The sequence below is a fragment of the Lemur catta genome, chromosome 2 (assembly GCF_020740605.2).
Source record: "Lemur catta isolate mLemCat1 chromosome 2, mLemCat1.pri, whole genome shotgun sequence".
NCBI classification, from domain to species: domain Eukaryota; kingdom Metazoa; phylum Chordata; class Mammalia; order Primates; family Lemuridae; genus Lemur; species Lemur catta.
Genome location: NC_059129.1, coordinates 26176248 through 26245208, shown reverse-complemented (window position 1 = coordinate 26245208; position 68961 = coordinate 26176248). Strand labels below are relative to the sequence as shown.

At 58.2% G+C, this 68961-nt stretch overlaps 2 protein-coding genes across 2 annotated transcripts; both read right to left on the bottom strand.

The window, feature by feature from the left end:
- Window positions 1-30193: 30193 nt before the first annotated feature.
- Window positions 30194-43484, bottom strand: LOC123632020 (mucin-12-like). The gene is made up of 11 exons (XM_045542157.1): window positions 39377-43484; window positions 38080-38181; window positions 37507-37634; window positions 37133-37197; window positions 34574-34725; window positions 34150-34221; window positions 33899-34061; window positions 33060-33221; window positions 31979-32055; window positions 30630-30718; window positions 30194-30516 (listed from the first exon to the last, which is right to left on the bottom strand). The coding sequence occupies exons 1-11, from the start codon at window positions 43482-43484 to the stop codon at window positions 30475-30477; spliced, it is 5160 nt and encodes a 1719-aa protein (XP_045398113.1). The 3' UTR covers window positions 30194-30474.
- Window positions 43485-50298: 6814 nt separating this feature from the next.
- Window positions 50299-52277, bottom strand: LOC123632019 (mucin-12-like; the record flags this gene model as incomplete). Its single annotated transcript, XM_045542156.1, has 2 exons — window positions 50299-50363; window positions 50447-52277. Coding segments are annotated over 2 exons (1896 nt in total), but the record flags the coding sequence as incomplete, so codon positions are not given.
- Window positions 52278-68961: the final 16684 nt, after the last annotated feature.

The following is a 68961-nucleotide window of genomic DNA, read 5'->3' as shown; positions in this document are numbered from 1 at the left end:
TCTATTTTTAGAAATTTTAACATGTGTATTTAACCTAACTAAATCTAATGTTAACCTCTTTACTGAGATATAACTCACCTGTTAATGTGCTCACCTACTCCTGGGTACTCATGTAGGTCCACAGGGGCACAGTTTTGTGTTCTAGAGAAATCTACCACTATCAAGAGCCCAGTGATTTAGTTACGCTGTGCTCCATTCAGGGTCTCGCTGGAGCCAGCAATGGAAATAGGGTTTTGAATGTGGAGCCAGACATTTTGGAGACGGAAAATACTTTCCCCCTTTGCTCTTTTAAGCCCCAGCGTCTTCCCACCTGCCTCCCACGTGTGTGTTTCCACACCCCGAGTGCACTGAGGATCGCCGATACCTTGGTAGATGTCAAAGCCAATGTTTTCGAAGGTCCCAGGGGTTGATCCACCATCGTCTTCGTGCCAGTTGTACAACTGAGACACTCTATACTTTGGCCTATTGGCAGAAACACCAGGGACCCCATTATCATTGTGGAACACGGACAAGGACCCAGGGGCAAGCTGTGTCCCTGCCTTTGGCTACCCCACTGTCCACCTCGAGGAAGAAGCAATTGAAGATAGAAGGATGGAGGAGGGGGCGGTGGTGGCTCACCTTTTCCCTTGTCTCTTGAAGTGGAATGTGAGCACCAGGAGGCCAACGAGGATGGCCAGCACCACCGTGGCCCCCGCCCCCAGGAGCCCGTACACCAGGCTCTTCTGGATGCCTGTGTTGCAGTACTCCCCGATGTACCACTGAGTCTCTGTGATCAGGCAGCTGGGAAGGGAGAGAAGAGAATCAGCACCAGCCTCAGAACCCGGCCCTGCAGAAGACAAGGTGCTGGAGGGATGGCCAGCGTGCAGGACAACAAGCCCCGAGGGGATGGGTGGAGACAAAGGCCAGTGTGCATGGGGCCGGCCCCTAAGTGGGCCCGCCACCCACTCTGGGCCCTTAGGTTTTGCCTCTAGTAGCAGCCCAGGACCCAGGACGGTTGGCCCAGCCCCAGGGCTTCCCTGGGCTGCACCCCCAGGGACTTGAGGACTCTGCAGTCACCCTTCCACCCACCCATCAACCATCCTCATTTCCAGCCTCCTCTCTGCCCGGAAAAGCCACACCTGTCCCTGATCCAGGGCCCCTGTTCCACCCCTGAAGCTCTTGCCCCGCCCCCCAGACGCCCTGAGCCCTGGTCCTTCCCTCCACGTGCCGGCTTGTGACCCCTCTTCCCAGAACAACTACTCAGTCCTTCACACACAGGGGGCTCCTTCCCCACACCTGCTGCTCCAGCGGTCTCTGTCCCTTTGGTTCAGTTTCAGGGGGCAATGCCTTTCCTGGCCTGCCTCCCTCTGTGACTGGCTTTACAGGTTGTCACCCGTGCCCAGTGGGTGTGTGGCCCTCTTTCTCTATTGTGCCATCAGGGGATGTTGTTCTCTCCCCAGAGGCCAGGTCCCCGTCCTCCCTATGGGACTGGGAGCTTCCCGAGCTTCCTTGGAGCTTGCCACCATCCTCAGCCTTGCTCAGCACAGGGAGGACCCCGGGAAGGGCAGCCACTGGGCTGGAGCATGCGTGTCCCCCACCCTGTCCCCCAACCCAATTCCTCTGGCCGGACACAGTCAGGAGGCCTGGCACCCAGCCCCACAGCCTTGGCCTCCAGGCAGTGTTCTGGGTGGGGGCCCGAGGGGAGGGGTGAGGAGGACGGCTGGGCTGGGCTGGCGGAGGGCCGGACACTCACTAGCACTTCGGGCCACTGAGCTTCAGCTTGCAGTTGCCGTAGTTACAGTCTATGGAGGTGTTGAAGTCGGGCTCGCAGGGGCTGATGCAGTACGGTTTCCCGTCCTTGTACTCCACTGTGAAGTAGTCGCTGTAGTCCCCGGCGCTTTTGTGGCATTCCTCTGAGGAGCACAGGGAGCAGCGGTGGTCAGGGGCTGGGGGCGCCGCCTGGCCCCCCTGGGCTCCCACCTCCCCAGGCTCCCCTCGTGTCACCTACCTTCAGGGTCGTACTCGGACACTGTAACGTTCTGCACCTGGGTGGCATTCTCGTTGAAACACAGCAAGACTGCGAAGGAGACACATAAAGCCCCTCACAATGTGCTCGCGGGGCGGGGGGGGGGGGTATGTGGGGGAGGGGAGTGGGGAACAGCCCCTGCAGTGGGGGTGGCCAGCCTCACGTCCAACCCTCCACAATGGTGACCCTGCAAGTGTTCTGTGCCTCCCCGTGTCCTTGTGTCCCATGTGCCCTCTGCCACAGTCCGCACACGGAAGACTCTGCGGCACGGGTAGCACGAGTCCTCGTTTTCCAGCAGACTGTCCTGGCCTGTGGCCCTCGGGATGCAGGCTGCGGCGTGCACGCCTGGACCCGCAGACGCCTCCAAGGCTGTCCTGGAGTCTGCCAGCCTGAGCAACGAGCTTTGGGACCGATTCGGGCATCTCGCTGTTCTGCTCTCTTTGTCAGCCTCTCTCCCCTGCCCCACCCCACGGACAAAATGGGCTGGAGGATGACAAAGGTTAGGATCCTCTGAGGACACCCCGCTCCTCCCCTGGAGGCCTAGGAGCTCACCTGAGCAGAAATCATTATTCATTACTTGCTCTTTGGTCACTTCCTCGATTATTCCTTTCATTTTCTCGGCGGCCTCCTCCAATACTTCCCCGTACTCCAGGGTGTACTTGGTCTCCAGGATGACGTCATGCTCCACCACCACACTGCCGGGACTGGGGGCGGGGGGAGAGGTCCTTGGGTCAGAACTGGTGCTCACCGCCCGACCCCTTCCCCAGGCAGGCTGCGCCCGGTCTGCTGCGCAGGGGAGGCAGAGCTGGGGCAGGACGGTTAAGAGGGTGGCCGCCCAGCTCTGTCACACTCATGCCTCTCCAGGGACAGGTCTGTGAGCCTCTTAAGGCTGTAAAAATGTGAAGTGCATGTGTGCAGTTTTTCTAAGCACACATATTTTTGTCAGTTCTAAAAGGGTCTCTGACACCCCGAAGGTCAAAGTCCCAGGCAGAAGTCTCTCCCAAGATTTAGAAGCCAGGGCGGCTCCTGTCAAGACAGCCTGGCTTCAGGATCCACACGGCTCCTGCTGGGTGACTAACTTTCCTCTTCCCTAACTCCAAGCCCAGTCCCAGTGGTCCAGCCCCGTGTGTGCAAAAAAAACTAGGAATGCCTTTATGTCAGCAGGCTCGTATTCCAAAACGCAAATTCCTTCCCTCTGAAGAGTGCAGGCTTTTATTTGCTCCCCAGCAACAAGTACTTTCTGGGTTTAAAAATACAGTTAAAGTCCAGCCTTCTGATGCTCACAATTCAAGATTCCTAAATACTGGAAGTCCAAGCACACCCTTTCCCTTTCTTTCTCCTTAACACTATATTCTGAGGCTTAAATACAAACAGCAGATTTGGAGGGAATACTAACAGGAGAACATTATAATTAGGATAACACAATGTAATGTTACATATGACATATAGAATAATAGAATTATAGAATGACTTTTGTTCTTCTGGGTAGATGCCCAATAATGGGATTGCTGGATCGAATGGTAGGTCTACTTGAATCTGTTTAAGGTATCTCCATATTGCTTTCCACAGGGGTTGCACTAGTTTGCAGTCCCACCAGCAGTGTATGAGTGTTCCTGTCTCTCCGCATCCACGCCAACATGTGTTGTTTTGGGACTTTTTGATAAAGGCCATTCGCACTGGGAGGGGCCTGGGAACCCCACCTGGATCCCACCTGGGGTAGCCTCTCTTGTTAGAGAGAGAAGGTTTCATATTAGAATTGAGGGAGACAGAGATTGAATCACATTGTTTTTCTGTATTTTTTGTGCTGTTCTGTTTCCTACCGTTGTAAGTTCCGTATGAAAATTAAGAATCTTGACTTTGAGAAGCCCTTAGAAGTATTTCCCTCACCATCCAGGGGCAGTTGAGGGGGGACCCCTGCAACCCCCGTTGGCCAGCACCAGTTAAGGGTCTTGTGAAGTTGGGGTCGATAATAGGGGAGAGGTTCTACGGAACAGAATCCCACTGTAGCAGAAGTGGGAGTGAATATGAGACGACCATGGACTTGGAGACCCTTCTCCCCGGGGGTTCCCCTTCCCAGGCTGAAATATTTGTCTTCATCTCTGAAGAATAAGCTATTGCTCCCAGGTTTTCTGGTTTGTCAGTCTGTCCCTGACATAACAGGACCTCTGTTTGTATCCTGACCCTACCACTGTATAACCCATGCCTTGGGCAAGTCATTGCAGCTCTCTGAGCCTCGGTATTCTCATCTGCACAATGGGGACAGTCCACTGGCCTCTCTCACAGGGTGGTCATAAGCTGTCAGTGGAAAAATGGTTGTAAAATCATCATTGTTGCGGGTACTATGGGCTGAATTATGCCTCACCCCATTCATGTGTTGAAGACCTAACTCCTAGGACCTCAGAATGTGACTGTTTTTGGAGACAAGGTCTTTAAACAAGTAATTAAGTTAAAATGAGGCCATCAGGATGGGCTCTAATCCAATCTGACCAGTGTCCATATAGGAAGAGGAAATTTGGACACAAAAAGACGGCAGGGATGTGTGTGCACAGAGGAAAGACCATGTGAAGACACTGCGGGAAGGCTGCCGTCTGCAAGCCAAGGAGGGAGGCCTCAGCAGAAACCAAACCCACTGACACCTTGATCTCTGACTTCCAGCCTCCAGAACTGTGCGAAATACATTTCTGTTGTTTAAGCCAGTGAGTCTGTGGCATTCTGCGATGGCAGCCCAAGCAGAGGGACACAGGGGCGTGGCTATAATTGCCTTTATAGTCATGACTTCCCCTTCCACGCCACAGACCCTCCTGCTGCAGATACTCACCTCAGCCTTGTGATGTTGACTCCTGCATACTCAGAGATTCCAGAATAAATGATGTCCATCTGAAAGGAAAGGGGCCACCATGTCATCCCTGAGGACCCACCCTGGGCCCTGCCAGGGCTTTCTGTGGGACAGCAGGAGGGCAGAGATTGACTGTCCTGTCCCTCAGCACGTCTTGGTCTGCGTCCCAAGCTGGCCATGGCACACTTGCCAAATGGAGTCACCCCTTCCCAGAGACCTGCCCCAGGGACCCCTGCAGCCCCCAGTGAAACCTGGCTTCATCCTCCCCCTCCCTCCCTGGCAAGAGCTGAGGACACAGGAGAGCTGAGAAACTCACGCACATCTGACAATAGAAGGGCCCTCAGCTGCTTTCTTAACCCCTACAGCCTCCTCCCCGGGCGAGCTGAGTGGCCATGGGGCCTTGTTCTCCCAGGCTCACCTGCTCTGTGAATGTCTTATTGAATTTCTGGAATTCCATGGAAGATCGGTCTTGGAACTCTTCAGTGAACTCATAATTGGTCACTGTCACAGACACTTCCAGTCGGGCCGAGACTGGCTCTGAGGGGAGTAGACAACGGCAGCACTGACTGAGCAAAGTGTCCCCTCAGCCACCTGCCCGGGAGACCCGCACCCCAGCAGCTATGACCTGGGTGGAAGGAGTGACCCGAGCCTCCCCGGCCCCCTGTCCTGGACCTCTCTGTCTCGCCAGAGCACCCCTGGAGGGAGGGCTCACTATGTTTTGCCTCCTGCTCCATCCCATGCTCATTTATTTTAAGTGTGTTTTACGGTAACATGTTGTGCCACGTTTGTATTTTGTTCCCAAACCTACCTTTCTTTTCTTATGCACTTTTTAATGTTTTAACTTTCTTACCACTGGGTAAAAAAATACAGCCCAGAAGAGGCCCTATTCCCAGCCACGCATCAAGGTGGGACAGGGACAGGGGCCTGCGTGGAGGCTGGGCCTGGGGTTGCGGGTGGGGAGCCTGGGGCTCATGCTCACCCAGGTCGAGGCTGTTGTACACATCCTCACACTTCTCCCCGTAATACAGGCTGGGGCACACGCACTTGATGCCGTCCCAGGTGCCTCCGTTCTGGCAGTTGACCGCAGCAGCAGTTGTGGTGGGGGTGGTTCTCACTGTAGCAGTAGGGGACCTGGTGGGGACGGTAGGGGTCGACACCGTGGACCTGGGCCTAGTCGCTGTGCTGGGTTTTGACCTGGTTGTTGTGGTGGTGACAACGGCAGGGGCCACGGGGGTGGAGGAGGCAGAAGTTGTTGGAGGTCTGCTGGAGTGAGCAGGAGGAACCATGGAAGAGGTGGTGGGAGCTGTAACAGTGGATGACACACTGGATGCTGCTGGGGAGGTCCCAGGACTGCTGCTGACAGAGGTGGAGGTGGCAGGAGTACTGGATGCAGGGGGAGTTGAAGCAGAGCTGATGGAGCCACTGCTGGTGGTGGCAGGTGTGCTGGGTGCAGTAGACGTGGACACAGATGTGGGGCTGTCACCAAGAGTCGTTGCATGGGTTGTGACTTCCCTAACAGTTGAAAAAGATGTGGTGGAACCACTCTTACTGGTTGATGGTGTGGTGACTTCAGTGAAAGTTGTCACAGGGGAAGATCCAGCAACACTTGTTGCATTGGTGACAACAATAGAAGTGGTCACAAGTGGGTTGCTAACAAAACTTGTTGTCCGAGGGGTGATTACCTCTGTACCAGTTGACACAGATATACTGGAGCTTTCAGTCCGTGTATGAGAAGAGCTGGTGTCAGGAAACGTTGCTAAGGGTGTGGTGCTGTCCACACGTGTTGAGGCCGTGCTACTCCCAGGACTGGTCCCAGGTGTGGCGGTGAGAAGGGCACTTGTATATGGAGTGCCCCCTTCACTAGTAGTTGACATAGGCATGGTGGTGCTTTTAACAGGTGCAGGAGAGAAACCTGATTTGGAGGAGGTAGGAAAAGAGGTGGCAGCATCAACTGAAGGTGAGGAAGTTGAGCTGGCCTCAGCAGAAGTGTGGCCAGGTGCAGAGCTGACCAGAATAGTGGTGAATGGCACGCTTCCTTCACTTAGAGTAGACAAAGGTAAGGTTGTGCCTTCAACAGACGTAGGTAATGAAGTGGGTACAGAAGAAGTCACCAAAGATGTGCTGGTATGAACAGAACTGGATGAAGCTATGCTGACTTCAGAAGGACTGGTGCCAGGTAGGGTGGTGACAAAGACAGTAGTTACTGGAGTGCTTTCTTCACAGCCATTACAAATAGGCACTGTAGTGACAACCACTGTGGTAGGAGAGGCAGTAGGCTCAACCACACCACTCGAAGGTGTAGTTGCAAAAACAGAAGGTGTGCTGGCCTGAGTGGGGCTCGAGCCAGCTGTGGTGCTGACAAGGACTGTGGTGAAAGAACTGTTGCCTTCACCTGCAGTTGACAAAGTAACAGTCGTGCCTTCCTCCGTGGCAGGAGAAGAAGTGGCCTCAACGGATGTGCACAAAGATGTGATGGCATCAACAGCAGGTGTGCTGGCCTCAGTGGGACTGGAGCCAGACTCAGTGATAAACAGGGTTCTTGCTGTTGGAGTGCTGGCTTCACTCGCAGTTGACAAAGGTGTGCTGGTGCCAGCACCAGGGGTAGAAGATGAAATGGCTTCTGTAGAAGTGGGCAAATATGTGGTGGTAGCACTTCGGGTTGTTGCTGCTGTGCTGGCCTCAGTGGGACTCGTGCGAAGTGTCGTGCTGAAAAGGAGTGTGGTGAATGAACTGCTGCCTTCACTGGCAGTTGATAAAGCCACAGTCGTGCCTTCCTCTGTGGGGGGAGAAGAAGTGGCCTCAATGACAGAGGTCAAAGAAGTGATGGCATCAACAGCAGGAGTGCTGGTCTCCGTGGGACTGGTGACAGGCTCACTGCTAAAGGGGGTACTTGCTGTTGGACTGCTGGCCTCACTCGCAGTTCGCAAAGGTGTGCTGGTGCCAGCTCCAGGGGCAGAAGACGAAATGGCTAGTGTAGAGGTGGCCAAATATGTGGTCGTATCACTTGGGGTTGTTGCTGCTGTGCTGGCCTCAGTAGGACTGGTTCCAGGTGTGGTGCTGACAAGGACTGTGGGGAATGAACTGCTGCTTTCACTGGCGGTTGACAAAGTCATGGCCGTGCCTTCCTCTGTGGGAGCAGAAGAAGTGGCCTCAACGACAGTGGTCAAAGAAGTGATGGCATCAACACCAGGTGTGCTGGCCTCAGTAGGACTGGTGCCAGACTCAGTGCTTAAGGCGGTACCTGCTGTTGCACTGCTGGCCTCACTCGCAGTTGAAAAAGGTGTGCTGGTGCCAGCACCAGGGGTAGAAGATGAAATGGCTTCTGCAGAGGTGGGCAAATATATGGTGGTAGCACTTGGGGTTGTCCCTGCTGTGCTGGCCTCAGTAGGACTGGTCCCAGGTGTGGGGCTAAAAAGGAGTGTTGTGAATGAACTGCTGCCTTCACTGGCAGTTGACAAAGTCACGGTCGTGCCTTCCTCTGTGGGAGGAGAAGAAGTGGCCTCAACGACAGTGGTCAAAGAAGTGATGCCCTCAACAGCAGGTGTGCTGGCCTCAGTGGGACTGGTGCCAGCTGCAGTGCTAAAGAGGGTACTTGCTGTTGGACTGCTGACTTCACTCGCAGTTGACAAAGCTGTGCTGGTGCTACCACCAGGGGCAGAAGATGAAATCCCTTCTGTAGAAGTGGGCAAATATGTGGTGGTAGCACTTGGGGTTGTTGCTGCTGTGCTGGCCTCAGTAGGACTGGTCCCAGGTGTGGGGCTAAAAAGGAGTGTTGTGAATGAACTGCTGCCTTCACTGGCAGTTGACAAAGTCACGGTCGTGCCTTCCTCTGTGGGAGGAGAAGAAGTGGCCTCAACGACAGTGGTCAAAGAAGTGATGGCATCAACAGCAGGTGTGCTGGTCTCCGTGGGACTGGTGACAGGCTCACTGCTAAAAGCAGTACCTGCTGTTGGACTGCTGGCTTCACTCGCAGTTGACAAAGGTGTGCTGGTGCCAGCACCAGGGGCAGAAGACAAAATGGCTAGTGTAGAGGTGGCCAAGTATGTGGTCGTATCACTTGGGGTTGTTCCTGCTGTGCTGGCCTCAGTAGGACTGGTTCCAGCTGTGGTGCTGACAAGGACTGTGGTGAATGAACTGCTGCTTTCACCTGTGGTTGACAAAGACACAGTTGTGCCTTCGGCTGTGGGAGGAGAGGAAGTGGCCTCAACGACAGTGGTCAAAGAAGTGATGCCCTCAACAGCAGGTGTGCTGGCCTCAGTGGGACTGGTGCCAGGGGCAGTGCTAAAGAGGGTACTTGGTGTTGGACTGCTGGCTTCACTCCCAGGTGACAAAGATGTACTTGTGCCACCACCAGGGGCAGAAAATGAAATCCCTTCTGTAGAAGTTGGCAAATATGTGGTGGTAGCACTTGGGGTTGTCCCTGCTGTGCTGGCCTCAGTCGGAATTGTCCCAGGTGTGGTGCTGAAAAGGAATGTGGTTAATGAACTACTGCTTTCACCTGTGGTTGACAAAGGCACAGTCGTGCCTTCCTCTGTGTGGGGAGAAGAACTGGCCTCAATGACAGAGGTCAAAGAAGTGATGCCCTCAAGAGCAGGTGTACTGGCTTCAGTGGGACTGGTGCCAGGTGCAGTGCTAAAAAGGGTACCTGCTGTTGGAGTGCTGGCTACACTCGCAGTTGACAAAGGTGTGCTAGTGCCACCATCAGGGACAGAAGATGAAATCCCTTCTGCAGAAGTGGGCAAATATGTGGTGGTAGCACTTGGGGTTGTTGCTGCTGTGCTGGCCTCAGTAGGACTAGTCCCAGGTGTGGTGCTAACAATGACCGTGGTGAATGAACTGCTGCCTTCACTGGCAGTTGATAAAGCCACAGTCGTGCCTTCCTCTGTGGGGGGAGAAGAAGTGGCCTCAATGACAGAGGTCAAAGAAGTGATGGCATCAACAGCAGGAGTGCTGGTCTCCGTGGGACTGGTGACAGGCTCACTGCTAAAGGGGGTACTTGCTGTTGCACTGCTGGCCTCACTCGCAGTTGGCAAAGGTGTGCTGGTGCCAGCACCAGGGGTAGAAGATGAAATGGCTTCTGCAGAGGTGGGCAAATATATGGTGGTAGCACTTGGGGTTGTCCCTGCTGTGCTGGCCTCAGTAGGACTGGTCCCAGGTGTGGGGCTAAAAAGGAGTGTTGTGAATGAACTGCTGCCTTCACTGGCAGTTGACAAAGTCACGGTCGTGCCTTCCTCTGTGGGAGGAGAAGAAGTGGCCTCAACGACAGTGGTCAAAGAAGTGATGGCATCAACAGCAGGTGTGCTGGTCTCCGTGGGACTGGTGACAGGCTCACTGCTAAAAGCAGTACCTGCTGTTGGACTGCTGGCTTCACTCGCAGTTGACAAAGGTGTGCTGGTGCCAGCACCAGGGGCAGAAGACAAAATGGCTAGTGTAGAGGTGGCCAAGTATGTGGTCGTATCACTTGGGGTTGTTCCTGCTGTGCTGGCCTCAGTAGGACTGGTTCCAGCTGTGGTGCTGACAAGGACTGTGGTGAATGAACTGCTGCTTTCACCTGTGGTTGACAAAGACACAGTTGTGCCTTCGGCTGTGGGAGGAGAGGAAGTGGCCTCAACGACAGTGGTCAAAGAAGTGATGCCCTCAACAGCAGGTGTGCTGGCCTCAGTGGGACTGGTGCCAGGGGCAGTGCTAAAGAGGGTACTTGGTGTTGGACTGCTGGCTTCACTCCCAGGTGACAAAGATGTACTTGTGCCACCACCAGGGGCAGAAAATGAAATCCCTTCTGTAGAAGTTGGCAAATATGTGGTGGTAGCACTTGGGGTTGTCCCTGCTGTGCTGGCCTCAGTCGGAATTGTCCCAGGTGTGGTGCTGAAAAGGAATGTGGTTAATGAACTACTGCTTTCACCTGTGGTTGACAAAGGCACAGTCGTGCCTTCCTCTGTGTGGGGAGAAGAACTGGCCTCAATGACAGAGGTCAAAGAAGTGATGCCCTCAAGAGCAGGTGTACTGGCTTCAGTGGGACTGGTGCCAGGTGCAGTGCTAAAAAGGGTACCTGCTGTTGGAGTGCTGGCTACACTCGCAGTTGACAAAGGTGTGCTAGTGCCACCATCAGGGACAGAAGATGAAATCCCTTCTGCAGAAGTGGGCAAATATGTGGTGGTAGCACTTGGGGTTGTTGCTGCTGTGCTGGCCTCAGTAGGACTAGTCCCAGGTGTGGTGCTAACAATGACCGTGGTGAATGAACTGCTGCCTTCACTGGCAGTTGATAAAGCCACAGTCGTGCCTTCCTCTGTGGGGGGAGAAGAAGTGGCCTCAATGACAGAGGTCAAAGAAGTGATGGCATCAACAGCAGGAGTGCTGGTCTCCGTGGGACTGGTGACAGGCTCACTGCTAAAGGGGGTACTTGCTGTTGCACTGCTGGCCTCACTCGCAGTTGGCAAAGGTGTGCTGGTGCCAGCACCAGGGGTAGAAGATGAAATGGCTTCTGCAGAGGTGGGCAAATATATGGTGGTAGCACTTGGGGTTGTCCCTGCTGTGCTGGCCTCAGTAGGACTGGTCCCAGGTGTGGGGCTAAAAAGGAGTGTTGTGAATGAACTGCTGCCTTCACTGGCAGTTGACAAAGTCACGGTCGTGCCTTCCTCTGTGGGAGGAGAAGAAGTGGCCTCAACGACAGTGGTCAAAGAAGTGATGCCCTCAACAGCAGGTGTGCTGGCCTCAGTGGGACTGGTGCCAGCTGCAGTGCTAAAGAGGGTACTTGCTGTTGGACTGCTGACTTCACTCGCAGTTGACAAAGCTGTGCTGGTGCTACCACCAGGGGCAGAAGATGAAATCCCTTCTGTAGAAGTGGGCAAATATGTGGTGGTAGCACTTGGGGTTGTTGCTGCTGTGCTGGCCTCAGTAGGACTGGTTCCAGGTGTGGTGCTGACAATGACCGTGGTGAATAAACTGCTGCCTTCACTAGCAGTTGATAAAGCCACAGTCGTGGCTTCTTCTGTGGGGGGAGAAGAAGTGGCCTCAATGACAGTGGTCAAAGAAGTGATGGCATCAACAGCAGGAGTGCTGGTCTCCGTGGGACTGGTGACAGGCTCACTGCTAAAGGCAGTACCTGCTGTTGGACTGCTGGCTTCACTCGCAGTTGACAAAGGTGTGCTGGTGCCAGCACCAGGGGCAGAAGACAAAATGGCTTGTGTAGAGGTGGCCAAGTATGTGGTCGTATCACTTGGGGTTGTTCCTGCTGTTCTGGCCTCAGTAGGACTGGTTCCAGCTGTGGTGCTGACAAGGACTGTGGTGAATGAACTGCTGCTTTCACCTGTGGTTGACAAAGACACAGTTGTGCCTTCGGCTGTGGGAGGAGAGGAAGTGGCCTCAACGACAGTGGTCAAAGAAGTGATGCCCTCAACAGCAGGTGTGCTGGCCTCAGTGGGACTGGTGACAGGTGCAGTGCTAAAGAGGGTACTTGCTGTTGGACTGCTGACTTCACTCCCAGGTGACAACGGTGTACTCGTGCCACCACCAGGAGCAGAAGATGAAATCCCTTCTGTAGAGGTGGGCAAATATGTGGTGGTAGCACTTGGGGTTGTTGCTGCTGTGCTGGCCTCAGTAGGACTAGTCCCAGGTGTGGTGCTGACAATGACTGTGGTGAATGAACTGCTGCCTTCACTAGCGGTTGATAAAGCCACCGTCGTGGCCTCCTCTGTGGGGGGAGAAGAAGTGGCCTCAATGACAGTGGTCAAAGAAGTGATGCCCTCAACAGCAGGTGTGCTGGTCTCCATGGGACTGGTGTCAGGCTCACTGCTAAAGGGGGTACTTGCTGTTGCACTGCTGGCTTCACTCGCAGTTGACAAAGGTGTGCTGGTGCCAGCTCCAGGGGCAGAAGATGAAATGGCTTCTGTAAAGGTGGGCAAGTATGTGGTGGTGGCACTTGGGGTTGTTGCTGCTGTGCTGGCCTCAGTAGGACTGGTCCCAGGTGTCGTGCTGACAAGGACTGTGGTGAATGAACTGCTGCTTTCACCTGTGGTTGACAAAGACACAGTTGTGCCTTCGGCTGTGGGAGGAGAGGAAGTGGCCTCAACGACAGTGGTCAAAGATGTGATGCCCTCAACAGCAGGTGTGCTGGCCTCAGTGGGACTGGTGCCAGCTGCAGTGCTAAAGAGCGTACTTGCTGTTGGACTGCTGGCTTCCCTCACAGTTGACAAAGGTGTGCTGGTGCCAGCACCAGGGGAAAAAGATGAAATGGCTTCTGTCGAAGTGGGCAAATATGTGGTGGTGGCACTTGGGGTTGTTGCTGCTGTGCTGGACTCAGTAGGACTGGTCCCAGCAGTGGTGCTGACAGGGATTGTGGTGAATGAACTGCTGCCTTCACTGGCGGTTGACAAAATCATGGTCGTGCCTTCCACTGTGGGGGGAGAAGAACTGGCCTCAAGTGTCGTGCTAAAAGATGTGATGTCGTCAACAGCAGGTGTGCTGGCCTCACTGGGACTGGTGCCAGGCTGTCTGGTAAAGGGGGTACTTGCTGTTGATCTGCTCACTTCACTCGCGGTTGACAAAGGTGTGCTGGTGCCACCACCGGGGGCAGAAGATGAAATGGCTTCTGCAGAAGTGGACAAATATGTGGTGGTGGCACTTGGGGTTGTTGCTGCTGTGCTGGCCTCAGTAGGACTGGTCCCAGATGTGCTGCTGACAAGGACTATGGTGAATGAACTGCTGCTTTCACCTGTGGTTGACAAAGACACAGTTGTGCCTTCGTCTGTGGGAGGAGAGGAAGTGGCCTCAACGACAGTGGTCAGAGAAGTGATGCCCTCAACAGCAGGTGTGCCGGCCTCAGTGGGACTGGTGCCAGGGGCAGAGCTAAAGAGCGTACTTGCTGTTGGACTGCTGGCTTCCCTCACAGTTGACAAAGGTGTGCTGGTGCCAGTACCAGGGGCAGAAGATGAAATGGCTTCTGTCGAAGTGGGCAAATATGTGGTGGTACCACTGGGGATTGTTGCTGCTGTGCTGGACTCAGTAGGACTGGTCCCAGCAGTGGTGCTGACAGGGATTGTGGTGAATGAACTGCTGCCTTCACTGGAGGTTGACAAAATCACGGTCGTGCCCTCGTCTGTAGAAGGAGAGGAAGTGGCCTCAACGACAGTGGTCAAAGAAGTAATGGCCTCAACAGCAGGTGTGCTGGCCTCAGTGGGACTGGTGACAGGTGCAGTGCTAAAGAGGGTACTTGCTGTTGCACTGCTGGCTTCACTCACATTTGACAAAGTTGTACTTGTGCCACCACCAGGAGCAGAAGATGAAATCCCTTCTGTAGAAGTTGGCAAATATGTGGTTGTAGCACTTGGGGTTGTCGGTGCTGTACTGGCCTCAGTCAAAATTGTCCCAGGTGTGGTGCTGACAAGGACTGTGGTGAATGAACTGCTGCTTTCACCTGTGGTTAACAAAGGCACAGTCGTGCCTTCGTCTGTGGGGGGAGAAGAAGTGGCCTGAACGACAGTGGTCAAAGAAGTAATGGCCTCAACAGCAGGAGTGCTGGCCTCAATGGGACTGATGCCAGACTCAGTGCTTAAGGGGATACTTGCTGTTGGACTGCTGGCCTCACTCGCAGTTGACAAAGTTGTGCTGGTGCCAGCACCAGGGCTAGAAGGTGAAATGGCTTCTGTAGAGGTGGGCAAATATGTGATGGTGGCACTTGGGGTTGTTGCTGCTGTGCTGGCCTCAGTAGGACTGGTCCCAGGTGTGGTGCTGAGAAGGACTATGGTGAATGAACTGCTGCCTTCACTGGCGGTTGACAAAGTCATGGTCGTGCCTTCCTCTGTGGGAGGAGAAGAAGTGGCCTCATCGACAGTGGTCAAAGAAGTGATGGCCTCCACAGCAGGTGTGCTGCCCTCAATGGGACTGGTGCCAGACTCAGTCCTGAAGGGAGTACTTGCTGTTGGACTGCTGGCTTCACTCACAGTTGACAAAGGTGTGCTGTTGCCACGACCATGGGCAGAAGACGAAATCCCTTCTGTAGAAGTTGGCAAATATATGGTGGTAGCACTTGGGGTTGTTGCTGCTGTGCTGACCTCAGTGGGACTGGTGCCGGGCTCATTGCTAAAGCGGGTACTTGCTGTTGGACTGCTGGCTTCACTCTCAGGTGACAAAGGTGTACTTGTGCCTCCACCAGGGGCAGAAGATGAAATCCCTTTTGTAGAAGTTGGCAAATATGTGGTGGTAGCACTTGGGGTCTTTGCTGCTGTGCTGGCCTCAGTCGGAATTGTCCCAGGTGTGGTGCTGACAAGGACTGTGGTTAGTGAACTGCTGCTTTCACCTGTGGTTGACAAAGGCATAGTCGTGGCTTCCTCTGTGGGGGGAGAAGAAGTGGCCTCCATGACAGTGGTCAAAGATGTGATGGCCTCCACGGCAGGTGTGCTGGCCTCAGTGGTACTGGTGCCAGGTGCAGTGCTAAAGAGGGTACTTGCTGTTGGACTGCTGACATCACTTGCAGTTGACAAGGGCCCGCTGGTGCCATCACCAGGGGCAGAAGATGAAATGGCTTCTGTGGGAGTGTGAAAATTTGAGGTGGTAGAACTTGGTGTTGTTGCTGCTGGGCTGGCCTCAGTAGGACTAGTCCCAGGGGTAGTGCTGGCAATGACTGTGGTGACTGAACTGCTGCCTTCACTGGCGGTTGATAAAGCCACGGTCATGCCTTCATCTGTGGGAGGAAAGGAAGTGGCTTCAAGGACAGTGGTCAAAGAAGTAATGGCTTCAACAGCAGGTGTGCTGGCCTCAGTGGGACTGGTGCCAGCTGCAGTGCTAAAGAGGGTACTTGCTGTTGGACTGTTGGCTTCACTTGCAGTTGACAAAGGTGTACTGGTGCCACCACCAGGGGTAGAAGATGAAATCCCTTCCTTAGAAGTGGGCAAATATGTGGTGGTAGCACTTGGGGTTGTTGCTGCTGTGCTGGCCTCAGTAGGACTGGTCCCAGGTGTGGTGCTGACAATGACCGTGGTGAATGAACTGCTGCTTTCACTGGCGGTTGATAAAGTCACGGTCGTGCCTTCCTCTGTGGGAGGAGAAGAAGTGGCCTCAACAACAGTGGTCAAAGAAGTGATGGCCTCCACAGCAGGTGTGCTTTCCTCAGTAGGACTGGTGCCAGACTCAGTGCTATAGGGGGTACTTGCTGTTGTACTGCTGGCTTCACTCGCAGTTGACAAAGGTGTGCTGGTGCCAGCACCAGGGGCAGAAGATGAAATGGCTTCTGTAGAGGTGGCCAAATATGTAGTGGTAGCACGTGGATTTGTTGCCGCTGTGCTGGCCTCAGTAGGACTCGTCCCAGGTGTGGTGCTGAAATAAACTGTGGTGAATGAACTGCTGCCTTCACCTGTGGTTGACAGACGCACAGTCGTGCCTTCCTCCTTGGGGGGAGAGGAAGTGGCCTCAACGACAGTGGTCAAAGATGTGATGTCATCAACAGCAGGTGTGCTGGCCTCAGTGGGAATGGTGCCAGGCTCAGTGATAAACGGGGTACTTGCTGTTGGACTGCTGGCTTCACTCACAGTTGACAAAGGTGTGCTGGTGCCAGCACCTGGGACAGAAGATGAAATGGCTTCTGTAGAGGTGGCCAAATATGTGGTGGTGGCACTTGGGGTTGTTGCTGCTGTGCTGGGCACAGTAGGACTGGTCCCAGGTGTGGTGCTGACAAGGACCGTGGTGAATGAACTGCTGCTTTCACCTGTGGTTGACAAAGACACAGCTGTGCTTTCCTCTGTGGGGGGAGAAGAAATATTCTCAGTGTCTTTGGTGCGGGTTCCAGTAGTAGTGTGAGGATTTGTGTTAAAACTTCTTGTCCCTGTATTTGTCCATGGAGATGCACCGGTTTCTTCTTCTATTTTTTGTGAATTCCTATGTTGTATAGAAGGATTAACATGTATGATCATGTCATCTAGAGTTTTTCGTGATATGCTGGAGTCAGTTGGCCTGGCCCCAGCTGTGGCTGTGACTGTTCTGTCAGTTTGTAAAGGAGTGTCTGTTGATGAGTTTGTGTTGTCATTGTCGCCGGCTCGTGGCACAGTGGACTTTGTCGTGTTTGTCGGTTCAGTGACACCATTACTATAATCTGTTGAAGATGTAACATTTTGTTAGGCATTTTGTCCACGTTCTGCCCATTATCTATGGTGTTGTACTTGAAGTTTTTACAGAAAACTTCTTAGAGTAGCGACGCTGTCCCCGGCCCTTGTGAGAGCTAGTGGAATCCACGCTCTCCAGTGCATGTGTGTCCTTCCTCCATTGTCTGCTGTTAGGAAGTGACCTTAGCTTAATCCCCTCCCGCATTCCCTTGTTGGGTCCTTCCAGCTTTGGATTGTCATTCCTGGCCCCAGGTCCTAAGCTGTCACAGACCCTAAAATCTAGTCGTTTCACCAGCCTGGTGGGGATGGCTGTGTCCGTTTGTGGGTGTGACCCTTTCCCAGATCTTTCGATATGTGTCCTCACCTGCCTCATAGCTTGCAGTGAGATTCCAGCACTGAGGGTCCCAGAGGTCCTCTGAGTAGATGCATCCCCCTCCATCCCACACAGCGCTGTCTTCTCTGAGGTCTGCAAGACAGAAAGAGCAGTTAGTATCCTGGAGTCACCATCCTCCTTCCCACCTGGGAGGTCCTCTGAGTTTGCACTCTGTGCTCTGGAAAGTCTGTGGCACTTGGGCCAGCATGCTTACGTCTCAGTTAGAAATCAGGCACCAGGACCTTGCCCCCATAGAAGTGGAGCAAGAAGATGGGGCGGGGATAGGGCTGGGCCTGGAGCATGCAGGGCCACGGCAGGTTGCACCCATGGAGGGAAGAGATCCTGTGCCCAACTCTGGAGTCAGCTTTCAGGAAAGTAAATATTACACGTGACTCAGTCCTTTGCAGTGAAATGTGGGCACCCCGGATCGATGCTAAAACCTGGCTTTAAAAACTTTCCTGATGATACCGATTGTTCTTCTTTTCTGCCCGGTGGAGGCGGATGGTGAGCAGTCAGCAGGGAAGCGTGAAGCCTCAGCATGAAGGAACACAGGCCCCTGAACCCACACAGGAAAGCTCCCTGCCAATCAGCAACTCTTGCCTTGTATTGTTATAGGAGCAAGAAGGAAAAAACATCTATTGTGATTGAGCTAGTATACAGTTTGTGCACATTTGTGACAGCAGATATAAAAATGTCCCACCTAATACAGGGAGGAGCTTCCTTTAGTCCCAGGAACATATAGGATGACTCTAGTCATCCTTAAGCAATTCAAACCTATAGTATTAATATTTTTGCATTAAATAATCCCTTCACATTTCAGATTTAATATGCTTCTAATGTTCAGTCTAATATATTTTTAATAGCCTACTAGAATAACATGCCAACGTTGTAGCTGCAATGTAAAACATACGAGTGAGGGATTTAGACTTGTGATTTTATATTAAAATCTTGCTAAGGTTGAAAACAGTGTTAAAACATGTAAGAGAAGGCAAGATTCACCACACTTATACACTTAATTTATTAGACTTCCAGAATTACTTATGTTTTGAGAAGTTTTAAAAACGTACGTTCAATTTATTAGATTTATGGTATTTCTTAAGTACTTGGAAAGGTTTGGCTTATTAATCTGAACACTGAAGTCCTTAAACAGAAAATACAAAATACAGTCATCCCTCAGTATCCGTGGGGGATGAGGTCCAGGATTCCCCATGGACACCAAAATCCACGCATGCTCAAGTCCCCCTACTACAAAATGGCATGGTCACTGCATATAACCTACGCACATCCCCTGTGTACTTCACATCATCTCTAAGTTTATTTATGATACCTAAGACAATGGAAATGCTGTGTAAATAGCTGTTGTACTGTAATGTTTAGGGAATTGTGCTGAGCGGGGGGAAGTCTGTATGTATTCAGTGCAGATGCGACCATCCATGTTTTTCCTCAATATTTTTGATATGACATTGGTTGAATACACAGATTCAGAAGCCATGGATATAGAGGGCTGATTGTATTCATTTTATAAATGCAGTTGAAGACATTTTAAAAATTTTAATTGGCCAAATATGTGAAATGGAGTAAACCCTAAGCCAAGGGCCCTCCTAGCAGTAATTATTGCACTTCTGCTTCTGACCAAGATGGGGTAAAACAGGTTGGATTTACCCTCCTACCTGAAACAACGCGCCCCCCCCAACCATACCAAAGATATTAACAGCGATATTTAATATATGGATATCAGACAGCAAAGGACAGTGATTCCTGAGAGATGGTAAACAAATGAAGAGAGCCCTACAGTTACCCAGCTTATTAGCTTGAGAACGTTTCCAGGCAGCCATGCAGGGAAGCTTAACCCAGGTGGACCCTGGTAGACCCCTGGAGTTGAGGGGATGCAGGTGAGAGTCTTGGGAGACCAAGGCAGCTCAAGTTCATAGGATAGGGTTACTGGAGAGGAGAGAGCTGCTCAGAGATCCTCAGAGATCAGCCGAGGACTGATCAGTGCAGGCTCATATGGAAAATACCCAAGGCCAGGGAGACACTGCTGGAAATGACGAGAAGGAACAGGGCTTGGCTCTCACAGAGGGCAAGGAACAACGCTGTTCCCACCAGCCAAACTGGAAAAACTCATACTTCACGGGGCAACAGGTAGAGCAGGGGTCCCCAGCCTATAGTGTGTTGTACAATTATTTCATTATATATTACAATGTAATAATAATAGAAATACAGTGCACAATAAATGTAATGTACTTGGGTCATCCTGAAACCATTTCCACCTCCCCCCACTCCCCAAACCCCGCCATCCCCATCCACGGAAAAATTTTCTTCCAAGGAAATGGTCCCTGGTGCCAAAAACGTTGGGGACTGCCGATCAGGAAGCCTTTGCTTCAGTAACGGGGAATATGGCCCTAGACTGAGCACTTCTCTGGACCCACCTAAAGAAATCATAACAATGAGACTTGAATGGATCACACTGAGACAGGGAACTGGCAGGCACGGCTGCCAGCATTGTTTAATCATGCAGGCATTGCCTAACTGATCAGGAACTCTCAAAACAAAGTTTCAAACTACCCTGATCGAAACAGGATGGAGCTAGGACAAGTTCCAACCACTTAGAACCAAGATGGTGGAGAAATTGACTACCTCTTCACTTACAGCTTCATTATATCCTCATTACCATAAAAGTTTCTAAGGAGACCTCCCACTCCCACCAAGTACCTGACCCTGACACTTCCTGTTGGACCGTATGTAGTCAAAATTAGGGCGTCACCCTAATTCTAGGAAAACACAGCCCCTTCCCAAGAAATAACATGAATACTCCTCCCCTTGTTTAGCCTATAATTAAGCTGTTGCTTAAATAGAGGGACTACGGGAACCATGGGACTGGTTCTCCTCCACAGGGAGAACTAGCCTCTACTCCATCTGTGGAGTAGATTATACTTTCTTTTTTTTTTTTTTTTTTGAGACAGAGTGTCACTCTGTTGCCCGGGCTAGAGTGAGTGCCGTGGCGTCAGCCTAGCTCACAGCAACCTCAAACTCCTGGGCTTAAGCGATCCTACTGCCTCAGCCTCCCGAGTTGCTGGGACTACAGGCATGTGCCACCATGCCCGGCTAATTTTTTTTTTTTTTTTCTATATATATATATTTTTAGCTGTCCATATAGTTTCTTTCTATTTTTTTAGTAGAGACGGGGTCTCGCTCTTGCTCAGGCTGGTCTCGAACTCCTGAGCTCACACAATCCGCCCGCCTCGGCCTCCCAAGTGCTAGGATTACAGGCTTGAGCCACCGCGCCCGGCCAGATTATACTTTCTATTATAAATAAAACTCGGCTGGGCACGGTGGCTCACACCTGTAATCCTAGCACTCTGGGAGGCCAAGGAGGGAGGATTGTTTGAGCTCAGGAGTTCGAGACCAGCCTGAGCAAGAGCAAGACCCCTGTCTCTACTAAAAAAAAGAAAGAAATTACCTGGAAAACTAAAAATATATAGAAAAAAATTAGCCAGGCATGGTGGCACATGCCTGTAGTCCCAGCCCCTTGGGAGGCTGAGGCAGGAGGATCACTTGAGCCCAGGAATTTGAGGTTGCTGTGAGCTAGGCTGACGCCACGGCACTCACTCTAGCCCGGGCAACAGAACAAGACTCTGTCTCAAAAAAAGTAAATAAATAAATAAATAAAACTCGCATTCACTTTATACTGTCAGTTTGCTCCTGAATTCTTTCCTGCGTGAAACCCAGGACCCATTTGGACTTCAAGTGATTCCCAGCCCTGAGAGTCACTTTCCTATGTCAAAACTGTTTCCAGACAACCCAAGTGCCCGTCAATTCATGAGTGGATTACTAAAATTTGGTATATGTTTACAATGGAATATTACTCAATTATAAGAAATGACAGTGATCTAGCACCGCTTATATTTTCCTGGATTAAGCTTGAGCCCATTATCTGCAGTGAGGTATCACAAGGTCGGAGGAATAGTCTACACATATACTCGCTGTCAAACTGGTACTAACTGATCAACACTATGGTGCTCACATGGTAGTAATATTCTCCAGGGATTAGGGGGTTGGGGGGGACAAACTCACAACTAAGGGTCACAGACACAGTGAGCATTGTAGAGGGGAAAGGCATGCCTCTAAACCTCGCTTGGGTGAGGCAAAGTCATAAAATGTAACCAGAAGATATTTGCACCTCAGTGTTTATTGCAGCATTATTCACAATAGCTAAAATATGGAATCAGCTTAAGGGTTTATAAAGGGACAAATGGATAAAAATGACATGGTATATGTACACAAAGGAATATTATTTAGCCATGAAAAAGAAGGAAATTTTGTCATTTGCAGAAACATGGACAGATCTGGAGGACATTATTTTAAGTGAAATAAACCGGGCACAGAAAGACAAATATTTCATTTTCACACTCAAATATGGGGCCTAAAAAAAATTGATCTCAAGGAAGTAGCGAATAGAATGGTGGCTATTAGAGATTGGTCAGGGTGGTGAGATGGGGTAATGAAGACATGTTGGTGAAGGGGTAATTCTGTTTAATAGAAGGAAGAAGCTCTGATGTTCAGTGGTACAATGAGGCAACTACAGTTGATGATAGTTTACTGTATTTCAGAACAGCTAGAAATTTTCAGATGCTCCCAACATAAAGCAATGATGAATGTTTCAGGTGAATCTTGTCCCAGTTACCCTGATTTGATCATTGTATGTTATGTGCTTGTTTTAAGATGTAATTGTAATCCATGAATATGTACAATTGTTATGTATCAATAAAATAAAATAAAATAAAATAACTGTTTCCAGGTAACTTAACTGCTTTCCCAGAACGAATCTCAAGATTTAAAAGAATACAAAGAAACCCAGTACCCATCAAGGTGAAGTTCATCAATCACTACTAAGCAGAAAAAGATAAAAGAACATAACCTATAATGGGGAAAATAGTCAATCCATTGAATCCTACCCACAACTGACATAGATGTAAGAATTCTCAGAGAAAGACATTAAAGTAGTTTTTAACAATTGCATTCCATATGTGTAAAAATTAAATAGAGACATGGAAAGTACAGAGGGAAAAACCCAAACAGAACTTCTAGAGATAAAAATACACCAGACGTAATTCTAGCACTCTGGGAGGCCGAGGCGGGAGGATTACTCAAGGTCAGGAGTTCGAGACCAACCTGAGCAAGAGTAAGACTCCATCTCTACTAAAAATAGAAAGAAATTATCTGAACAGCTAAAATTACATACAGACAGAAAAAAATTAGCCAAGCATGGTGGCGCATGCCTGTAGTCCCAGCTACTCAGGAGGCTGAGGCAGGATTGCTTAAGCCCAGGAGTTTGAGGTTGCTCTGAGCTTGACGCCACGGCACTCTAACCTGGGCAACAGAGCGAGACTCTGTCTCAAAAAAAAAAAAAAATACACCAGATGGATGAAGGACAGATTAGACACTGGAGAAGAAAGGAACAATGATTTGAAGGCATAGCAATAGAAACTAGACAAACGGAAATACATGGAGAAAAAAATGAATCTAAAAAATTATAAAAAGATCACAAATGATCTGTGGAGCAACTTTAAGCAGGCTAATGTACAGGTAATTAGAGTCCCTAAAGGCAAAGAGAGAAAGGGCAACCAAAAAATACATGAAGAAACAATGACCCCAAATTTTCAAACTTGATAAAAACTGTAAGTCCACAGATTCAAGAACTTCAACAAACCTCAAACACAAGAAGTATAAAGAAAACTACCAAGGAGTTCAGATTCTACAAACATTAAAAAGAAATTTTATAAACAGAAATTATAAAAAAGAAATTATGAAAGAAATTTTATGCCAATAAATTTGACAACTAAGGTGAAATGAACAAATTCTCTGAAAGACAAAAACTACAAAAGCTCACTTGAGAAGAAATAGATTACCTGAATAGCCCTATATCTTTTTTTTTTTGAGACAGAGTCTCGCTCTGTTGCCCAGGCCAGAGTGCTGTGGTGTCAGCTTAGCTCACAGCAACCTCAAACTCCAGTGCTCAAGCGATCCTCTTGCCTCAGCCTCCCCAGTAGCTGGGACTACAGGCGTGTGCCACCATGCCTGGCTAATTTTTTTCTAGTTTTAGTAGAGATGGGGTCTCGCTCTTGCTCAGGCTGTTCTTGAACTCCTGACCTCAAGCAATCCTCCCAACTCGGCCTCCCAGAGTGCTAAGATTACAGGTATGAGCCACCGTGCCCGGCCAGCCCTATATCTATTGAGGAAATTGAAATTGTAGCTTATAAACCTTCCCACAAGGAAAACTCTAGGCCAGATAGCTTCATTGGTTAATTCTACTTAATAGTTATGGAAGAAATGATACCATATTCTACATAAATCCTCCCAAAAATTGAAGAGGAGGGAATACTTCTCCATTTATCCTAGAAAGACAGCACTACTTTGATATAAGAACCAAACAAATATATTACTAGAAAATAAAACCACAGACCAAATCCTGTACGACCATTGATGCAAAAACTCTAAACATAATTTTAGAAAATTAAATTGAACAACATATTAAAAGGCTAACACATCACAGCCAACTGAGATTTTTTTGTTTCTTTGTTTGTTTTGTTTTTGAGACAGAGTCTTACTCTGTTGCCTGGGCTAGAGTGAGTGCCGTGGCATCAGCCTAGCTCACAGCAACCTCAAACTCCTGGGCTTAAGCGATCCTCCTGCCTCAGCCTCCCGAGTAGCTAGGACTACAGGCATGCGCCACCATGCCCAGCTAATTTTTTCTGTATATATTTTTAGTTATCCATATAATTTCTTTCTATTTTTAGTGGAGACAGGGTCTCACTCTTGCTCAGGCTGGTCTTGAACTCCTGAGCTCAAACGATCCTCCCGCCTCCGCCTCCCAGAGTGCTCAGATTACAGGCGTGAGCCACCGTGCCCGGCCAGTCAAGTGAGGTTTATTCTAGGAATGCACTATTGGTTTAACATTTAAAAGTTATCAATGTTATTCACCATATTAACAAACTGAAAAAGAAAAACCTTATGAGCATGTCAATAGACACAGGTAAAAAGCACTTGAAAAAATCAATTCCTGATCAAATATCAATTCCTGATCAAATATCAATTCCTGATCAAAAATGTCGGCAAACTAGGAACGGACGGGAACTTCTTCAACCCAAGAAAGAGCATCTATGAAAACACTACAACGGTACTTAATGTTAAAAAACTGAAGTTTCCCCCCAAAATCAGGAGCAAGAGGGGGATGTCTGCTCTCACCAACTCTGTTCAACATTGCACTGCCAGTGCACCTTTTTATTCTTAAAAAAAAAAAAAAACGGAAGAGAAGGAGGAGGAAGAGGGGAGAAAAAGAAGGTAAGGGCTTCTACGTGCCAAGCAATGCCAAAGATTGCCTGCAAACCACCAGCAGCTTGGCGAGAAGTATGGAACAGACTTTCCTTCCCAGTCCTTAGAAGGAACCAACCCTGCCGACACGTTGATCTTGAACTTCTAGCCTCCAGAACAGTGAGACAATAATATGTCTCTGTTGTTTAAGCCACCTGGTTTGTGGTACGTATGGGACCTCTGCCCTCCTCCTAACCAGCCTCCTCCCCACTCAATCACTACCCTTAATCCACACCAGAATGATGTAAATTAATAGCCTTTTTATTATCTTTAAATAATGAAAAGATAAAATGTAAATACTAGTAGTTATATTTTTTGTTTCAAAAATAATTAAAAACCAAATAAGCCCAAGAGCAGATAAGATTGCTTGAAAAACAAAACATAAACTTGGTTAAGTCATCCTAGGGTGTACAGAAAGTGGAAGAAACACAAGCTGGTAGTCGGAAGTATTTGTTTTCTGTCAATTGGTTTCCAACAATTGTTTGCTTAGAGCTGGCATCAAGCATATAAAAATTATGGAATCACGGAAAATGTTTTAGAAATTTAAAAATCTATGTAAATCTATTCTCTTTTAAGTCTGGCATTTTTCAAAGTAAGAAGTTGAAAAAATATGATTAAAGAAATGTACAAATCAAAACAGTAGACGAAAGCCCCCCCTTCCCACCAGTGCCTCATTCTGAAAAGCAGACAGAAATGCTTAAAGAAACATTAGAAGTTTTCAAACCCCCGTTCCCATGGTACACCCATTGCAGTAGCTGAGACAGCTGTGACTGGGAATGTATTTTTTGATCAATTTTTAAAAATTGATTTTAAAAATCTCATTTGTTTTCAGTCAATTGCCTAGATGCTGGGCCTTCTTGTCTTTGTCTTTTTCTTGAAATTCTTAATAATCTTGGAACAAAGGGTCCTACATGTTTAATTTGCACTGAGCCCTACAGATTATGTAACCGGTCCAGCCTACACCCTGATGAGAGGTCTTGGGCCATCATCTCGGCACTACTACTGAAGTCACCCAATTTGTGAGGTGCTGGTGGCCAGGGTCGGCCACCTAGGCCAGAGCTGTGCCAAGGATGAGGAGGAGAAGCAGTGCAACGTGACCAAGAAGCTCCCAGAAGGAATGGTCCTTGTGGCAAAGATGAAACTGGCCCATCCCTGTCCCAGCCTGGGCCTGGCTCCTTCCGTGGGCAAATACAGGAGTCCAAGGGTTCAAGGTCAACATCTTCACTCCACCCTGCCCTGAAGGCCCTGACCCCACTGACTCCCAAGAGGTGGGGACAGGATGGAGTGACAAGGAAGCTCTAGACTGCAGGGCTGGGGCAGAGCTGAGGGGACAGAGGGGACCAGGCCTGGGGCAGTGCTGGGGCTGAGGCCCCCAGGCACACCAAGCAGTCGGTTTCATAACATCCACCGTGAGGGCGCGTCTCTGATTGTTTATTCATGTTGGTTCTATTCTTCCCCCACCGCTTGTGTTTGACCAACTGCAGAGAAAGAGATTGTTCATGCTGCGGCAAAAAGAGTTCACCTGGATCTCAGGAGGGCAGGCCTGCAGGTCGGGTAGGGGCGGGCAGACAAGGCAGCAGCCTCCTCACTGGAGGGCGTGGGGGGTGGGTACCACCAGGGCCACCCACCTCTTATATCCACCGGCTTCCTCCCTCACTCTTCTTTCTGGCTAATAGCAATAGCTTTTTTTTAAAAGGCCAACTCCCGCTGGGCACGGTGGCTCACGCCTATAATCCCAGCACTCTGGGAGGCCGAGGCAGGAGGATCACTCGAGGTCAGGAGTTCGAGACCAGCCTGAGCAAGAGCGAGACCCTGTCTCTACCAAAAATAGAAAGAAGTTATATGGACAGCTAAAAATATATATAGAAAAAATTAGCTGGGCATGGTGGCGCATGCCTGTAGTCCCAGCTAATCGGGAGGCTGAGGCAGGAGGATTGCTTTAGCCCAGGAGTTGGAGGTTGCTGTGAGCTAGGCTGATGCCACGACGCTCTAGCCTGGGCACCAGAGTGAGACTCTGTCTCAAAAATAAATAAATAAATAAATAAAAGGCCGACTCCCCACCCACCACCCCGGCGGGGTCTCCCCTCAATCCTTTCTGTTATGAGTTGAACTGAAGCCCCAACCCCTAGTACCCCAGACTGTGACCTAATTTGGAGATGGGGTCTTTGCAGGTGATCAAATTAAATTCAGGTCACTAGCGTAGACCTTAATTGGACGCAGAGACACGTACACAGGGAGAACTTCACGTGAAGATGGAGGCAGAGATTGAGGTCATGCATCTGCAAGCCAAGGAAGGCCAGACATGGCCAGCAAACCACCAGAACTGGGAGACACCCTGGGACAGACCCTTGCCCAGCGCCTTCAAAGGGAGCGTGGCCCTGCCCGCATCTCGGTTGTAGACTTCTGGCCTCCGGAACCATGAGACAACACATTTCTGTTGTTGTAAGCCACCCAGGTAGTGAGATCTTATTATGACAGCCCCAGGTAGAAAGTGCAGTTTCTTACTGGTCCCCCGGAAGGTTGCAGGGATGGGTTTGAGGTGTGGGGAGTTAGTGGAGCTTCCTGGGAAGGCTCCCAGGAGGAGGCGGGTCCTGTTGAGGGGACAGCGGTGAGCACTTGAATGTGTGTTCCTCAGACTGTCCGGGAGGAGGGCGTGTGACGTGGTGGCGGAAACACAGGGTGGATGAAAGCGCCCAGCCAGGTATGCGGGGAGGGCAGAGGAACACATGTTGTGGACAGGTGACTTAGCTCCCTGGCTGTGGTCATGTTCACGTAGGTATAGGGGTGAGAGGGCACATGCCAAGGCAGGACAGGGCAGGACCAGGACAGAGGACATTGTGTTTTGTTGATATGCAATATTACCAGGTGAGCTGTAAGATAAGAGGGTGTGTCTACCAGGAAGGGCAACTAGGCTGTTTCTCTAGACTCACGCCCTGTCCCGCCATCCCCAGCTCCGTGGCCCAAGGAGGGGCTCTGGGTCCCCAGAGGAGATATGGAAGGGTCAGAGGCCACTCAGAGCTGGCCAGGGCCCTGGAGACCCTGCACGGTGGAGGAGGGACCCACAGAATCTTGGGGAGGAGGGGCAGAGAGTCTGGACGCTCCCATTTTACAGAGGGGGAGACTGAGGCTGGAGATGACATGAGCCACAGAATCCAGAATGTGGGGGAGGCCAGGAGGGGGCAAGGAAGAGGAGGGGAGAAGAAGGAAGGGAAGAAGCAAGAGGGAAGGGAGAAGCAGAGGGAAAGAAAGGAGAGGAGGGGGGTGGAGGGATGGGAGGAAGCAGGAATATCCTCTGCTACTAAGGCCCACGGTGTTGTGTAAAGTGCCACTGTGAGAGATGCGTGACCAACGGTCCGGTTCTGGAGCTTAGAAAGTGTGGGAAATGGCTGGGCACAGTGGCTCACGCCTGTAATCCCAGCACTCTGGGGGGCTGAGACAGGAGGGTTGCTTGAGCTCAGGAGTTTGAGACCAGCCTGAGCAAGAGCGAGACCCCGTCTCTACTAAAAACAGAAGGAAAAAAAATTAGCCAGGCGTGGTGGCCTATGCCTGTATTTTCAGCTACTGGGGAGGCTGAGGCAGGAGAGTCACTTGAGCCCAGGAGTTTGAGGTTGCAGTGAGCTATGATGATACCACTGCATTCTAGCCAGGGAGACAGAGCAAGACTGTCTCAAAAAAAAAAGAAGAAAGAAAGAAAGGAAGAGAGAGAGAGAGAGAGAGAGAAAGAGAAAGAAAGAAAGAAAAGAAAAAAGAAAGTGCAGGAATCACGGGTATTTTTTACTACTCCTAGGCCAGAAGCTCTGGGTGACATCCCCACAGGGTGACATCTCAGGGGGGGAATCCTGACGCCTACAGCTCCAGTGTCTGCCTTGGTCCCCCTCCCTCCTTCTCTGGGGGCAGAAAAGGGGCAGAGGGTAGGTCTAGGAGGGACTTCCCGGGACCCACTGTCACCTACTGCTGACCTGAGCCTTGTCCCCTGTGGCCATGGAGCCCAAAGCAGCTGAAGTGGGAGGATCCCCAGAGGCCCCAATCCTTGTCTTTTCAGGGGGGAAACTGAGGCCAGAGGTGCACTGAGTGGCCCCAGGGCACACAGCTGGTTCACGGCAGGATTAGAATCTGGGGCTCCTATTTGGCTACAGCCCTGTGACATCCTCGGGGAGCGAGGCAGGGGTGGGCTGAGGCAGGACCAGCCAGGACGAGAGAGTTGGAGGGAGGGGGCTGTAAGGCGAGTGTCTGCATCGTGTAAGGAGACCCCGGGCACTGGTGCAGGGGTGAGGGGTGAGAGAGAGTTAACAGGAACATTCGTTACAGACAGACCCTCACATCGGGTGGCATCTGTCGTGTGCTGGGATCAACCCGGGGGATTCCGTTTCACCCTGGCAGCAGCCCTGACAAGTAGGCGCAATGATTCTTCCTTTCTGGAGAGGAAACTGAGGCTCGCAGAGCTGACCTGGAGGCTCCAAAGACCTGGCTCTCCCCAGAGCTCACGGGGAGAGGAGAGAAGTCCAGGCATAAGGCTGAGCTCTGGGGGGGCCCCCAACAGTGCCCCAGAGGCAGCCCTCCCTGGGGTTGGGGTCACTCACCCTGCTCAGCCGCAGCATGGGGGCTCGGGAGCTGGAGGATCAGGGCCAGCAGGCACAGCGCCACCGTCGCCAGCCTCGGCATAGGAGCTTCGCTCTCGTGGGAGCCCGCAGAATGGACGTCAGCCAGCAAAGCTCAGAAATAAATGGGCCCCGGAGACCTTTGGTCCTTGACACTGGGGATTGGGGGCCAGCCTGGACCTGAGTCAGTTGGGGTGCTTCCCTCATGACTGAAGGTGCAGGACCCGCTCCAGGCCAAAGGGCAGAGGGAGGAGGAGCCCCTTCCTGGCAGCACACAGGCATGTGAACCATCAGCCTTATCACCCCACAAGACGGGCACCCAGGGCCAGCGGCAGCCTGGGAGAATGGAGGGGACCCCCAGAGGGAGGTGGGAGGTGGACGAGAGGGGCCGGGCCCCAGCAAGAGAGGAGAAGGGCACCCTGCGTTCGGCCCCAGCCCATTCGAGGAGATCCCCTCGTCCCTCTTTTCAAGCCCTTCCTATTGTCCTATATGTACCCCACCAGGACATGGGGTGCAGATTGTGGCCACACCTGGGCCAGTACCCAGCCTGGGATGGCCAGGAGTTCTTGGGTCTGTGGGTTCAGAGGAAAGCACAGCCCGCTGTGGTCATCTGGGGTGACCCTGCCCTGCCCAAGTTCAGCACAGCCAAGTGCTCATTCCTTGGTCATCGGGGGGTTCCCACCCCTCACTCCTTGGGCATAAAGTCCACTCCTGCCCCCAGGACCCGACCGCAGCCTTGTCTGCCACAGAGACCTCAGGCAGAGGTGGGCCTGGCCCTGCCTGGCTGGAGCAGGGAAGGGGCCCAGATTCGGCGCCCGGGCTGGGAGGGATGCTCTTCCCGGGAAGGGCCCCCACCCCGCCTACCCTGCAGCTCCCCCAGACTGCGGTGGGGGGAAGGAAACCTCTCACTTCATAAGCTGCACTTTAAGATTTGCTTTTATTGGTAGGAAAATTCCACAATAGGGAGTCACCAAGGAGCAATCGAGGATGCCAGGGCATCTGGGAGCCTCGGGGCCCCTGGGTGGGGCGCTCACAGCCCCCACTCTTCCTGATGGGCGCTGGCAGGACCCGCCACGTCTGGCAGCTCTGAGCAGGGCAGCTTCAGGGCCTGGCTTCAGTTTCCTCTTGACCAGCGGGGGGCCTGTGGGGGGCTCTCTGCCCTCTCTTGTCCAGATCTCGATGAGGAGGGCCCTGCTGCCTCACCGAGGGGGCATCACCACTTGGGGCCTCTCGATGTGGAGCTGGAGGGTGGGAGAGAAGAGGTGAGGCTGAGGGGAGCCCACGGGGGAGCCCCAGGGGAGGGGGAAGCCCTGGAGGGAAGCTCGGGGAGGGGGGGAGCTCCCAGCTGAGTCACCTCTGTGGCAGGGTCTATGGTCCCCAGGGAGGGCCGGAAGTGGCTGTAGGCATTCTCAAGGCCGTATCTGTCCCGCCTCAGATTGTCCTCTGTGGGGAGAGGTGGGTACAGGAGTGACGCAGCCTGGGGCGGCCGGAGCGCAGGAGGAGCAGGGTTCCCACTGCCTCCCCCACTACAGCTTATTTCTGGGGAGCAGGCCCCAGGCACAGGATGGGGCGAAGTGGCAGCCCCCCCAGCCCAGCACATGCCACGGGGTGGAAAGCCACGGCCACATAGAGTGGGGGTGAAGGCCCGTGCGGCCGTGGCAGGTGATGGTCGGGCGGGACAGGACTCAGCAAGGCCACACTCCCTCCTGGCAATGGTAACCACAGCACAGAGCAGCTGGGCCTGGAATCTTCCTCCCATCACCCTCCTGGGAGATCAGCGCTCACTTCCTGCCCCTACAGACCCTGCACCTGCCTCCTTCAAGGTCTGCGGTGGCTCCCGGGCGCCTCTCACCCTCCTCACCGTGGGGCCAGACTGCCATGAGCTGAGCTGACAGTTCCGAGGTCCCCTCAGGCCACAGACCTCTGCCCAGGCTTCAGAGCAAATGCCACCCTCCAACTAAGTGTGCCCCCACCTGCTGCTTCTCCCCCATTCAGGGATCCCAGGGGCAGCTCAGACACCCCCAGAATCCCCCCTCACTCCTCCCTTCCCCAGCCCTGCCAGGCTCACCTCCAAACCACGCCAGGCTGCCTCTTCTTCCCCCAACACCCGCCCGGCCCCTCAGCCTCAAAGCCACCTGAATGAGCGACTCAAAGCCACCCAGTCGGTCCCCCCACCCCATTCCAGCCCTCACAGTCCTCCACAACCAGGCCCTGCCAGCCTCACGGCCCTCAGCTTCCTCTTTCTTGGTGAGACCAACCTGCTTCCAGTCCCCCCACAGGCAAGTGCGTCCCCCCTCCAAACCGTGTCCACATGGCAGCCCCACCTAGGCCGCCTTTCCCGGCTCCTCCCTCCCTACTGGGTGTGTGAGAGCAGGAAGCGCACCTGCTTACTCACCTGCGCTGGAATCAGCTCAGCCCTTTCTGACCCCCACCCCACCCAGGCTGGGTCAGGCAGGGCTGTGCTCGAGTGGCCCTCTCATCCTGCTTAGCGTGTCGGACACCCTCACCAGGGTGGTCTCGGGGCAGGATCTGACCCTCGGCCACCCCTGCTCCCCTGCACATGGGGGAGACCTGGCTGCAGCAGAAGATGTGGAACGGGCTGTCATCCCCAGCCCCAGCCGTGTCACCCCTGCAGCCCTGGGCGCCTCCCTGCCTTACTCTACCCTGCAGCTTTGCTCACTCTCTTGCTCTAATGAGAAGTACCTTCCCAGATGCCTGTGTTCTGGAAGGTGCCAGCAACATCTTCTCTTTTCCAGTCTGAAGACACATCGTAATTTTCCCTGCCAACAGAAATGCCGTGAGCAGCTGGAGCCAAGGAGGCTAAGGAGGGGGCTCCCTCGAGGGGACAGTCACAGCCACAGCCCTGAGCCAGAGAGGGCCCTCCCCTCAGCGGCGATGGTAGCAGAGGACGAACAGCAACATCACCATGACCACCCCCCACCCCGCCGCCCCTCACTCCCTTCAGTGTGCCTCAGTTTCCTTATCTCTGAGATGGGGGCATTGGACTAGAATCAGGGTAGCTCCCTTTGACCTCCAGCCACGAGCCAGGCACTTTGCCAGGTGCTTCACGGCAACCTTGGCGGGTGCACCTTACCCCACTGACAGCTGGGAAAAGCCAGACCCGATGGCTCATTCCCAGCCTCTTAACAGGTGGTGCCACTCTGGGGGTAATAAACCACAGGCAGTTTCATCACATAACCTCATTTCAGTACATAAGTTTCTGTTTCCATTTCTCTGTGCTGCGGTTGGAATGTATCCCAAATCCCCAGTGCGACAGTGCCGAGAGGTGGGTCTTTACACAGGTGATTAGGTCTTGAGGGCTTGGCCCTCTCGACTGGATTACCACTGTTACCGAGAGAATGGGTTGCTGTAACAGTGAGTTCAGGCCTCCCTTCCTCTCTCTCTCCCTTCCCCCGTGTTACGATGCAGAAGAAGGCCCCCAACAGATGCAAGGCCACCTGCCAGATGTAGGCCCACGATCTCGGACTTCCCAGCCCCTAGAACCATGAGCCAAATAAACTTCTGTTGTTTATAAATAGCCAGTGGGTGGTACTCTGTTATACTGGCACAAAATGACTACAACACTGTGCCAAATGGACATACCACGTCAGAGGCCGCTCTTTGCTGTGCTCAGAGCGGGGTGGGGCTGGGCCCCAGCTGACCTCCCTGGCTGCCCAGCTGGAAGGAGCAGAGCCTCAGGATGTTCCAGTGCTGGCCGCCCTGGGTTCCTGCTCCACATCTGTCCCCTCTCTCTGGGCCCGTGCTGCTGGCCCCACAAGCTCACCTGTGCAGTTTTCTCTGCGATAGGCCGAGGAAGATGATCAGGACGACCACTGCGACCAGCAGCACGGCCACCACGGTCCCCACAAGCCCGTACACGAGGCTCTTGCTGATGCTAAACTCACAGGTCTCTCCCCAGTACCAGTGTGTGTTGGATTTCGGGCACCTGGGGACACAGGCAGGCTCAGGCTGGCCCACTGGCAATACTCACAAAAGCAAAAACCCATGTCCAAAGCTCAGGAAACCAGCTCTCCCTCCCCCTGAGGGCTGGCGCTCGGCGCCTGGGAGCCTGGGTCCCTGACTCCCTAAGACTGACGGGGACCCAGGACTACAGATCAGGAATTCGGAATGACTAGCGCTCAGAAGGATCTCAGGGTTTGGGGTGCCTCGTCCCAGACGCTTGATGTTTACTCGTCTAATCTCTAAGCAGCTGGCACTTAGATGGGCCTGTTATCACGTCTTATATTTTGTACTTGAATTTATGGCCTTGTGGACTTGGTGCCTTGGCTACAGCTAGAGGTGATAATGGGACCATGACTAAGATGATGTAAGGGAAACTAATGATAGAGATTGAGGTAAAGAGAGAGAGAGAAAGAGATTTGGAAATTGGTAGCACAAACTTTTTTAGGGAGGGGCTTAATCTAGGATGTCTGCGCCTACCCCTGACTCTCCAGGGCTGGCGGGGGATGGGAGACCCAGGCAGAGGGAAGAGGGACAGACAAGAGCAGGGGAGGGGGCGCCTTCCAAGCTCTACCCAACCCCTCACCACATGGGTGACTGTGGGGGAGGGGGAGGGCCCTACCACCAGGAAAGGGCGGGCGCTGGGCTTGGGAGGGTACTCACAGGCAGCGAGGGCCACTGTGCTGCAGCTGGCATGCACCCCCATGACAGTCCAGTTGCGACTGTGTCCCCAAGGTGCACTTGGTCACACAGGCCAGCTTCCCATTCAGTACATCCACATAGTAGAACTGCGCAAACTCCTTGGCAGCTTTCTGGGTGCATTGCTCTGGGGTGAGAGGCAGGTAGCAAGCGTCAGCCCGGATAAAGCACCCCAGCCCCCACATTCACCACCCACGATCCTCGCGGCTGCTTACCCTGGAGGTTGAAGCCTAGCTGCACGGTCTTATCCACGGAAGTGTTGTTCTCATTGTAGCACAGTATGGACTCTGCCGAGGGTGGGTGGAAGGAAAACAGGACAGAAATGCTCCCCTCTGCCTCCCTGGGGGTAGCTGGGCCTCCCTGTTCTTCTATCCCACACCTTTCCCTGGGCCAGCGCGAGTGGGGTCTTGGCCCATCCTAGACACGCAGCTAGTTCCAGGCTTGAATGGGGACATGAAGGTTGGTGACAACCTCAGCCTGGGACTGGGAGCAGCACAGGATCTGGGGAAGGCCCCTGTCCTGGTTTCTGGATTCCTCCAGCAGAAGTCTTGGGTGTTCCAGAAGAAAGGACAGATGGGGAGGGAGGGGGCAGCCAAGACCTCTCTTCCCACCCACGTCAAGGGTTTTAGGTGGGCCCACCTTCGCATGCCTCAATATCATCAGGCACTTTTTTGGTTGCAGTCACAGTCTTGGCTGTCACGATCTTAGCAAGGTTTGCAAACAGTTCCTCATACTGGGCAGTGAAGTTTGCCTCCAGGACGACGTCATATTTCACCACAATGCTGCCGTTGCTGGAGGTTAGAATTGTTCCATCGGTTAGTTACCGCATGTCACCCACCCGCCCAGTAAGTGGTGCCCACGCAGCGGCCACGTGATCCAGAGGTAGGGAAAAATCCAGACCCTCCCCTCCACCGCTAATGACCCAGAGGGAGTCAGTAGAGCAAAACAATTTCAGATACCGAAATATCAGTGGCCACAATAAATACCCACTGGTGAAATACATTTCTGTAAAAATAGAGGCTCTTGCTTGAGGATGTGGAGAAACAAGAACCCTTGTGTCCTGTGAGTGGGAAAGTAATAGGGCATAGCCACTGTGGAAAACAGTATGGACGTTCCTCAAAAAGTTAAAAGTAGAATTGCCATATGACCAAGCAATTCCACTTTGGGGTAAAAGAATTGAAAGCGGGGTCTCAAAGAGATCTTTGCAGACCAATCGCACAGTAGCGTTATTCACAATGGCTGAAAGGTGGAAGCAGCCCAACCCATGAACGGATAAACACAATGTGGTCTGTCCATACACTGGAATATTATCCAGCCTTAAACAGGAAGGAAATTCTGATGCATGTCACAACATTGAGGACATTATGCTAAGTGAAATAAGGCAGTCATGAAAGAACAAACACCGTGTGATTTCACTTATATAAGGTTCCTAGAGTAGTCGAATTCATAGAGACAGAGTAGAACGGTGGGTGCCAGGAGACTGCGGAGGGGGTGATGGACAGCTAGTGTTTAAGGGGGATGGAGTTTCAGTTTTGCAAGATGATAATGTTCTGGAGATGGATGGTGGTGATAGTTACACAACCATATGAAGGTATTTAATGCCACTGAACTGGACAGTTAAAATTGATTGAAATGGTAAATTTTATGTTATAGGTATTTTACTACAATAACAAATTTTAAATAAAAAGTAGAGGCACTTAGATTATATTTTAAAAAGCAAATAAGCAAAACAATGAAGAAATGTGAGGTCATGTTAGGAATGTAGGATTCCAACCTGGAAACTTCTTGGACAGCCAGTGACACTATCAAGGAGAGAGGTCTTGAAATAAGAGAAGTCACCTGTCACCATCATTTCGAAAGAGAAGTCAGTGGCAGGACTCTGGAGCACTTAAACCAGCAAAATCCCAAGCCAAATGGAAATGGGTGCTGATGCTGGGCATGGGGTGAGGTGGGGGCAGAGGGGGCCCTTGGTGGCGTGGCGCTCACTCCCTCCTTCCTGAAACCCTGTCTTCCCCACTGCTGAGACACGACACCCTCAGGGCCCCCTTCCCAACTCTGTTTGCCTCTTTCCACTCTCCGCTGGGGCCCTGCCTACTGCTCACTTGCTGGTGCCTTCCAATTTCTTCCCTGGGAGACCCTCATTCCTGTGCCGTGACCACCCTGGGCCATCTCGTCCATTCCATGGCTTCCAGCTACATCCATCGGGGTACCAATGCCTGTGTCTCCCTGAGACTCTCAAAGCACATACTCCACATAGTGAGGTCCCGGGCACTTGGAGCTTGGCCCACACTGAGACCATCGTCTCCTTCCCCCATCCTGTGCCTCTTGACGTCCCTCAGCCCCACACAGGGCAGCCCATGCCTCCAGCAGCCCAGAAATCTGCCGTCACTCCTCCTCTCTCCTCCCTCACACAAATCCCCATAATCCCCTGTTCCTGCCCCCAAAGACCTTTCACACTGGACCCTTCTTCTCCTGCACTGTCCCCTCTCTTGTAGGTCCCTGCCCACACGTTCTGCACCCTGCAGCCAGACTGAGCTGTCTGCACTGCAAATCAGAGGCAATCCCTAAACCATTGGCTACACTGTTGATGCCTGAAGTCTAACTTGGCAAGAGCCATCTTTCCGTCCTTCTCTCCATCACCAACCCTCTGCCCTCAAGCTGCCGGCTGCTCTGAGCAATCTCTGTAGTTTCCTGGACTCTGCCCTCCTCTCTCTCACCTCTGGGCTCCTTGTCACCGATTCCCACTGCTGTAATCTCTCTCCCTCCCTTCTCTCTCCCTGCCTCATTCCTCCTCATCCTTCAAGCCTCAGCTCAGTTGTCACTCCTTCCGGAAAGAATTCCGTCCGCCTCACCAAGCTTCCTTTCAGGAGCCCTCCTCCTGCCCCCTGTGTGTCCCTTACCATAACCCTAACCAGGCTGCACAGCCACTTTGTGATCTGTGTTCTACCACTCTGAGCTACAGGAAGGCTGGGACTACTGTGTTCTCAGCATCTAGCAGGGGACCAGCTCTTCCCAAATGTTTGTTGAGTGGCTGAATGATGAATGAATGAATGATCTTAGGGCCCTCGGGTATTGCCTAGAAGCTGGGGGTTCCTCTGGCCCAGCCAGGTACTGATACTCTAACCATTCATGGTGGGAGGAGGCAGGAGACCAGAGATAGAGGGGGGGTCCCCATCCACCTGCCCCCCTGATACTCACGACAGTTCCCTAATGATGACACCTTTATACTCAGGAAGGTCATTGCCGGAGTAAATTTTATCCATCTGAAAAAAATGAAGTGGCTGAGCTCACACAGGGCTGGGGCATAGAGAGGCCCCTGTTCCCCTGCTTGGGGCACCCCCAGGCTCCCCTATGCAGCCTATGGATGAGCCCATAGGAACCTCCCTCTGCCGGGATGTGGGTGGGTGCATGGGGCTCAAGGATGGACACTCCCAGAGGACCCTCTCTCTGGACTTAGGGAGATTGAGGGGCCCCAAGAGTTTATGAGCTCTGATCAGTAAGTCAAGATGAGCCACTACATCCCCTCTCACAGGGGACGTACCCTGGGGAGTCCAGGCAGTCCCCTCTCTTACCTCTCTCTTGACTAGTTCAACAAAATTCAAGTATGCCTGGGAAGCCGTGTTATTCAGGTCTTCTGTGAAAATCCTGTAAATCACTTTCACTATCACACCTAGAGTGGCGTTGATCTGTCCCGGGACCTCTGTGGGAACAGGCCACACCATGCATGACACAGCAGCCTCTCAATAATGTCCCCTGGGATTAATAAATTCTCTGCCTATTGGTATATTGGGGTGAAGGAAGTGGGTAGGAGAGAGGATGCAAACTCAAGAGAAAGGTGGGGGTCACTGAGACTTCTGTCCCTTGTCTCTCAAACCGTGAGCAGCTGGTGGCCAGGACAGAGGAGAGAACAAGACAGGGTGGACATAGAAAGCCCCGGATGAGAGAGGCAGGTGAGTTAGTGAAAAGGGCCCTGAAAGTGGTGACAAAAGGTCCTTGTTCTACCTGCGATGTGGCCTAGGGAAAGTCACATCACCTCCTCCACCCACACAGGGAGGCTGTGGAGGCTGATCCTTCTAACACTGCCAGCCTATTTTAAGTGGTCAATGGGACTGGAAAGAGCTGCAGCTCTCAGAAAAAGTCATTACCTACTAAGAAGGATTCCAAGGGGGTCTGGCACTGGTAACCAAAGTAGCCTTGAGGACAGACACACTCTTCTCCATTCCATGTTGTCCCATTCAGGCAGTTCCCTGTGGAAGGATAGAATTCACAGCCATCAGCAAGGAAGCCCAAGGGGCAAAAATACTGGCTCCCATTCCAGGACTCAAAATTCAGCACTGAGCAGACGAGGGGGATGGGCCAGATGATGATGCAGCAACGGAGACCCCTCAGATGCCAACGCCATCCTGAGGGGATTGTACGAAGAGCAGGAGGAATACGAGGGAGCAAGGAAACAAGGGCGGCCAAGATTGGGAGGCCAAAGCAGGAGGATTGCTTGAGGCCACAAGTTCGAGACCAGCCTGAGCAAGAGTGAGATGCTGTCCCTGCTAAAAATAGAAAAATTAGCTGGGCATGGTGATATGCGCCTGTAGTCAGGGTAATTGGGATGCTGAGGCAGGAGGATTGCTGGAGCCCAGGAGGTTCAGGTTGCAGTGTGGTTTTTGTTTGTTTGTTTGTTTGTTTTTGAGACAGAGTCTCGCTCTATTGCTGGGCTAGAGTGCCGTGGCATCACCCCAGCTCACAGCAACCTCAAACTCCTGGGCTAAAGCGATCCTACTGCCTCAGCCTCCCGAGTAGCTGGGACTACAGGCATGCGCCACCATGCCCGGCTAATTTTTTCTATATATATTATTAGCTGTCCAAATCATTTCTTTCTATTTTTTAGTAGACTCAAGGTCTTGCTCTTGCTCAGGCTGGTCTCAAACGCTTGACCTTGAGTGATCCTCCCACCTCGGCCTCCCAGAGTGCTAGGATTACAGGCGTGAGCCACCGTGCCCGGCCTGCAGTGTGTTATGATAGCAGCACTGCACACTACCCCAGGTGACAAAGCAAGATCATGAGAAACAAACAAAGAAAGAAAGAGAGAGAGAGAGAGAGAGGGAAGAGAGAAAGAGAGAAGGAAAGGAAGGAAGGGAAAAGAAAGAAACAAAGACACAGAGGAGGGAGGGAGAGAGGAAGAAAGAAAGAAAAACAGAGACAGAGAGAGAAGGAGATACGCAGGGAGGGAGGGAGGAAGGAAGGAAGGCAGGCAGGCATACAGAAACCACAAGGTAAGAAAACAAGACTCATATATGTGAAAAGAGAACAAATCTACGAAGGAACATGAAGTCTAATTGTGAGAAGAAAGCACTAAAAAAGTGAAACAAGACTATAAAAAAGGTGGACACACATTACATGCTGAAAAAGACAAACCAGGTTAAAAGAAGGGTATACAAAGTAACTCACATGGTGTCACAGCTGGAGACTCAGTCCCTGTAACACCTGTCCAAGGACTAGTGAACGGCGAATGCAGTATGGAAGTACTATTGAACCAATACAGTGCGGAAGAAGTGGGGCCCGGAGAAGCGGAGGAAGATGCAGGAAAAACATCAGAGTTTGTGAACGCTGAAGACGAATCAGACACTGCAGTCGAGCGGAAACCAGAAATAGTTGAACCTAAAGACGAAGAACCTGGCAATGAAGTGGATACACTCCCCGTAGACACCGCGGCAAGTGGTGAGCCTGAGAAGGTTGGAACGGTGGTAGATACGTCCCGGACACCCCCTGTTGGGGAGGTGGCAGGTGACAGTGTTTTCTCTATTGAGCCCGGGCTGCTCTGGAGGCTGGTGGACGGTTGGCTGAGGCCGGAGGTCGCGGCGCTGGCCGAGAACGGTGTGGTGGGAGCTGAGCCTGGACTGCTGGAGCGGGCTGTGGATCCTGCGCCGGGGCCTGGGCTGCTAGAGCTCCCAGGTGACACTGTTGACAGAGCAGAAGCCGGGCCCGTGGACGAGGCCGTAGATCCTTCACTGCGTCCTGCTGTGGAGGAGCCCACAGGTGACACCGTGCTGTGTGGTGAGCCTGAGCCGCTTGGGAAGGTGGTAGACGCGCCGGGGACACCCGCCGTTGGGGAGGTGCCAGGTGACAGTGTTCTGTGTGTTGAGCCCGGGCTGCTCTGGGAGGCTGTAGGTCCCTCGCTGGGTCCACCAGGACTCACGGAACTGGCAGGTGACACCGTCGTGTGTGGGGAGCCTGGGCTGCTGGCAGACGTCGTAGCGGCCTCAGTGGGGCCTGGGCTGGCGGAGCTGCCAGATGCCAGCTGCGTGGAGGCAGCGGAGCCCGGGCTGCTGTGGAGTGCCGTAGAGGACGCACCGAGGCTGGGGCTTCTGGAGCTGTCAGGTGGCGCCGCCGTGGCAGTGGTGCTGGGGGTGCTGTCCAAGCCTCTGGAGGTTTCGCTGAGGCCAGAGCTTGTCGGGACGTGAGCTGACGCTGCTGTGTGCGTAGAGCCCGGGCTGCTCCGGAAGGACGTAGAGCCTTCACCGGACCCTGGTGACGTGGGGCTCACGGGTGACGCTGTGCCGCGTGCGGAGGCCGAGCTGCTCTGGGCAGTGCTGGATCCGTCACTAACTCCGGGGGAGGGGGAAGTGCCGGCCGATGCCCTGGTGTGTGTAGAGCCCGGGCTGCTCTGGAGGCTGGTGGACGGTTGGCTGAGGCCGGAGGTCGCGGCGCTGGCCGAGAACGGTGTGGTGGGAGCTGAGCCTGGACTGCTGGAGCGGGCTGTGGATCCTGCGCCGGGGCCTGGGCTGCTAGAGCTCCCAGGTGACACTGTTGACAGAGCAGAAGCCGGGCCCGTGGACGAGGCCGTAGATCCTTCACTGCGTCCTGCTGTGGAGGAGCCCACAGGTGACACCGTGCTGTGTGGTGAGCCTGAGCCGCTTGGGAAGGTGGTAGACGCGCCGGGGACACCCGCCGTTGGGGAAGTGCCAGGTGACAGTGTTCTGTGTGTTGAGCCCGGGCTGCTCTGGGAGGCTGTAGGTCCCTCGCTGGGTCCACCAGGACTCACGGAACTGGCAGGTGACACCGTCGTGTGTGGGGAGCCTGGGCTGCTGGCAGACGTCGTAGCGGCCTCAGATGCCAGCTGCGTGGAGGCAGCGGAGCCCGGGCTGCTGTGGAGTGCCGTAGAGGACGCACCGAGGCTGGGGCTTCTGGAGCTGTCAGATGGCGCCGCCGTGGCAGTGGTGCTGGGGGTGCTGTCCAAGCCTCTGGAGGTTTCGCTGAGGCCAGAGCTTGTCGGGACGTGAGCTGACGCTGCTGTGTGCGTAGAGCCCGGGCTGCTCCGGAAGGACGTAGAGCCTTCACCGGACCCTGGTGACGTGGGGCTCATGGGTGACGCTGTGCCGCGTGCGGAGGCCGAGCTGCTCTGGGCAGTGCTGGATCCGTCACTAACTCCGAGGGAGGGGGAAGTGCCGGCCGATGCCCTGGTGTGTGTAGAGCCCGGGCTGCTCTGGAGGCTGGTGGACGGTTGGCTGAGGCCGGAGGTCGCGGCGCTGGCCGAGAACGGTGTGGTGGGAGCTGAGCCTGGACTGCTGGAGCGGGCTGTGGATCCTGCGCCGGGGCCTGGGCTGCTAGAGCTCCCAGGTGACACTGTTGACAGAGCAGAAGCCGGGCCCGTGGACGAGGCCGTAGATCCTTCACTGCGTCCTGCTGTGGAGGAGCCCACAGGTGACACCGTGCTGTGTGGTGAGCCTGAGCCGCTTGGGAAGGTGGTAGACGCGCCGGGGACACCCGCCGTTGGGGAGGTGCCAGGTGACAGTGTTCTGTGTGTTGAGCCCGGGCTGCTCTGGGAGGCTGTAGGTCCCTCGCTGGGTCCACCAGGACTCACGGAACTGGCAGGTGACACCGTCGTGTGTGGGGAGCCTGGGCTGCTGGCAGACGTCGTAGCGGCCTCAGATGCCAGCTGCGTGGAGGCAGCGGAGCCCGGGCTGCTGTGGAGTGCCGTAGAGGACACACCAAGGCTAGGGCTTCTGGAGCTGTCAGGTGGCGCCGCCGTGGCAGTGGTGCTGGGGGTGCTGTCCAAGCCTCTGGAGGTTTCGCTGAGGCCAGAGCTTGTCGGGACGTGAGCTGACGCTGCTGTGTGCGTAGAGCCCGGGCTGCTCCAGAAGGACGTAGAGCCTTCACCGGACCCTGGTGACGTGGGGCTCACGGGTGACGCTGTGCCGCGTGCGGAGGCCGAGCTGCTCTGGGCAGTGCTGGATCCGTCACTAACTCCGGGGGAGGGGGAAGTGCCGGCCGATGCCCTGGTGTGTGTAGAGCCCGGGCTGCTCTGGAGGCTGGTGGACGGTTGGCTGAGGCCGGAGGTCGCGGCGCTGGCCGAGAACGGTGTGGTGGGAGCTGAGCCTGGACTGCTGGAGCGGGCTGTGGATCCTGCGCCGGGGCCTGGGCTGCTAGAGCTCCCAGGTGACACTGTTGACAGAGCAGAAGCCGGGCCCGTGGACGAGGCCGTAGATCCTTCACTGCGTCCTGCTGTGGAGGAGCCCACAGGTGACACCGTGCTGTGTGGTGAGCCTGAGCCGCTTGGGAAGGTGGTAGACGCGCCGGGGACACCCGCCGTTGGGGAGGTGCCAGGTGACAGTGTTCTGTGTGTTGAGCCCGGGCTGCTCTGGGAGGCTGTAGGTCCCTCGCTGGGTCCACCAGGACTCACGGAACTGGCAGGTGACACCGTCGTGTGTGGGGAGCCTGGGCTGCTGGCAGACGTCGTAGCGGCCTCAGATGCCAGCTGCGTGGAGGCAGCGGAGCCCGGGCTGCTGTGGAGTGCCGTAGAGGACGCACCGAGGCTGGGGCTTCTGGAGCTGTCAGGTGGCGCCGCCGTGGCAGTGGTGCTGGGGGTGCTGTCCAAGCCTCTGGAGGTTTCGCTGAGGCCAGAGCTTGTCGGGACGTGAGCTGACGCTGCTGTGTGCGTAGAGCCCGGGCTGCTCCGGAAGGACGTAGAGCCTTCACCGGACCCTGGTGACGTGGGGCTCACGGGTGACGCTGTGCCGCGTGCGGAGGCCGAGCTGCTCTGGGCAGTGCTGGATCCGTCACTAACTCCGGGGGAGGGGGAAGTGCCGGCCGATGCCCTGGTGTGTGTAGAGCCCGGGCTGCTCTGGAGGCTGGTGGACGGTTGGCTGAGGCCGGAGGTCGCGGCGCTGGCCGAGAACGGTGTGGTGGGAGCTGAGCCTGGACTGCTGGAGCGGGCTGTGGATCCTGCGCCGGGGCCTGGGCTGCTAGAGCTCCCAGGTGACACTGGTGACAGAGCAGAAGCCGGGCCCGTGGACGAGGCCGTAGATCCTTCACTGCGTCCTGCTGTGGAAGAGCCCACAGGTGACACCGTGCTGTGTGGTGAGCCTGAGCCGCTTGGGAAGGTGGTAGACGCGCCGGGGACACCCGCCGTTGGGGAGGTGCCAGGTGACAGTGTTCTGTGTGTTGAGCCCGGGCTGCTCTGGGAGGCTGTAGGTCCCTCGCTGGGTCCACCAGGACTCACGGAACTGGCAGGTGACACCGTCGTGTGTGGGGAGCCTGGGCTGCTGGCAGACGTCATAGCGGCCTCAGATGCCAGCTGCGTGGAGGCAGCGGAGCCCGGGCTGCTGTGGAGTGCCGTAGAGGACGCACCGAGGCTGGGGCTTCTGGAGCTGTCAGGTGGCGCCGCCGTGGCAGTGGTGCTGGGGGTGCTGTCCAAGCCTCTGGAGGTTTCGCTGAGGCCAGAGCTTGTCGGGACGTGAGCTGACGCTGCTGTGTGCGTAGAGCCCGGGCTGCTCCGGAAGGACGTAGAGCCTTCACCGGACCCTGGTGACGTGGGGCTCACGGGTGACGCTGTGCCGCGTGCGGAGGCCGAGCTGCTCTGGGCAGTGCTGGATCCGTCACTAACTCCGGGGGAGGGGGAAGTGCCGGCCGATGCCCTGGTGTGTGTAGAGCCCGGGCTGCTCTGGAGGCTGGTGGACGGTTGGCTGAGGCCGGAGGTCGCGGCGCTGGCCGAGAACGGTGTGGTGGGAGCTGAGCCTGGACTGCTGGAGCGGGCTGTGGATCCTGCGCCGGGGCCTGGGCTGCTAGAGCTCCCAGGTGACACTGTTGACAGAGCAGAAGCCGGGCCCGTGGACGAGGCCGTAGATCCTTCACTGCGTCCTGCTGTGGAGGAGCCCACAGGTGACACCGTGCTGTGTGGTGAGCCTGAGCCGCTTGGGAAGGTGGTAGACGCGCCGGGGACACCCGCCGTTGGGGAGGTGCCAGGTGACAGTGTTCTGTGTGTTGAGCCCGGGCTGCTCTGGGAGGCTGTAGGTCCCTCGCTGGGTCCACCAGGACTCACGGAACTGGCAGGTGACACCGTCGTGTGTGGGGAGCCTGGGCTGCTGGCAGACGTCGTAGCGGCCTCAGCGGGGCCTGGGCTGGCGGAGCTGCCAGATGCCAGCTGCGTGGAGGCAGCGGAGCCCGGGCTGCTGTGGAGTGCCGTAGAGGACGCACCGAGGCTGGGGCTTCTGGAGCTGTCAGGTGGCGCCGCCGTGGCAGTGGTGCTGGGGGTGCTGTCCAAGCCTCTGGAGGTTTCGCTGAGGCCAGAGCTTGTCGGGACGTGAGCTGACGCTGCTGTGTGCGTAGAGCCCGGGCTGCTCCGGAAGGACGTAGAGCCTTCACCGGACCCTGGTGACGTGGGGCTCACGGGTGACGCTGTGCCGCGTGCGGAGGCCGAGCTGCTCTGGGCAGTGCTGGATCCGTCACTAACTCCGGGGGAGGGGGAAGTGCCGGCCGATGCCCTGGTGTGTGTAGAGCCCGGGCTGCTCTGGAGGCTGGTGGACAGTTGGCTGAGGCCGGAGGTCGCGGCGCTGGCCGAGAACGGTGTGGTGGGAGCTGAGCCTGGACTGCTGGAGCGGGCTGTGGATCCTGCGCCGGGGCCTGGGCTGCTAGAGCTCCCAGGTGACACTGTTGACAGAGCAGAAGCCGGGCCCGTGGACGAGGCCGTAGATCCTTCACTGCGTCCTGCTGTGGAGGAGCCCACAGGTGACACCGTGCTGTGTGGTGAGCCTGAGCCGCTTGGGAAGGTGGTAGACGCGCCGGGGACACCCGCCGTTGGGGAGGTACCAGGTGACAGTGTTCTGTGTGTTGAGCCCGGGCTGCTCTGGGAAGCTGTAGGTCCCTCGCTGGGTCCACCAGGACTCACGGAACTGGCAGGTGACACCGTCGTGTGTGGGGAGCCTGGGCTGCTGGCAGACGTCGTAGCGGCCTCAGATGCCAGCTGGGTGGAGGCAGCGGAGCCCGGGCTGCTGTGGAGTGCCGTAGAGGACGCACCGAGGCTGGGGCTTCTGGAGCTGTCAGGTGGCGCCGCCGTGGCAGTGGTGCTGGGGGTGCTGTCCAAGCCTCTGGAGGTTTCGCTGAGGCCAGAGCTTGTCGGGACGTGAGCTGACGCTGCTGTGTGCGTAGAGCCCGGGCTGCTCCGGGAGGACGTAGAGCCTTCACCGGACCCTGGTGACGTGGGGCTCACGGGTGACGCTGTGCCGCGTGCGGAGGCCGAGCTGCTCTGGGCAGTGCTGGATCCGTCACTAACTCCGGGGGAGGGGGAAGTGCCGGCCGATGCCCTGGTGTGTGTAGAGCCCGGGCTGCTCTCGCGGCTGGTGGACGGTTGGCTGAGGCCGGAGGTCGCGGCGCTGGCCGAGAACGGTGTGGTGGGAGCTGAGCCTGTACTGCTGGAGCGGGCTGTGGATCCTGCGCCGGGGCCTGGGCTGCTAGAGCTCCCAGGTGACACTGTTGACAGAGCAGAAGCCGGGCCCGTGGACGAGGCCGTAGATCCTTCACTGCGTCCTGCTGTGGAGGAGCCCACAGGTGACACCGTGCTGTGTGGTGAGCCTGAGCCGCTTGGGAAGGTGGTAGACGCGCCGGGGACACCCGCCGTTGGGGAGGTGCCAGGTGACAGTGTTCTGTGTGTTGAGCCCGGGCTGCTCTGGGAGGCTGTAGGTCCCTCGCTGGGTCCACCAGGACTCACGGAACTGGCAGGTGACACCGTCGTGTGTGGGGAGCCTGGGCTGCTGGCAGACGTCGTAGCGGCCTCAGATGCCAGCTGCGTGGAGGCAGCGGAGCCCGGGCTGCTGTGGAGTGCCGTAGAGGACGCACCGAGGCTGCGGCTTCTGGAGCTGTCAGGTGGCGCCGCCGTGGCAGTGGTGCTGGGGGTGCTGTCCAAGCCTCTGGAGGTTTCGCTGAGGCCAGAGCTTGTCGGGACGTGAGCTGACGCTGCTGTGTGCGTAGAGCCCGGGCTGCTCCGGAAGGACGTAGAGCCTTCACCGGACCCTGGTGACGTGGGGCTCACGGGTGACGCTGTGCCGCGTGCGGAGGCCGAGCTGCTCTGGGCAGTGCTGGATCCGTCACTAACTCCGGGGGAGGGGGAAGTGCCGGCCGATGCCCTGGTGTGTGTAGAGCCCGGGCTGCTCTGGAGGCTGGTGGACGGTTGGCTGAGGCCGGAGGTCGCGGCGCTGGCCGAGAACGGTGTGGTGGGAGCTGAGCCTGGACTGCTGGAGCGGGCTGTGGATCCTGCGCCGGGGCCTGGGCTGCTAGAGCTCCCAGGTGACACTGGTGACAGAGCAGAAGCCGGGCCCGTGGACGAGGCCGTAGATCCTTCACTGCGTCCTGCTGTGGAAGAGCCCACAGGTGACACCGTGCTGTGTGGTGAGCCTGAGCCGCTTGGGAAGGTGGTAGACGCGCCGGGGACACCCGCCGTTGGGGAGGTGCCAGGTGACAGTGTTCTGTGTGTTGAGCCCGGGCTGCTCTGGGAGGCTGTAGGTCCCTCGCTGGGTCCACCAGGACTCACGGAACTGGCAGGTGACACCGTCGTGTGTGGGGAGCCTGGGCTGCTGGCAGACGTCATAGCGGCCTCAGATGCCAGCTGCGTGGAGGCAGCGGAGCCCGGGCTGCTGTGGAGTGCCGTAGAGGACGCACCGAGGCTGGGGCTTCTGGAGCTGTCAGGTGGCGCCGCCGTGGCAGTGGTGCTGGGGGTGCTGTCCAAGCCTCTGGAGGTTTCGCTGAGGCCAGAGCTTGTCGGGACGTGAGCTGACGCTGCTGTGTGCGTAGAGCCCGGGCTGCTCCGGAAGGACGTAGAGCCTTCACCGGACCCTGGTGACGTGGGGCTCACGGGTGACGCTGTGCCGCGTGCGGAGGCCGAGCTGCTCTGGGCAGTGCTGGATCCGTCACTAACTCCGGGGGAGGGGGAAGTGCCGGCCGATGCCCTGGTGTGTGTAGAGCCCGGGCTGCTCTGGAGGCTGGTGGACGGTTGGCTGAGGCCGGAGGTCGCGGCGCTGGCCGAGAACGGTGTGGTGGGAGCTGAGCCTGGACTGCTGGAGCGGGCTGTGGATCCTGCGCCGGGGCCTGGGCTGCTAGAGCTCCCAGGTGACACTGTTGACAGAGCAGAAGCCGGGCCCGTGGACGAGGCCGTAGATCCTTCACTGCGTCCTGCTGTGGAGGAGCCCACAGGTGACACCGTGCTGTGTGGTGAGCCTGAGCCGCTTGGGAAGGTGGTAGACGCGCCGGGGACACCCGCCGTTGGGGAGGTGCCAGGTGACAGTGTTCTGTGTGTTGAGCCCGGGCTGCTCTGGGAAGCTGTAGGTCCCTCGCTGGGTCCACCAGGACTCACGGAACTGGCAGGTGACACCGTCGTGTGTGGGGAGCCTGGGCTGCTGGCAGACGTCGTAGCGGCCTCAGATGCCAGCTGCGTGGAGGCAGCGGAGCCCGGGCTGCTGTGGAGTGCCGTAGAGGACGCACCGAGGCTGGGGCTTCTGGAGCTGTCAGATGGCGCCGCCGTGGCAGTGGTGCTGGGGGTGCTGTCCAAGCCTCTGGAGGTTTCGCTGAGGCCAGAGCTTGTCGGGACGTGAGCTGACGCTGCTGTGTGCGTAGAGCCCGGGCTGCTCCGGAAGGACGTAGAGCCTTCACCGGACCCTGGTGACGTGGGGCTCATGGGTGACGCTGTGCCGCGTGCGGAGGCCGAGCTGCTCTGGGCAGTGCTGGATCCGTCACTAACTCCGGGGGAGGGGGATGTGCCGGCCGATGCCCTGGTGTGTGTAGAGCCCGGGCTGCTCTGGAGGCTGGTGGACGGTTGGCTGAGGCCGGAGGTCGCGGCGCTGGCCGAGAACGGTGTGGTGGGAGCTGAGCCTGGACTGCTGGAGCGGGCTGTGGATCCTGCACCGGGGCCTGGGCTGCTAGAGCTCCCAGGTGACACTGTTGACAGAGCAGAAGCCGGGCCCGTGGACGAGGCCGTAGATCCTTCACTGCGTCCTGCTGTGGAGGAGCCCACAGGTGACACCGTGCTGTGTGGTGAGCCTGAGCCGCTTGGGAAGGTGGTAGACGCGCCGGGGACACCCGCCGTTGGGGAGGTGCCAGGTGACAGTGTTCTGTGTGTTGAGCCCGGGCTGCTCTGGGAGGCTGTAGGTCCCTCGCTGGGTCCACCAGGACTCACGGAACTGGCAGGTGACACCGTCGTGTGTGGGGAGCCTGGGCTGCTGGCAGACGTCGTAGCGGCCTCAGATGCCAGCTGCGTGGAGGCAGCGGAGCCAGGGCTGCTGTGGAGTGCCGTAGAGGACACACCAAGGCTAGGGCTTCTGGAGCTGTCAGGTGGCGCCGCCGTGGCAGTGGTGCTGGGGGTGCTGTCCAAGCCTCTGGAGGTTTCGCTGAGGCCAGAGCTTGTCGGGACGTGAGCTGACGCTGCTGTGTGCGTAGAGCCCGGGCTGCTCCAGAAGGACGTAGAGCCTTCACCGGACCCTGGTGACGTGGGGCTCACGGGTGACGCTGTGCCGCGTGCGGAGGCCGAGCTGCTCTGGGCAGTGCTGGATCCGTCACTAACTCCGGGGGAGGGGGAAGTGCCGGCCGATGCCCTGGTGTGTGTAGAGCCCGGGCTGCTCTGGAGGCTGGTGGACGGTTGGCTGAGGCCGGAGGTCGCGGCGCTGGCCGAGAACGGTGTGGTGGGAGCTGAGCCTGGACTGCTGGAGCGGGCTGTGGATCCTGCGCCGGGGCCTGGGCTGCTAGAGCTCCCAGGTGACACTGTTGACAGAGCAGAAGCCGGGCCCGTGGACGAGGCCGTAGATCCTTCACTGCGTCCTGCTGTGGAGGAGCCCACAGGTGACACCGTGCTGTGTGGTGAGCCTGAGCCGCTTGGGAAGGTGGTAGACGCGCCGGGGACACCCGCCGTTGGGGAGGTGCCAGGTGACAGTGTTCTGTGTGTTGAGCCCGGGCTGCTCTGGGAGGCTGTAGGTCCCTCGCTGGGTCCACCAGGACTCACGGAACTGGCAGGTGACACCGTCGTGTGTGGGGAGCCTGGGCTGCTGGCAGACGTCGTAGCGGCCTCAGATGCCAGCTGCGTGGAGGCAGCGGAGCCCGGGCTGCTGTGGAGTGCCGTAGAGGACGCACCGAGGCTGGGGCTTCTGGAGCTGTCAGGTGGCGCCGCCGTGGCAGTGGTGCTGGGGGTGCTGTACAAGCCTCTGGAGGTTTCGCTGAGGCCAGAGCTTGTCGGGACGTGAGCTGACGCTGCTGTGTGCGTAAAGCCCGGGCTGCTCCGGAAGGACGTAGAGCCTTCACCGGACCCTGGTGACGTGGGGCTCACGGGTGACGCTGTGCCGCGTGCGGAGGCCGAGCTGCTCTGGGCAGTGCTGGATCCGTCACTAACTCCGGGGGAGGGGGAAGTGCCGGCCGATGCCCTGGTGTGTGTAGAGCCCGGGCTGCTCTGGAGGCTGGTGGACGGTTGGCTGAGGCCGGAGGTCGCGGCGCCGGCCGAGAACGGTGTGGTGGGAGCTGAGCCTGGACTGCTGGAGCGGGCTGAGGATCCTGCGCCGGGGCCTGGGCTGCTAGAGCTCCCAGGTGACACTGTTGACAGAGCAGAAGCCGGGCCCGTGGACGAGGCCGTAGATCCTTCACTGCGTCCTGCTGTGGAGGAGCCCACAGGTGACACCGTGCTGTGTGGTGAGCCTGAGCCGCTTGGGAAGGTGGTAGACGCGCCGGGGACACCCGCCGTTGGGGAGGTGCCAGGTGACAGTGTTCTGTGTGTTGAGCCCGGGCTGCTCTGGGAGGCTGTAGGTCCCTCGCTGGGTCCACCAGGACTCACGGAACTGGCAGGTGACACCGTCATGTGTGGGGAGCCTGGGCTGCTGGCAGACGTCGTAGCGGCCTCAGATGCCAGCTGCGTGGAGGCAGCGGAGCCCGGGCTGCTGTGGAGTGCCGTAGAGGACGCACCGAGGCTGGGGCTTCTGGAGCTGTCAGGTGGCGCCGCCGTGGCAGTGGTGCTGGGGGTGCTGTCCAAGCCTCTGGAGGTTTCGCTGAGGCCAGAGCTTGTCGGGACGTGAGCTGACGCTGCTGTGTGCGTAGAGCCCGGGCTGCTCCGGGAGGACGTAGAGCCTTCACCGGACCCTGGTGACGTGGGGCTCATGGGTGACGCTGTGCCGCGTGCGGAGGCCGAGCTGCTCTGGGCAGTGCTGGATCCGTCACTAACTCCGGGGGAGGGGGAAGTGCCGGCCGATGCCCTGGTGTGTGTAGAGCCCGGGCTGCTTTCGCGGCTGGTGGACGGTTGGCTGAGGCCGGAGGTCGCGGCGCTGGCCGAGAACGGTGTGGTGGGAGCTGAGCCTGGACTGCTGGAGCGGGCTGTGGATCCTGCGCCGGGGCCTGGGCTGCTAGAGCTCCCAGGTGACACTGTTGACAGAGCAGAAGCCGGGCCCGTGGACGAGGCCGTAGATCCTTCACTGCGTCCTGCTGTGGAGGAGCCCACAGGTGACACCGTGCTGTGTGGTGAGCCTGAGCCGCTTGGGAAGGTGGTAGACGCGCCGGGGACACCCGCCGTTGGGGAGGTGCCAGGTGACAGTGTTCTGTGTGTTGAGCCCGGGCTGCTCTGGGAGGCTGTAGGTCCCTCGCTGGGTCCACCAGGACTCACGGAACTGGCAGGTGACACCGTCGTGTGTGGGGAGCCTGGGCTGCTGGCAGACGTCGTAGCGGCCTCAGATGCCAGCTGCGTGGAGGCAGCGGAGCCCGGGCTGCTGTGGAGTGCCGTAGAGGACGCACCGAGGCTGGGGCTTCTGGAGCTGTCAGGTGGCGCCGCCGTGGCAGTGGTGCTGGGGGTGCTGTCCAAGCCTCTGGAGGTTTCGCTGAGGCCAGAGCTTGTCGGGACGTGAGCTGACGCTGCTGTGTGCGTAGAGCCCGGGCTGCTCCGGAAGGACGTAGAGCCTTCACCGGACCCTGGTGACGTGGGGCTCACGGGTGACGCTGTGCCGCGTGCGGAGGCCGAGCTGCTCTGGGCAGTGCTGGATCCGTCACTAACTCCGGGGGAGGGGGAAGTGCCGGCCGATGCCCTGGTGTGTGTAGAGCCCGGGCTGCTCTGGAGGCTGGTGGACGGTTGGCTGAGGCCGGAGGTCGCGGCGCTGGCCGAGAACGGTGTGGTGGGAGCTGAGCCTGGACTGCTGGAGCGGGCTGTGGATCCTGCGCCGGGGCCTGGGCTGCTAGAGCTCCCAGGTGACACTGTTGACAGAGCAGAAGCCGGGCCCGTGGACGAGGCCGTAGATCCTTCACTGCGTCCTGCTGTGGAGGAGCCCACAGGTGACACCGTGCTGTGTGGTGAGCCTGAGCCGCTTGGGAAGGTGGTAGACGCGCCGGGGACACCCGCCGTTGGGGAGGTGCCAGGTGACAGTGTTCTGTGTGTTGAGCCCGGGCTGCTCTGGGAGGCTGTAGGTCCCTCGCTGGGTCCACCAGGACTCACGGAACTGGCAGGTGACACCGTCGTGTGTGGGGAGCCTGGGCTGCTGGCAGACGTCGTAGCGGCCTCAGATGCCAGCTGCGTGGAGGCAGCGGAGCCCGGGCTGCTGTGGAGTGCCGTAGAGGACGCACCGAGGCTGGGGCTTCTGGAGCTGTCAGGTGGCGCCGCCGTGGCAGTGGTGCTGGGGGTGCTGTCCAAGCCTCTGGAGGTTTCGCTGAGGCCAGAGCTTGTCGGGACGTGAGCTGACGCTGCTGTGTGCGTAGAGCCCGGGCTGCTCCGGAAGGACGTAGAGCCTTCACCGGACCCTGGTGACGTGGGGCTCACGGGTGACGCTGTGCCGCGTGCGGAGGCCGAGCTGCTCTGGGCAGTGCTGGATCCGTCACTAACTCCGGGGGAGGGGGAAGTGCCGGCCGATGCCCTGGTGTGTGTAGAGCCCGGGCTGCTCTGGAGGCTGGTGGACGGTTGGCTGAGGCCGGAGGTCGCGGCGCCGGCCGAGAACGGTGTGGTGGGAGCTGAGCCTGGACTGCTGGAGCGGGCTGTGGATCCTGCGCCGGGGCCTGGGCTGCTAGAGCTCCCAGGTGACACTGTTGACAGTGCAGAAGCCGGGCCCGTGGACGAGGCCGTAGATCCTTCACTGCGTCCTGCTGTGGAGGAGCCCACAGGTGACACCGTGCTGTGTGGTGAGCCTGAGCCGCTTGGGAAGGTGGTAGACGCGCCGGGGACACCCGCCGTTGGGGAGGTGCCAGGTGACAGTGTTCTGTGTGTTGAGCCCGGGCTGCTCTGGGAGGCTGTAGGTCCCTCGCTGGGTCCACCAGGACTCACGGAACTGGCAGGTGACACCGTCGTGTGTGGGGAGCCTGGGCTGCTGGCAGACGTCGTAGCGGCCTCAGATGCCAGCTGCGTGGAGGCAGCGGAGCCCGGGCTGCTGTGGAGTGCCGTAGAGGACACACCAAGGCTAGGGCTTCTGGAGCTGTCAGGTGGCGCCGCCGTGGCAGTGGTGCTGGGGGTGCTGTCCAAGCCTCTGGAGGTTTCGCTGAGGCCAGAGCTTGTCGGGACGTGAGCTGACGCTGCTGTGTGCGTAGAGCCCGGGCTGCTCCGGAAGGACGTAGAGCCTTCACCGGACCCTGGTGACGTGGGGCTCACGGGTGACGCTGTGCCGCGTGCGGAGGCCGAGCTGCTCTGGGCAGTGCTGGATCCGTCACTAACTCCGGGGGAGGGGGAAGTGCCGGCCGATGCCCTGGTGTGTGTAGAGCCCGGGCTGCTCTGGAGGCTGGTGGACGGTTGGCTGAGGCCGGAGGTCGCGGCGCTGGCCGAGAACGGTGTGGTGGGAGCTGAGCCTGGACTGCTGGAGCGGGCTGTGGATCCTGCGCCGGGGCCTGGGCTGCTAGAGCTCCCAGGTGACACTGTTGACAGAGCAGAAGCCGGGCCCGTGGACGAGGCCGTAGATCCTTCACTGCGTCCTGCTGTGGAGGAGCCCACAGGTGACACCGTGCTGTGTGGTGAGCCTGAGCCGCTTGGGAAGGTGGTAGACGCGCCGGGGACACCCGCCGTTGGGGAGGTGCCAGGTGACAGTGTTCTGTGTGTTGAGCCCGGGCTGCTCTGGGAGGCTGTAGGTCCCTCGCTGGGTCCACCAGGACTCACGGAACTGGCAGGTGACACCGTCGTGTGTGGGGAGCCTGGGCTGCTGGCAGACGTCGTAGCGGCCTCAGATGCCAGCTGCGTGGAGGCAGCGGAGCCCGGGCTGCTGTGGAGTGCCGTAGAGGACGCACCGAGGCTGGGGCTTCTGGAGCTGTCAGGTGGCGCCGCCGTGGCAGTGGTGCTGGGGGTGCTGTCCAAGCCTCTGGAGGTTTCGCTGAGGCCAGAGCTTGTCGGGACGTGAGCTGACGCTGCTGTGTGCGTAGAGCCCGGGCTGCTCCGGAAGGACGTAGAGCCTTCACCGGACCCTGGTGACGTGGGGCTCACGGGTGACGCTGTGCCGCGTGCGGAGGCCGAGCTGCTCTGGGCAGTGCTGGATCCGTCACTAACTCCGGGGGAGGGGGAAGTGCCGGCCGATGCCCTGGTGTGTGTAGAGCCCGGGCTGCTCTGGAGGCTGGTGGACGGTTGGCTGAGGCCGGAGGTCGCGGCGCTGGCCGAGAACGGTGTGGTGGGAGCTGAGCCTGGACTGCTGGAGCGGGCTGTGGATCCTGCGCCGGGGCCTGGGCTGCTAGAGCTCCCAGGTGACACTGTTGACAGAGCAGAAGCCGGGCCCGTGGACGAGGCCGTAGATCCTTCACTGCGTCCTGCTGTGGAGGAGCCCACAGGTGACACCGTGCTGTGTGGTGAGCCTGAGCCGCTTGGGAAGGTGGTAGACGCGCCGGGGACACCCGCCGTTGGGGAGGTGCCAGGTGACAGTGTTCTGTGTGTTGAGCCCGGGCTGCTCTGGGAGGCTGTAGGTCCCTCGCTGGGTCCACCAGGACTCACGGAACTGGCAGGTGACACCGTCGTGTGTGGGGAGCCTGGGCTGCTGGCAGACGTCGTAGCGGCCTCAGATGCCAGCTGCGTGGAGGCAGCGGAGCCCGGGCTGCTGTGGAGTGCCGTAGAGGACACACCGAGGCTGGGGCTTCTGGAGCTGTCAGGTGGCGCCGCCGTGGCAGTGGTGCTGGGGGTGCTGTCCAAGCCTCTGGAGGTTTCGCTGAGGCCAGAGCTTGTCGGGACGTGAGCTGACGCTGCTGTGTGCGTAGAGCCCGGGCTGCTCCGGGAGGACGTAGAGCCTTCACCGGACCCTGGTGACCTGGGGCTCACGGGTGACGCTGTGCCGCGTGCGGAGGCCGAGCTGCTCTGGGCAGTGCTGGATCCGTCACTAACTCCGGGGGAGGGGGAAGTGCCGGCCGATGCCCTGGTGTGTGTAGAGCCCGGGCTGCTCTGGAGGCTGGTGGACGGTTGGCTGAGGCCGGAGGTCGCGGCGCCGGCCGAGAACGGTGTGGTGGGAGCTGAGCCTGGACTGCTGGAGCGGGCTGTGGATCCTGCGCCGGGGCCTGGGCTGCTAGAGCTCCCAGGTGACACTGTTGACAGAGCAGAAGCCGGGCCCGTGGACGAGGCCGTAGATCCTTCACTGCGTCCTGCTGTGGAGGAGCCCACAGGTGACACCGTGCTGTGTGGTGAGCCTGAGCCGCTTGGGAAGGTGGTAGACGCGCCGGGGACACCCGCCGTTGGGGAGGTGCCAGGTGACAGTGTTCTGTGTGTTGAGCCCGGGCTGCTCTGGGAGGCTGTAGGTCCCTCGCTGGGTCCACCAGGACTCACGGAACTGGCAGGTGACACCGTCGTGTGTGGGGAGCCTGGGCTGCTGGCAGACGTCGTAGCGGCCTCAGTGGGGCCTGGGCTGGCGGAGCTGCCAGATGCCAGCTGCGTGGAGGCAGCGGAGCCCGGGCTGCTGTGGAGTGCCGTAGAGGACGCACCGAGGCTGGGGCTTCTGGAGCTGTCAGGTGGCGCCGCCGTGGCAGTGGTGCTGGGGGTGCTGTCCAAGCCTCTGGAGGTTTCGCTGAGGCCAGAGCTTGTCGGGACGTGAGCTGACGCTGCTGTGTGCGTAGAGCCCGGGCTGCTCCGGAAGGACGTAGAGCCTTCACCGGACCCTGGTGACGTGGGGCTCATGGGTGACGCTGTGCCGCGTGCGGAGGCCGAGCTGCTCTGGGCAGTGCTGGATCCGTCACTAACTCCGGGGGAGGGGGAAGTGCCGGCCGATGCCCTGGTGTGTGTAGAGCCCGGGCTGCTCTCGCGGCTGGTGGACGGTTGGCTGAGGCCGGAGGTCGCGGCGCTGGCCGAGAACGGTGTGGTGGGAGCTGAGCCTGGACTGCTGGAGCGGGCTGTGGATCCTGCGCCGGGGCCTGGGCTGCTAGAGCTCCCAGGTGACACTGTTGACAGAGCAGAAGCCGGGCCCGTGGACGAGGCCGTAGATCCTTCACTGCGTCCTGCTGTGGAGGAGCCCACAGGTGACACCGTGCTGTGTGGTGAGCCTGAGCCGCTTGGGAAGGTGGTAGACGCGCCGGGGACACCCGCCGTTGGGGAGGTGCCAGGTGACAGTGTTCTGTGTGTTGAGCCCGGGCTGCTCTGGGAGGCTGTAGGTCCCTCGCTGGGTCCACCAGGACTCACGGAACTGGCAGGTGACACCGTCGTGTGTGGGGAGCCTGGGCTGCTGGCAGACGTCGTAGCGGCCTCAGATGCCAGCTGCGTGGAGGCAGCGGAGCCCGGGCTGCTGTGGAGTGCCGTAGAGGACGCACCGAGGCTGGGGCTTCTGGAGCTGTCAGGTGGCGCCGCCGTGGCAGTGGTGCTGGGGGTGCTGTCCAAGCTTCTGGAGGTTTCGCTGAGGCCAGAGCTTGTCGGGACGTGAGCTGACGCTGCTGTGTGCGTAGAGCCCGGGCTGCTCCGGAAAGACGTAGAGCCTTCAGCGGACCCTGGTGACGTGGGGCTCATGGGTGACGCTGTGAGGCGTGCGGAGGCCGAGCTGCTCTGGGCAGTGCTGGATCCGTCACTAACTCCGGGGGAGGGGGAAGTGCCGGCCGATGCCCTGGTGTGTGTAGAGCCCGGGCTGCTCTCGCGGCTGGTGGACGGTTGGCTGAGGCCGGAGGTCGCGGCGCTGGCCGAGAACGGTGTGGTGGGAGCTGAGCCTGGACTGCTGGAGCGGGCTGTGGATCCTGCGCTGGGGCCTGGGCTGCTAGAGCTCCCAGGTGACACTGTTGACAGAGCAGAAGCCGGGCCCGTGGATGAGGCCGTAGATCCTTCACTGCGTCCTGCTGTGGAGGAGCCCACAGGTGACACCGTGCTGTGTGGTGAGCCTGAGCCGCTTGGGAAGGTGGTAGACGCGCCGGGAACACCCGCCGTTGGGGAGGTGCCAGGTGACAGTGTTCTGTGTGTTGAGCCCGGGCTGCTCTGGGAGGCTGTAGGTCCCTCGCTGGGTCCACCAGGACTCACGGAACTAGCAGGTGACACCGTCGTGTGTGGGGAGCCTGGGCTGCTGGCAGACGTCGTAGCGGCCTCAGATGCCAGCTGCGTGGAGGCAGCGGAGCCCGGGCTGCTGTGGAGTGCCGTAGAGGACGCACCGAGGCTGGGGCTTCTGGAGCTGTCAGGTGGCGCCGCCGTGGCAGTGGTGCTGGGGGTGCTGTCCAAGCCTCTGGAGGTTTCGCTGAGGCCAGAGCTTGTCGGGACGTGAGCTGACGCTGCTGTGTGCGTAGAGCCCGGGCTGCTCCGGAAGGACGTAGAGCCTTGACCGGACCCTGGTGACGTGGGGCTCACGGGTGACGCTGTGCCGCGTGCGGAGGCCGAGCTGCTCTGGGCAGTGCTGGATCCGTCACTAACTCCGGGGGAGGGGGAAGTGCCGGCCGATGCCCTGGTGTGTGTAGAGCCCGGGCTGCTCTGGAGGCTGGTGGACGGTTGGCTGAGGCCGGAGGTCGCGGCGCCGGCCGAGAACGGTGTGGTGGGAGCTGAGCCTGGACTGCTGGAGCGGGCTGTGGATCCTGCGCCGGGGCCTGGGCTGCTAGAGCTCCCAGGTGACACTGTTGACAGTGCAGAAGCCGGGCCCGTGGACGAGGCCGTAGATCCTTCACTGCGTCCTGCTGTGGAGGAGCCCACAGGTGACACCGTGCTGTGTGGTGAGCCTGAGCCGCTTGGGAAGGTGGTAGACGCGCCGGGGACACCCGCCGTTGGGGAGGTGCCAGGTGACAGTGTTCTGTGTGTTGAGCCCGGGCTGCTCTGGGAGGCTGTAGGTCCCTCGCTGGGTCCACCAGGACTCACGGAACTGGCAGGTGACACCGTCGTGTGTGGGGAGCCTGGGCTGCTGGCAGACGTCGTAGCGGCCTCAGATGCCAGCTGCGTGGAGGCAGCGGAGCCCGGGCTGCTGTGGAGTGCCGTAGAGGACACACCAAGGCTAGGGCTTCTGGAGCTGTCAGGTGGCGCCGCCGTGGCAGTGGTGCTGGGGGTGCTGTCCAAGCCTCTGGAGGTTTCGCTGAGGCCAGAGCTTGTCGGGACGTGAGCTGACGCTGCTGTGTGCGTAGAGCCCGGGCTGCTCCGGAAGGACGTAGAGCCTTCACCGGACCCTGGTGACGTGGGGCTCACGGGTGACGCTGTGCCGCGTGCGGAGGCCGAGCTGCTCTGGGCAGTGCTGGATCCGTCACTAACTCCGGGGGAGGGGGAAGTGCCGGCCGATGCCCTGGTGTGTGTAGAGCCCGGGCTGCTCTGGAGGCTGGTGGACGGTTGGCTGAGGCCGGAGGTCGCGGCGCTGGCCGAGAACGGTGTGGTGGGAGCTGAGCCTGGACTGCTGGAGCGGGCTGTGGATCCTGCGCCGGGGCCTGGGCTGCTAGAGCTCCCAGGTGACACTGTTGACAGAGCAGAAGCCGGGCCCGTGGACGAGGCCGTAGATCCTTCACTGCGTCCTGCTGTGGAGGAGCCCACAGGTGACACCGTGCTGTGTGGTGAGCCTGAGCCGCTTGGGAAGGTGGTAGACGCGCCGGGGACACCCGCCGTTGGGGAGGTGCCAGGTGACAGTGTTCTGTGTGTTGAGCCCGGGCTGCTCTGGGAGGCTGTAGGTCCCTCGCTGGGTCCACCAGGACTCACGGAACTGGCAGGTGACACCGTCGTGTGTGGGGAGCCTGGGCTGCTGGCAGACGTCGTAGCGGCCTCAGATGCCAGCTGCGTGGAGGCAGCGGAGCCCGGGCTGCTGTGGAGTGCCGTAGAGGACGCACCGAGGCTGGGGCTTCTGGAGCTGTCAGGTGGCGCCGCCGTGGCAGTGGTGCTGGGGGTGCTGTCCAAGCCTCTGGAGGTTTCGCTGAGGCCAGAGCTTGTCGGGACGTGAGCTGACGCTGCTGTGTGCGTAGAGCCCGGGCTGCTCCGGAAGGACGTAGAGCCTTCACCGGACCCTGGTGACGTGGGGCTCACGGGTGACGCTGTGCCGCGTGCGGAGGCCGAGCTGCTCTGGGCAGTGCTGGATCCGTCACTAACTCCGGGGGAGGGGGAAGTGCCGGCCGATGCCCTGGTGTGTGTAGAGCCCGGGCTGCTCTGGAGGCTGGTGGACGGTTGGCTGAGGCCGGAGGTCGCGGCGCTGGCCGAGAACGGTGTGGTGGGAGCTGAGCCTGGACTGCTGGAGCGGGCTGTGGATCCTGCGCCGGGGCCTGGGCTGCTAGAGCTCCCAGGTGACACTGGTGACAGAGCAGAAGCCGGGCCCGTGGACGAGGCCGTAGATCCTTCACTGCGTCCTGCTGTGGAAGAGCCCACAGGTGACACCGTGCTGTGTGGTGAGCCTGAGCCGCTTGGGAAGGTGGTAGACGCGCCGGGGACACCCGCCGTTGGGGAGGTGCCAGGTGACAGTGTTCTGTGTGTTGAGCCCGGGCTGCTCTGGGAGGCTGTAGGTCCCTCGCTGGGTCCACCAGGACTCACGGAACTGGCAGGTGACACCGTCGTGTGTGGGGAGCCTGGGCTGCTGGCAGACGTCATAGCGGCCTCAGATGCCAGCTGCGTGGAGGCAGCGGAGCCCGGGCTGCTGTGGAGTGCCGTAGAGGACGCACCGAGGCTGGGGCTTCTGGAGCTGTCAGGTGGCGCCGCCGTGGCAGTGGTGCTGGGGGTGCTGTCCAAGCCTCTGGAGGTTTCGCTGAGGCCAGAGCTTGTCGGGACGTGAGCTGACGCTGCTGTGTGCGTAGAGCCCGGGCTGCTCCGGAAGGACGTAGAGCCTTCACCGGACCCTGGTGACGTGGGGCTCACGGGTGACGCTGTGCCGCGTGCGGAGGCCGAGCTGCTCTGGGCAGTGCTGGATCCGTCACTAACTCCGGGGGAGGGGGAAGTGCCGGCCGATGCCCTGGTGTGTGTAGAGCCCGGGCTGCTCTGGAGGCTGGTGGACGGTTGGCTGAGGCCGGAGGTCGCGGCGCTGGCCGAGAACGGTGTGGTGGGAGCTGAGCCTGGACTGCTGGAGCGGGCTGTGGATCCTGCGCCGGGGCCTGGGCTGCTAGAGCTCCCAGGTGACACTGTTGACAGAGCAGAAGCCGGGCCCGTGGACGAGGCCGTAGATCCTTCACTGCGTCCTGCTGTGGAGGAGCCCACAGGTGACACCGTGCTGTGTGGTGAGCCTGAGCCGCTTGGGAAGGTGGTAGACGCGCCGGGGACACCCGCCGTTGGGGAGGTGCCAGGTGACAGTGTTCTGTGTGTTGAGCCCGGGCTGCTCTGGGAGGCTGTAGGTCCCTCGCTGGGTCCACCAGGACTCACGGAACTGGCAGGTGACACCGTCGTGTGTGGGGAGCCTGGGCTGCTGGCAGACGTCGTAGCGGCCTCAGATGCCAGCTGCGTGGAGGCAGCGGAGCCCGGGCTGCTGTGGAGTGCCGTAGAGGACGCACCGAGGCTGGGGCTTCTGGAGCTGTCAGGTGGCGCCGCCGTGGCAGTGGTGCTGGGGGTGCTGTCCAAGCCTCTGGAGGTTTCGCTGAGGCCAGAGCTTGTCGGGACGTGAGCTGACGCTGCTGTGTGCGTAGAGCCCGGGCTGCTCCGGAAGGACGTAGAGCCTTCACCGGACCCTGGTGACGTGGGGCTCACGGGTGACGCTGTGCCGCGTGCGGAGGCCGAGCTGCTCTGGGCAGTGCTGGATCCGTCACTAACTCCGGGGGAGGGGGAAGTGCCGGCCGATGCCCTGGTGTGTGTAGAGCCCGGGCTGCTCTGGAGGCTGGTGGACGGTTGGCTGAGGCCGGAGGTCGCGGCGCTGGCCGAGAACGGTGTGGTGGGAGCTGAGCCTGGACTGCTGGAGCGGGCTGTGGATCCTGCGCCGGGGCCTGGGCTGCTAGAGCTCCCAGGTGACACTGTTGACAGAGCAGAAGCCGGGCCCGTGGACGAGGCCGTAGATCCTTCACTGCGTCCTGCTGTGGAGGAGCCCACAGGTGACACCGTGCTGTGTGGTGAGCCTGAGCCGCTTGGGAAGGTGGTAGACGCGCCGGGGACACCCGCCGTTGGGGAGGTGCCAGGTGACAGTGTTCTGTGTGTTGAGCCCGGGCTGCTCTGGGAGGCTGTAGGTCCCTCGCTGGGTCCACCAGGACTCACGGAACTGGCAGGTGACACCGTCGTGTGTGGGGAGCCTGGGCTGCTGGCAGACGTCGTAGCGGCCTCAGATGCCAGCTGCGTGGAGGCAGCGGAGCCCGGGCTGCTGTGGAGTGCCGTAGAGGACACACCGAGGCTGGGGCTTCTGGAGCTGTCAGGTGGCGCCGCCGTGGCAGTGGTGCTGGGGGTGCTGTCCAAGCCTCTGGAGGTTTCGCTGAGGCCAGAGCTTGTCGGGACGTGAGCTGACGCTGCTGTGTGCGTAGAGCCCGGGCTGCTCCGGGAGGACGTAGAGCCTTCACCGGACCCTGGTGACCTGGGGCTCACGGGTGACGCTGTGCCGCGTGCGGAGGCCGAGCTGCTCTGGGCAGTGCTGGATCCGTCACTAACTCCGGGGGAGGGGGAAGTGCCGGCCGATGCCCTGGTGTGTGTAGAGCCCGGGCTGCTCTGGAGGCTGGTGGACGGTTGGCTGAGGCCGGAGGTCGCGGCGCCGGCCGAGAACGGTGTGGTGGGAGCTGAGCCTGGACTGCTGGAGCGGGCTGTGGATCCTGCGCCGGGGCCTGGGCTGCTAGAGCTCCCAGGTGACACTGTTGACAGAGCAGAAGCCGGGCCCGTGGACGAGGCCGTAGATCCTTCACTGCGTCCTGCTGTGGAGGAGCCCACAGGTGACACCGTGCTGTGTGGTGAGCCTGAGCCGCTTGGGAAGGTGGTAGACGCGCCGGGGACACCCGCCGTTGGGGAGGTGCCAGGTGACAGTGTTCTGTGTGTTGAGCCCGGGCTGCTCTGGGAGGCTGTAGGTCCCTCGCTGGGTCCACCAGGACTCACGGAACTGGCAGGTGACACCGTCGTGTGTGGGGAGCCTGGGCTGCTGGCAGACGTCGTAGCGGCCTCAGATGCCAGCTGCGTGGAGGCAGCGGAGCCCGGGCTGCTGTGGAGTGCCGTAGAGGACGCACCGAGGCTGGGGCTTCTGGAGCTGTCAGGTGGCGCCGCCGTGGCAGTGGTGCTGGGGGTGCTGTCCAAGCTTCTGGAGGTTTCGCTGAGGCCAGAGCTTGTCGGGACGTGAGCTGACGCTGCTGTGTGCGTAGAGCCCGGGCTGCTCCGGAAAGACGTAGAGCCTTCAGCGGACCCTGGTGACGTGGGGCTCATGGGTGACGCTGTGAGGCGTGCGGAGGCCGAGCTGCTCTGGGCAGTGCTGGATCCGTCACTAACTCCGGGGGAGGGGGAAGTGCCGGCCGATCCCCTGGTGTGTGTAGAGCCCGGGCTGCTCTCGCGGCTGGTGGACGGTTGGCTGAGGCCGGAGGTCGCGGCGCTGGCCGAGAACGGTGTGGTGGGAGCTGAGCCTGGACTGCTGGAGCGGGCTGTGGATCCTGCGCTGGGGCCTGGGCTGCTAGAGCTCCCAGGTGACACTGTTGACAGAGCAGAAGCCGGGCCCGTGGATGAGGCCGTAGATCCTTCACTGCGTCCTGCTGTGGAGGAGCCCACAGGTGACACCGTGCTGTGTGGTGAGCCTGAGCCGCTTGGGAAGGTGGTAGACGCGCCGGGAACACCCGCCGTTGGGGAGGTGCCAGGTGACAGTGTTCTGTGTGTTGAGCCCGGGCTGCTCTGGGAGGCTGTAGGTCCCTCGCTGGGTCCACCATGACTCACGGAACTGGCAGGTGACACCGTCGTGTGTGGGGAGCCTGGGCTGCTGGCAGACGTCGTAGCGGCCTCAGCGGGGCCTGGGCTGGCGGAGCTGTCAGATGCCAGCTGCGTGGAGGCAGCGGAGCCCCGGCTGCTGTGGAGTGTCGTAGAGGACGCACCGAGGCTGGGGCTTCTGGAGCTGTGAGGTGGCGCCGCCGTGGCAGTGGTGCTGGGGGTGCTGTCCAAGCCTCTGGAGGTTTCGCTGAGGCCAGAGCTTGTCGGGACGTGAGCTGACGCTGCTGTGTGCGTAGAGCCCGGGCTGCTCCGGAAGGACGTAGAGCCTTCACCGGACCCTGGTGACGTGGGGCTCACGGGTGACGCTGTGCCGCGTGCGGAGGCCGAGCTGCTCTGGGCAGTGCTGGATCCGTCACTAACTCCGGGGGAGGGGGAAGTGCCGGCCGATGCCCTGGTGTGTGTAGAGCCCGGGCTCCTCTGGAGGCTGGTGGACGGTTGGGTGAGGCCGGAGGTCGCCGCGCTGGCCCAGAACGGTGTGGTGGGAGCTAGGCCTGGACTGCTGGAGCGGGCTGTGGATCCTGCGCCGGGGCCTGGGCTGCTAGAGCTCCCAGGTGACACTGTTGACAGAGCAGAAGCCGGGCCCGTGGACGAGGCCGTAGATCCTTCACTGCGTCCTGCTGTGGAGGAGCCCACAGGTGACACCGTGCTGTGTGGTGAGCCTGAGCCGCTTGGGAAGGTGGTAGACGCGCCGGGGACACCCGCCGTTGGGGAGGTGCCAGGTGACAGTGTTCTGTGTGTTGAGCCCGGGCTGCTCTGGGAGGCTGTAGGTCCCTCGCTGGGTCCACCAGGACTCACGGAACTGGCAGGTGACACCGTCGTGTGTGGGGAGCCTGGGCTGCTGGCAGACGTCGTAGCGGCCTCAGCGGGGCCTGGGCTGGCGGAGCTGCCAGATGCCAGCTGCGTGGAGGCAGCGGAGCCCGGGCTGCTGTGGAGTGCCGTAGAGGACGCACCGAGGCTGGGGCTTCTGGAGCTGTCAGGTGGCGCCGCCGTGGCAGTGGTGCTGGGGGTGCTGTCCAAGCCTCTGGAGGTTTCGCTGAGGCCAGAGCTTGTCGGGACCTGAGCTGACGCTGCTGTGTGCGTAGAGCCCGGGCTGCTCCGGAAGGACGTAGAGCCTTCACCGGACCCTGGTGACGTGGGGCTCATGGGTGACGCTGTGCCGCGTGCGGAGGCCGAGCTGCTCTGGGCAGTGCTGGATCCGTCACTAACTCCAGGGGAGGGGGAAGTGCCGGCCGATGCCCTGGTGTGTGTAGAGCCCGGGCTGCTCTCGCGGCTGGTGGACGGTTGGCTGAGGCCGGAGGTCGCGGCGCTGGCCGAGAACGGTGTGGTGGGAGCTGAGCCTGGACTGCTGGAGCGGGCTGTGGATCCTGCGCCGGGGCCTGGGCTGCTAGAGCTCCCAGGTGACACTGTTGACAGAGCAGAAGCCGGGCCCGTGGACGAGGCCGTAGATCCTTCACTGCGTCCTGCTGTGGAGGAGCCCACAGGTGACACCGTGCTGTGTGGTGAGCCTGAGCCGCTTGGGAAGGTGGTAGACGCGCCGGGGACACCCGCCGTTGGGGAGGTGCCAGGTGACAGTGTTCTGTGTGTTGAGCCCGGGCTGCTCTGGGAGGCTGTAGGTCCCTCGCTGGGTCCACCAGGACTCACGGAACTGGCAGGTGACACCGTCGTGTGTGGGGAGCCTGGGCTGCTGGCAGACGTCATAGCGGCCTCAGCGGGGCCTGGGCTGGCGGAGCTGTCAGATGCCAGCTGCGTGGAGGCAGCGGAGCCCCCGCTGCTGTGGAGTGTCGTAGAGGACGCACCGAGGCTGGGGCTTCTGAAGCTGTCAGGTGGCGCCGCCGTGGCAGTGGTGCTGGGGGTGCTGTCCAAGCCTCTGGAGGTTTCGCTGAGGCCAGAGCTTGTCGGGACGTGAGCTGACGCTGCTGTGTGCGTAGAGCCCGGGCTGCTCCGGAAGGACGTAGAGCCTTCACCGGACCCTGGTGACGTGGGGCTCACGGGTGACGCTGTGCCGCGTGCGGAGGCCGAGCTGCTCTGGGCAGTGCTGGATCCGTCACTAACTCCGGGGGAGGGGGAAGTGCCGGCCGATGCCCTGGTGTGTGTAGAGCCCGGGCTGCTCTGGAGGCTGGTGGACGGTTGGCTGAGGCCGGAGGTCGCGGCGCTGGCCGAGAACGGTGTGGTGGGAGCTGAGCCTGGACTGCTGGAGCGGGCTGTGGATCCTGCGCCGGGGCCTGGGCTGCTAGAGCTCCCAGGTGACACTGTTGACAGAGCAGAAGCCGGGCCCGTGGACGAGGCCGTAGATCCTTCACTGCGTCCTGCTGTGGAGGAGCCCACAGGTGACACCGTGCTGTGTGGTGAGCCTGAGCCGCTTGGGAAGGTGGTAGACGCGCCGGGGACACCCGCCGTTGGGGAGGTGCCAGGTGACAGTGTTCTGTGTGTTGAGCCCGGGCTGCTCTGGGAGGCTGTAGGTCCCTCGCTGGGTCCACCAGGACTCACGGAACTGGCAGGTGACACCGTCGTGTGTGGGGAGCCTGGGCTGCTGGCAGACGTCGTAGCGGCCTCAGATGCCAGCTGCGTGGAGGCAGCGGAGCCCGGGCTGCTGTGGAGTGCCGTAGAGGACGCACCGAGGCTGGGGCTTCTGGAGCTGTCAGGTGGCGCCGCCGTGGCAGTGGTGCTGGGGGTGCTGTCCAAGCCTCTGGAGGTTTCGCTGAGGCCAGAGCTTGTCGGGACGTGAGCTGACGCTGCTGTGTGCGTAGAGCCCGGGCTGCTCCGGAAGGACGTAGAGCCTTCACCGGACCCTGGTGACGTGGGGCTCACGGGTGACGCTGTGCCGCGTGCGGAGGCCGAGCTGCTCTGGGCAGTGCTGGATCCGTCACTAACTCCGGGGGAGGGGGAAGTGCCGGCCGATGCCCTGGTGTGTGTAGAGCCCGGGCTGCTCTGGAGGCTGGTGGACGGTTGGCTGAGGCCGGAGGTCGCGGCGCTGGCCGAGAACGGTGTGGTGGGAGCTGAGCCTGGACTGCTGGAGCGGGCTGTGGATCCTGCGCCGGGGCCTGGGCTGCTAGAGCTCCCAGGTGACACTGTTGACAGAGCAGAAGCCGGGCCCGTGGACGAGGCCGTAGATCCTTCACTGCGTCCTGCTGTGGAGGAGCCCACAGGTGACACCGTGCTGTGTGGTGAGCCTGAGCCGCTTGGGAAGGTGGTAGACGCGCCGGGGACACCCGCCGTTGGGGAGGTGCCAGGTGACAGTGTTCTGTGTGTTGAGCCCGGGCTGCTCTGGGAGGCTGTAGGTCCCTCGCTGGGTCCACCAGGACTCATGGAACTGGCAGGTGACACCGTCGTGTGTGGGGAGCCTGGGCTGCTGGCAGACGTCGTAGCGGCCTCAGATGCCAGCTGCGTGGAGGCAGCGGAGCCCGGGCTGCTGTGGAGTGCCGTAGAGGACGCACCGAGGCTGGGGCTTCTGGAGCTGTCAGGTGGCGCCGCCGTGGCAGTGGTGCTGGGGGTGCTGTCCAAGCCTCTGGAGGTTTCGCTGAGGCCAGAGCTTGTCGGGACGTGAGCTGACGCTGCTGTGTGCGTAGAGCCCGGGCTGCTCCGGAAGGACGTAGAGCCTTCACCGGACCCTGGTGACGTGGGGCTCACGGGTGACGCTGTGCCGCGTGCGGAGGCCGAGCTGCTCTGGGCAGTGCTGGATCCGTCACTAACTCCGGGGGAGGGGGAAGTGCCGGCCGATGCCCTGGTGTGTGTAGAGCCCGGGCTGCTCTCGCGGCTGGTGGACGGTTGGCTGAGGCCGGAGGTCGCGGCGCTGGCCGAGAACGGTGTGGTGGGAGCTGAGCCTGGACTGCTGGAGCGGGCTGTGGATCCTGCGCCGGGGCCTGGGCTGCTAGAGCTCCCAGGTGACACTGTTGACAGAGCAGAAGCCGGGCCCGTGGACGAGGCCGTAGATCCTTCACTGCGTCCTGCTGTGGAGGAGCCCACAGGTGACACCGTGCTGTGTGGTGAGCCTGAGCCGCTTGGGAAGGTGGTAGACGCGCCGGGGACACCCGCCGTTGGGGAGGTGCCAGGTGACAGTGTTCTGTGTGTTGAGCCCGGGCTGCTCTGGGAGGCTGTAGGTCCCTCGCTGGGTCCACCAGGACTCACGGAACTGGCAGGTGACACCGTCGTGTGTGGGGAGCCTGGGCTGCTGGCAGACGTCGTAGCGGCCTCAGATGCCAGCTGCGTGGAGGCAGCGGAGCCCGGGCTGCTGTGGAGTGCCGTAGAGGACACACCGAGGCTGGGGCTTCTGGAGCTGTCAGGTGGCGCCGTCGTGGCAGTGGTGCTGGGGGTGCTGTCCAAGCTTCTGGAGGTTTCGCTGAGGCCAGAGCTTGTCGGGACGTGAGCTGACGCTGCTGTGTGCGTAGAGCCCGGGCTGCTCCGGAAAGACGTAGAGCCTTCAGCGGACCCTGGTGACGTGGGGCTCATGGGTGACGCTGTGCCGCGTGCGGAGGCCGAGCTGCTCTGGGCAGTGCTGGATCCGTCACTAACTCCGGGGGAGGGGGAAGTGCCGGCCGATGCCCTGGTGTGTGTAGAGCCCGGGCTCCTCTGGAGGCTGGTGGACGGTTGGCTGAGGCCGGAGGTCGCGGCGCTGGCCGAGAACGGTGTGGTGGGAGCTGAGCCTGGACTGCTGGAGCGGGCTGTGGATCCTGCGCCGGGGCCTGGGCTGCTAGAGCTCCCAGGTGACACTGTTGACAGAGCAGAAGCCGGGCCCGTGGACGAGGCCGTAGATCCTTCACTGCGTCCTGCTGTGGAGGAGCCCACAGGTGACACCGTGCTGTGTGGTGAGCCTGAGCCGCTTGGAAAGGTGGTAGACGCGCCGGGGACACCTGCCGTTGGTGAGGTGCCAGGTGACAGTGTTCTGTGTGTTGAGCCCGGGCTGCTCTGGGAGGCTGTAGGTCCCTCGCTGGGTCCACCAGGACTCACGGAACTGGCAGGTGACACCATCGTGTGTGGGGAGCCTGTGCTGCTGGCAGATGTCGTAGCGGCCTCAGCGGGGCCTGGGCTGGCGGAGCTGCCAGATGCCAGCTGCGTGGAGCCAGCGGAGCCCGGGCTGCTGTGGAGTGCCGTAGAGGACGCACCGAGGCTGGGGCTTCTGGAGCTGTCTGGTGGCTCCTTCTTGGCAGTGTTGCTGGGGGTACTCTGAAACGTTTTGGTCTTACTAATGTTCGTTGTGGATCTCTCATCCTCATTATATGTGCTGCTTTCTGATCCTGATATGTTTGTTGTTGGATTTGTTGTATTTATCTCTGTTGAGGTTGTCCCAGCTGATGAACCTGTGTTTTCAGAAAATGGGAGAAGTTCCTGTCATTTATGAATTTCTCCTATGTTTATTGGCGTTCATTCATATTGCTGCTGGGCCCAGTGATAATTCATGAGGCCACAGTATCACAGCTCAACTGTGCTTTTCAGGGTTTGTAAGTGTCAGGTCAACTTGTGCTTATGGACTAATATCCTTTGGTGCTTGTACATATTTTTCTCTTTTGTGTAATTTAATAGTTTGTCTAGTGGGTAATGTGTCACTAGATAATTTCCTGGGTGTTAATTGTGATTTATCACCTGAATTGTTAGTAGTATGGCCGTGAATGTTTACAAATCTGTGTGGTTGTGGAAAACTATATTTATATACTTCTGTGTAACATTTTGTGCACATTTCTTTCTGGGGACACTGGTACACATGCATTTGCTCAGGTGTCTGGCATGAATTTGAGGGGAGGGTTGTACTCACACAAATGCCCCGCACACAATCCTGTTGTTCCTGCCACTCTGTGATTTGCAGACCACACACTCACCCTGCACCATGTGGGTTTTTCTTAGGCTGACAAATGTCTCTTCCTTATCCTCTATATGTGACTCCCCTGGAACCTCTTACGAGGCATTTGCCACCAACACAGGGGCAACAGGATAGCTAATGCAGTCACCCATTGCCACAGAAAATTCTCTCTCTATCCTTTCTCTGCAGAAGCATTGACATAGAGAAGCGCTGGCCACGCTAGCCGGGGGTAATGCCACCTCTGCCTGGCCATCTCGCAGCCCTCACAGCCTGCGGAGGGGCTCCCTCCTGCACCCTCGTCCCGCTGCCCACTCAGCAGGCTGCAGAGATGTAGAAGGAAGAGCATTAGGCTCAGCCTGGGGACTGGAAGGCCAACTTCTCTGTGCCACTTAGAGCGTGTGGCTGGACATGTCGGACTCCACTTTCCTATGTGAGATGGGAATTTCGTCCCTGGCTCCTCTTCAACCTGCCTATGAAATGAATTAGATCGTATATGGACAGAATAGGTGATGATAGTGCCATCAGCTTAGGGGTTCTTAGGAATTCTACAGGACGGCGTATAGGGGACTCCTTAGAGAGGAGTGTGTGGCAGTACAATGACGGGGTGCATAGGCCCCCCCAAGGGTAGGGCAGGAGTCCACAGAGGGGGGTGGCCACTCCCTCCACCTTTGCTAAGGAAGGCTTCAAGGAAGAGGTAATACCTAATCCATTATTTTTTCCTTCTTCTTTTAAAAAAAGGAGTTTCTTAGGTTTACTCATAAATTTTACTGGACTTTTTTAGTTATAAAAGTAGAATACGCT

Bases quoted from the DNA above. Each gene is read 5' to 3' on its own strand.
- LOC123632020 (XM_045542157.1), bottom strand. From the start codon at position 43,484: ATGACGTCTGCCAGCAGCCCAGGCTCCCCACACACGACGGTGTCACCT. The intron at 34,726-37,132 runs GTGAGTATCAGG...TCTAACCTCCAG, and splicing joins GTCATCATTAGGGAACTGTC to CAACGGCAGCATTGTGGTGA. The intron at 34,222-34,573 runs GTGGGCCCACCT...CACCCTCGGCAG, and splicing joins TGATATTGAGGCATGCGAAG to AGTCCATACTGTGCTACAAT.